Source organism: Anopheles merus, chromosome X (genome assembly GCF_017562075.2).
Source record: "Anopheles merus strain MAF chromosome X, AmerM5.1, whole genome shotgun sequence".
NCBI lineage: Eukaryota > Metazoa > Arthropoda > Insecta > Diptera > Culicidae > Anopheles > Anopheles merus.
This window is the reverse complement of record NC_054081.1, coordinates 22,715,597-22,787,685: the sequence shown is the minus strand read 5'-3', so window position 1 is coordinate 22,787,685 and position 72,089 is coordinate 22,715,597. Positions and strand designations below refer to the sequence as shown.

The 72,089-nt window shown below is 39.8% G+C and overlaps 2 protein-coding genes across 2 annotated transcripts; one reads left to right on the top strand and one right to left on the bottom strand.

Moving 5' to 3' along the window:
• The first annotated feature begins 34,681 nt into the window (after window positions 1–34,681).
• Window positions 34,682–45,249, top strand: LOC121591378 (cytochrome P450 4g15). Its single transcript, XM_041911793.1, has 5 exons — window positions 34,682–35,375; window positions 36,715–36,912; window positions 37,610–37,792; window positions 43,513–44,430; window positions 44,545–45,249. The coding sequence occupies exons 1-5, from the start codon at window positions 35,156–35,158 to the stop codon at window positions 44,721–44,723; spliced, it is 1,698 nt and encodes a 565-aa protein (XP_041767727.1). The 5' UTR covers window positions 34,682–35,155; the 3' UTR covers window positions 44,724–45,249.
• Window positions 45,250–67,340: 22,091 nt separating this feature from the next.
• On the bottom strand, window positions 67,341–68,716 carry LOC121591025. Its single transcript, XM_041911342.1, has 3 exons — window positions 68,065–68,716; window positions 67,932–68,012; window positions 67,341–67,873 (listed from the first exon to the last, which is right to left on the bottom strand). Exons 1-3 carry the CDS (start codon window positions 68,714–68,716, stop codon window positions 67,341–67,343), a joined length of 1,266 nt encoding a protein of 421 aa, XP_041767276.1.
• Window positions 68,717–72,089: the final 3,373 nt, after the last annotated feature.

Sequence of the window (72,089 nt, the reverse complement as noted above, 5' to 3'; positions counted from 1 at the left end):
GTATTTTAACAGAATCTTTTATGTCGTCGAAAGTAACTTGCAACAAAGCAGTCTTTTTCTCTCTATCTTGTTGGCCTGCTCATGATAGAGCACGTCGATGTGACATAGCCCAGTTAACAATATTTCTCCACGATGCTCGGTCCCTGGCTGCAGCCTCCCATCCATGCAGACACCCGATCTCGATCAGGTCTCGCTTCACCTGGTCCAGCCATCGAGTTCGCTGTGCTCCCCTGCGCCTTATGCCGAACTGGGGATCGCTGTCGAACACCGTCTTGGTGGGGCATGAATCCGGCATCTTGATGACATGTCCCAGCCATCGTATCCTGCCAGCTTTCGCCACCGTCAGGATGCTCGGTTCGCCGTACAGCTCAGCAAGCTCGTGGAGGGTCTGCCGCAGAGTGAAAAGTTGGTCGATGGTGGATTTGCTTCCAACAAACCCAGCGTGGTAGCTGCCGACAAAATTTGTAGCAAGGGGCGCAAGTCTGCATAACAGGATCTGGGACAGGATCTTGTAGGCAGCATTCAGCACTGTGATGGCTTGGATATTCGAACAATCCAGCCTGTAGCCCTTTTTGTAGACTGGGTGAATAACACCTAGCTTCCATTCCTCCGATAGTTCCTCCTGTTCCCAGACTTTCACGATCAGCCGATGCATTTCGACGGTAAGCCTCTCCGGCCCCATCTTGAAGAGCTCGGCCGCCAGTCCATCGCTGCTGGCAGACTTATTGCTCTTAAGCTGCTTGATGGCGCTGGCAATCTCATCCAGAGACGGTGGGGGCACCTCGTCGTCTGCACCGATGCTGTCGCTGTTGTTACTGCTGTACTGCTGCTGTGGTGGTTGCCTTGTTCTGCCACTTGCGCCAGCCTCTCTTCCCTCTGCTCCATTCAGATGTCTTTCGTAGTAGCACTTCCACCTTTCGGTCACCTCCCGCTCGTCCGTCAGGACGCATCCCTGCGCATTGTGGTTTTAGGAGCAAAACCGCTCCGTGCCTCCTTCAATAACTTGTAGAACAAGCGGGTGTCCCCCGACTGAGAAAGCTGCTCTAGCATCTGTTCTTCTGGCTCTTCAAAACGGCGCTGCTTGGCCTGGAAGAGCAGGGTTTGCTGTTTTCTCAGTCGTCTGTAGATCTCCACGTTCTGACGAATTTCATGCGGGTTTCAGGGCGCGCGCTGCATTCTTCTCGGATAGTGCTCGTCTACATTCTTCGTGGAACCATTCCTTTTCTCTCTACGAGGTAAGCGGCCGATCTTTTTCGGCTGCAGTGCTGATGGCTCGTTCCACCATACGCCAGTGGTCTGCGAGGGACATCGCGGTGATGTTGTTGTCGGCCGGTAGCGCTTCCCCGAGCGCTGTCGCATACCCCTCCGCCACATCAGCACACTTCAACCGGTCCAGGTTGAGCCTTGGGATGGCCTGACTCCGTTGGTTGTTAACCACGGAGAGTTTCTGGCGCAGCTTTACCATGACCAGGAAGTGGTCCGAGTCGACGTTTGCGCCTCTATACGTTTTTACGTCGATAATATCCGAGAACAGGGGCGGTCCTGTGGTTCAGTCGTCAACTTGAACGACTCAATAACGTGTCCGCCATGGGTTAAAACCTAGAACGGACCGTCCCCCCGAAGCTAGGATTGACTATCCGGCTACGAGGTAATGAATTTAGTCTCGAAAGTCTGTATATAGGCCAGCATGTCCGCGTAGGACGTTACGCCAAATAGAAGAAGAAGACGAATATCCGAGAAGTGTCTTACGTCAATCAGAACGTGGTGGATTTGGGGCTTTGAAATACCCTTCGGGTGTCTCCAAGTGTAGCTATGGCGGTGTGCATGCCGGAAGAAGGTGCTGCAGATGCTCATGTGCTTGGAGGAGGCAAAGTTTATCAGCCTGAGGCCGTTGTCATTTGGCAGCTGGTGGACGCTGAAGCTTCCAATCGTTGGTTTATATGCCTCCTCCTTTCTGGCCTGAGCATTAAGATCTCCGATGACGACCTTCACGTCATGTTTTGGGCAGCGGTCGTACTCCCTCTCCAGTTGTGTATGAAAGGCCTCCTTCTCGTCATCGGTGCTCGCAAGGTGCGGACTATGCACATTAATAATGCTCAGGTTGAAGAATCTGCCACAAATTCTCAACCTGCACGTCCGTCTCTACGGAACCCGTCATATTGACGGGTGGGTTGATTACATTTAGTTTATTTCGTTTAGTTGTAACAATTTTTTTTTTCTAAAAAATAAAATTACGGAGTGTGTTGGAACCTTTTCGCAAGGTACCCAACGACCTGTCGTAAACGCGCGTTTTAAAATATGTGAGATATCGGTTCAGGTTTCAACCGATCGCGTTCGGTTCGACAAGGAAAGTATAAAAAGGGGCGACAGGACACGGAGAAGGTCTCTAAACCAAAAGCGGGAATCGAAGACTAATTTTTTGGCAAACGTAGAGCAATAAATCGTTTCGGCAAAGAATTTACACCACGTTGGTTTTCATTTCGCAACATTCCAAAAAATTACGATTCAAATGAATTTGTGAAACGAGTTTCGAACGTTTTGTGGCCGGCAATTATTTGTTTCACGGATCGAAGTAAAGTAAATCGCGCGCAAATAGAAAAGTTTCGGTAGCCGCAAAAAAGTGACAAGTGTAATGGAGCAGTACAATACGCGTCGTATGCCACGGTTGGAGCGAGCTAACTCCGGAACGCATCCGGATACGGAACGAGAGTACGTTCCCAGCGTAGCTTCACCCATCCCAGGACCATTGCGCGAATCTGCTACCCCGTCGGAAGGAGGCACCCCTAGGATTATCTCAATAGATAGAGATACTACATCCTACGAACGGGTGCAAAGTAAGGCGGAAAACACATATTGTCGCGAGCTCATCCCGTCGGAAGAAAACATCCAGAGGCTAGTTCCCGAATCAGGAGATACGATACCTCGAGAAGTGATGCGGAGTAAGGCGGGTGACTCGAAACGTTACGTTAACGAAAACGCGATTTGTGAGAGCAAAGAGACGGGAACCGCACCGGAAAGTACACGATTAACAGAGGAGAAACGGCGCCGGAGGCGTATCGCTATTGAACAGGAGCTGAGCATACTCGATATCGCGGACGCCCAACATAGCGAATCAACTTTTGCGCAGCCTCCTACTGGCAGAAATTTGGTAGCACGAGAGCTGGAGTTTGAAGAAAGAGTCCGTGATATGGAGAATTCCATGCGAGTAACGTCCCACCAAAATGATGGCCCTTCGCGGGGTCGATATCCCGTAGATGACGATCACGACCTAGACGCATCGAACACACGCACACCAAACCACCGCGCAACACAACATGGCCGAGATGTGTTTACAATACATTCGCAGCATCCAGGATACACGATGCACTCGGGATACGTTGCACACTACGGTTATGCGACACAGTCGGAAAACGCATCACATCCTGGGTACACAACACAAAATAACCCAATTCGTCCGGAAAACACAATGCACCAACGGTATACGGCACACTTAGGGAGCAATACGCATGCAGGTCACAATACGCGGCACAATACACATCTGCCGATCCACAGCACTGTACTAAGCCATAGTCAGGTAACGGCTCGCCAACCATTACCGCGGGATTTGCCGATTTTCTCCGGAGATGTTGACGATTGGCTGGTTTTCATTACCGCATATGAACGCACCACCATTTCTTGTGCATATACGGATGACGAGAACATTACCCGACTGCATCATGCACTACGAGGGCCCGCACTGGAGACAGTTGGACATCTCCTATCTTTCCCGGACGGATTGAAGGATGCCATCGACACGCTTAAAGCGCGTTACGGAAGACCCGATTTAATTGTGAAATCGATGATCCGCAAAATAAGGGGAATGACCGCACCTAACGCTGAGGACTTATCAACCTTAGTAGAGTTCGGGTTTGCCGTTAAGCGGTTGGTTGGAGTGGTAAAGGCTTCCGGGCTACAGGCTTACGTGTACGACGTTACGTTGCTAAAGGAGCTAGTAAAGAAGCTGCCCCCCGTCATATGCATTGATTGGGTGAGGGAGCGGAAGACGTGTCCGGAAGTTACATTGATCGAGTTTGGAAAATGGATTGGTGAGCTAGCTGATGACTTATGCAGTGTCATCGATATGACGTCCAGCTTGGAGAGACATGACGAGACGCATGCAAAACAGCTCCCGACGCAACAGCTACAGCACCGTCAATGTCGGCGTCTAAAGTTTCGGCCCGCTAGACCAAACCAACGAGTCCAAGCGGCCTACTGTCATACGACGATTTCGCGAAGGAAACACGTTAGGGAACCAGCAAACATCATTGAGGTGCCAGTGATGCATCCAGCGTGCGTTCTCTGTGGTGCCAAATGTGGATCCCTGGATCAATGTGCGACGTTCCGGAACAGCACTGTAACAGAAAGAAGAGGTTTCGTAACCGAGAGAAAGATGTGTAGGAAGTGTCTTGCCAATCACGGCGGCAGATGCAGTCGAACGAGGCCATGTGGTATCGATGGATGCAGTGTACAACACCACGAGCTGCTTCACACGGAACACCGACCTACAGCCACATCTACTTCACATGATCCGTGTACTGGGGGGACAGGTAACACTTCTGAACCAGACATGGCTAATATTCTACTCCATACAGGATCAAATGAAGGCACTCTCCTTAAATACGTGCCGATAACTCTGTATGGGCCTGCCGCGCGCGTCGATACGTTTGCGTTACTGGATGACGGGTCCACATCAACGCTTATCGATGAAGGACTGATGCAGGAACTTGGTGTAACCGGCGCACCACACCCACTCAACCTGCAATGGACAGGGAAGGTATCCCGAAAGGAGCAGAATTCCATGAAGGTGTCAGTACGTGTGTCCGGCCGCAATGAGTCTTGTAGGAAGGAGCTGATACACATGCACACCGTTAAGCAACTTGCGCTACCCGCACAGTCACTGGATGTGGCTCAACTTGCCGCCACATACGGTCACCTGAGAGGACTACCAGTAGGTCGATATGTGCGTATTGTACCTCGTGTTCTTATTGGAGCCGACAACTGCCATTTGAGCCAACCAATGAAGATCTTGAAGGGCAAACGGGGCGAGCCAGTCGCTTGCAGGACCCGTTTAGGATGGCTAATTTACGGTCCTTACGCAGTTGATCGAGATGTTCGACATGCCGTCATCGCGAAGAAGCCAAACTACCGCAGCCACCGGACCATTGCGCCGATTAGCTCAACCTCCGTACCGATGCAGAATACGGAGCACGAAATCGATCGACCTGCGCTTGAGTTTTTCGTTGGTCCAAAATCACTGTGCAAGGCTGCGGCGAAGCAGCGGTATGTATGCCTAAAAACAGATAAAATAATCAATCCCGTTGCAGATGATAAAACAAAGGCGAAGATAAAACCACACTTATCTGAAGACCGCAGCGGGCGAGCACACAACAATGCATCGACCAAGCGTCGTTTCTACACGGTGATGAAACGGGCTCAACCTTCTAGTAAACAGGAGGGAACGCCGCAGGAGGATGGGCCGGTGATGCAATTTGAACTGCTAAATAAGCGATGGTTCAATCTCCCGTGGCGAACGCGCTGTAGCAGCTGCCGACTCCGCCAAAAAGGTCCACATAATAACCTCGCGTTGCATCTTTCGAAGCGCAAAGGATAATCACGGTAAGAAAACTGTTCATAAATGCTGCGTGAGACCACTTTAACACGAGGTAGCGAATGTAAACAAACGACACGCGCTAATCTTACAGGTTCGATAAGAAAGTGAAGCCCCAGTCGAAGCTAGCGAAAGATCAACTGTGGTACACTTGGGGGGACAATGTTGGAACCTTTTCGCAAGGTACCCAACGACCTGTCGTAAACGCGCGTTTTAAAATATGTGAGATATCGGTTCGGGTTTCAACCGATCGCGTTCGGTTCGACAAGGAAAGTATAAAAAGGGGCGACAGGACACGGAGAAGGTCTCTAAACCAAAAGCGGGAATCGAAGACTAATTTTTTGGCAAACGTAGAGCAATAAATCGTTTCGGCAAAGAATTTACACCGCGTTGGTTTTCATTTCGCAACAGAGTGAATGCGAAACAATTGACAAAACACTGTATCAAAATCAGGGAAAAGTAATACACTGGCTTCTCACATTCACTACTATTGATTGACTACGATTCCGCACAATTCGGGCCGATTTCCGACGATTCGGGTCGATTTCGGTCGATTTCGGATGATTCCGACGTTTCCGGACGATTCTGGTCAATTCCGACTGTTCCAACGACTCCAGAAGATTCAAGTTTACGTTCCGGTCGCCGTGCATATGTCAATGCTGTCTGTCGTACATTTAAGCCAGGAATATCGCGCACTGAGATCCTCAATATCGTTCGACATGCACGCTAGCTTCTTGTGTTACTGTTGGTATCTATTTGTATTAGGTTATGCACAGAATAAATGACATGAAATGAAATGGAATTTCGACTATTCCGACGATTCCAGACGATTCCGGTCGATTACGGCGATTCCGGACGATTCCGGGCGATTCCGGGCAATTCCGGGCGATTTCGGGCGATTTCGGGCGATTCCGGGCGATTCCGGTCGATTCCAGGCGATTCCGGACGGTTTCAACGACTCCGCACGATTTCGACGATTCCGACGTTTCCGGACGATTCCGGACGATTCTGGGCGGTTCTGGCTTGTCGAATTGAACCTACCCTTCGGAACTGGGTCCGACATTTTTTGGAATCGGCCGGACCCAGTTCCGCTTTTTTGTGCGTTTTGGCCAACTCTAATGGACACCAACTCAGCAGTACAAAATCGATAGACTAGAAGCAGTTCAAAGAAAACTTTCATGTGCTATTTACTACCGTTTACCATAGTGTCGAGAATCTATGTACCCTTCGTATCGTGCTAGATGTCTGCTATTCGGACTAGTCCCACTACAACATAGACGAATGACAGCACAGTGTACTTTTATACATAAGCTTATCAGCTGTAACATTGACGCCCCGTTTATTCTAGAACAAATTAATTTTCAGGCACCTAGTAGGAATCTAAGGCCACGTCCCCCATTTAGTATTGATTTTAGGTCTACGGTATTTGGTTCTAAGCCACTTTTGAGAATGATTAACTAGTATAGCTCTGTTAACACGTTCAGCGCTATGGGGGTCCCTAGGGACCGTCAGTGACTTTCCCCTGTGCCGGCGGAGGTCCGCTCGGACCGCCAGAGCCGTTTTGATAGGAGAGTATTTTCTCAGAGACCGACAGTGCATATTTTTCATTAGAACATCGCTGGCCTGTATTGTAATGACATTTTTTTTATTTTCCTGTATGATCTAAAATGAAACATAAATGCAGTTTAAATTGATTTTCTAATGAATTTTATTAAAACAATTCAAACACATGTGAGGTTTTTTGACCGATAGCTTAAATTTGGAACTCTACGTTAACACAAAATCACAAAATCACACAAAAGGCATCAAAGATGGCCAAACTGATTTTTGCTAATACTTGATCTCTTTCCTACCTTTCCAGTCCTTGGTAGTCCTTTCCAGTCCTTGGTAGTCCTTTCCAGTCCTTCACATTTATAGAAATGTTAAACAACGATGTGAACTGTAAAAAATATAAAGAGGTTAATTTACGCTAAGCTGTTAAAATAAAAATACATGAACCTGTGTATTTGATCCTTTAGTCCTTATGTCTCTAAGTTTATCTCTTCTTCTTCTTCTTTTTCTTTGGCTCAACAACCGATGCCGGTCAAGGCCTGCCAACACACTTGTGGGGTTGGCTTTCAGTGACTTATTGATTTCCCCCCATAGCAAGATAGTCAGTCCTACGTATGGCGGCACGGTCTATTTGGGGCTTGAACCCATGACGGGCATGTTGTTAAGTCGTACGAGTTGATGACTGTACCATGAGACCGGCCTAAGTTTATCTCACCTCCAACAAAATGATCATATTTGAAATTTTAAAAAAAATCCATCCATGGATTCAGTACGCTAATAGACTAATTGATTGGCGAAATTATTGTTGTACCATATGGCTTTTAGCCGTTATCATTTTTACATTGAAATATTTTTCCTAACAGACATAAAATTCAGAGAGGGAAACGAGAAATATTAAGAATTTTCGCCCGATCGCTTGAAGCGCTTCAAGAAATCGAGATACATTTTACTCCACTCAGAATTTTAAGCATAGTTCACGCTGTAAAATAACGGTCAGCTGGGAATGATAAGGAAATGCATTTAATTCATTATTTTGAGAATGTTTAATAGTCTCAACAGTCTAAGAATTGATTTTGATTTATTTTGGTGTATGATGAGCAATATTCCGATTAATATTCAATGAAATGTAGCGAACGTACAAAATTTCATTTTAATTTTTATTTAAGGTCTATCGCGGCCTTTACTATAAAAATATCTGTTCAGTATGAATGTCACAGTGTTATGCTAACTAATTTTTTTTTGTTTTTTGTTTTGTTATACACTGCATATAATTAAAATAGCTCTCCCATGTTTTTGTCACTATCATATCAATTTGAATTTGTTAGTACAGGATGTTAAAATAAACTCCACCATTTAAAGTACAGTAGTAATAATATGTTGATGGTACAGTATCGGACAATCAGATAGGGCCTTTTTTTTCAACGCACCATGCACCCGTTGGGACAGGTTTATGTGTGTGTGTGTGTGTGTGTGTGTGTGTGTGTGTGTGTGTGTGTGTGTGTGTGTGTGTGTGTGTGTGTGTGTGTGTGTGTGTGTGTGTGTGTGTGTGTGTGTGTGTGTGTGTGTGTGTGTGTGTGTGTGTGTGTGTGTGTGTGTGTGTGTGTGTGTGTGTGTGTGTGTGTGTGTGTGTGTGTGTGTGTGTGTGTGTGTGTGTGTGTGTGTGTGTGTGTGTGTGTGTGTGTGTGTTCGACATGCACGCTAGCTTCTTGTGTTTTGTGTGAGCCGTTTTGATAGGAGAGTATTTTCTCAGAGACCGACAGTGCATATTTTTCATGAGAACATCGCTGGCCTGTATTGTAATGACATTTTTTTTATTTTCCTGTATGATCTAAAATGAAACATAAATGCAGTTTAAATTGATTTTCTAATGAATTTTATTAAAACAATTCAAACACATGTGAGGTTTTTTGACCGATAGCTTAAATTTGGAACTCTACGTTAACACAAAATCACAAAATCACACAAAAGGCATCAAAGATGGCCAAACTGATTTTTGCTAATACTTGATCTCTTTCCTACCTTTCCAGTCCTTGGTAGTCCTTTCCAGTCCTTGGTAGTCCTTTCCAGTCCTTCACATTTATAGAAATGTTAAACAACGATGTGAACTGTAAAAAATATAAAGAGGTTAATTTACGCTAAGCTGTTAAAATAAAAATACATGAACCTGTGTATTTGATCCTTTAGTCCTTATGTCTCTAAGTTTATCTCTTCTTCTTCTTCTTTTTCTTTGGCTCAACAACCGATGCCGGTCAAGGCCTGCCAACACACTTGTGGGGTTGGCTTTCAGTGACTTATTGATTTCCCCCCATAGCAAGATAGTCAGTCCTACGTATGGCGGCACGGTCTATTTGGGGCTTGAACCCATGACGGGCATGTTGTTAAGTCGTACGAGTTGATGACTGTACCATGAGACCGGCCTAAGTTTATCTCACCTCCAACAAAATGATCATATTTGAAATTTTAAAAAAAATCCATCCATGGATTCAGTACGCTAATAGACTAATTGATTGGCGAAATTATTGTTGTACCATATGGCTTTTAGCCGTTATCATTTTTACATTGAAATATTTTTCCTAACAGACATAAAATTCAGAGAGGGAAACGAGAAATATTTAAGAATTTTCGCCCGATCGCTTGAAGCGCTTCAAGAAATCGAGATACATTTTACTCCACTCAGAATTTTAAGCATAGTTCACGCTGTAAAATAACGGTCAGCTGGGAATGATAAGGAAATGCATTTAATTCATTATTTTTGAGAATGTTTAATAGTCTCAACAGTCTAAGAATTGATTTTGATTTATTTTGGTGTATGATGAGCAATATTCCGATTAATATTCAATGAAATGTAGCGAACGTACAAAATTTCATTTTAATTTTTATTTAAGGTCTATCGCGGCCTTTACTATAAAAATATATATATATGTGTGTGTGTGTGTGTGTGTGTGTGTGTGTGTGTGTGTGTGTGTGTGTGTGTGTGTGTGTGTGTGGTGTGTGTGTGTGTGTGTGTGTGTGTGTGTGGTGTGTGTGTGTGTGTGTGTGTGTGTGTGTGTGTGTGTGTGTGTGTGTGTGTGTGTGTGTGTGTGTGTGTGTGTGTGTGTGTGTGTGTGTGTGTGTGTGTGTGTGTGTGGTGTGTGTGTGTGTGTGTGTGTGTGTGTGTGTGTGTGTGTGTGTGTGTGTGTGTGTGTGTGTGTGTGTGTGTGTGTGTGAGTGTGTGTGTGTGTGTGTGTGTGTGTGTGTGTGTGTGTGTGTGTGTGTGTGTGTCACAAGTGTGGGGTTTGCCAGAATTGTATTAATCCTAACTTTGTTATTATATTTATATTCTGATGTTTTGTAAACATAGCAATCATCTACAGGTTCTATTAAAGGTTTATCTAGAGGTTTAATGAATTACTGAGGGTAACATTATTTCAGTAGTATTTAGGATTTTGATGTAGGGATTGGTTTTTCAAATAATTGTATTACCACAATAGATTCCAGGTTGAATTTCTTGTGCTTGAACGAAAGAATCGTTTATTGTGCCTGTAATTGAAATTTTATGAATAACTTCACTTCTTGCTGGGATAATAGTATTTTCATTTCTGGAATCCTCAATTGGTTCTTTGACTATTTTGCCATTTATCGAGTATGCTAATTGTTCGTACTTATAATCAATCAAACACATTGGTATTTCTTAAGAAAATCTCTTCCTAATATTCCACTTGTTTCAATATCTACACTATCTGGTACTAGATTGAATTTATGCTTGATCAATGCATTATTGAAAGGCATAGTGCACTTTACAGTTCCTAATGTTTTAATGAATCATTTGTAATTCCTATCAGTTTAATTGTATTGTTTCGATTTGCAATTTGTTGCGAATTAATTTTGCTTATTGTGAGTAATGAGATGGCTGCTCCAGTATCTATAAATAGAGTACTATAATATTGGTTCAAATTTACTCTGATGAAATTATTGCATGCACGGTTTATTGTGAAAACAGGCAGTCGTTCTGTGGCTGCCTGGCTTGACCAAAAAAATCTTTGTCTTGATCTTCTGAATCGTATGCTACCGCTACTTTTTGAGCTTGTTCTTTAAGTATATTTTGTTGAGCATTGCTTCTGTTTTGTCTGAATCTATTATTTTGCTGTTTGAAATTAGTAGAGGGGTTATTTCTGTAGTTTGGATTGAATGCGTGATTTTGATTAGAGTTAAATTCTGTCCTATTGTTGTTATACCTGTTTCTGTATTGATTATTGAAGTTTCTACGATATGGGTTATTGTATGATGTGTTGTTACGATTGTTGTAGAAATTTCTGTAGAATGGCAAATCATTTTTTCTGTTTGGATATATGATCCGATTTCTGTTTAAACCATATTTGTTGTTGCCTTGGCTTCGCATCCTATCTCTATTATAAGTTTGATGATAGATTTTATTGTTGATGGACAAAATCTGTGCTGAATTGTTCTCTGTTTCATTTTCTAACACCTTTTGAGTAACTTGTGACATGGTTTCGAATTGGCCAACTTTTAACAAAATCTTGGTTTCGGGATTATTGAGTTTATCTATCAATGTACTTTTCCCTATTTTCATAGTCATATCATTAGCTATATTTTCTGGGATATTTTGTTCCAAATATAGCCCTTTTAGCTTAGTTGTTAAGGTTTCTACTTCACTCCAGAGAGTGGTAGTGTTATGGTTTTTAACCCACTTTAGTTGGTTTATAACTTTTTCGGAATTGATTTTTTCCTCGCACCTTGATTTCACATTGGCTATCAGCTCTTCTAATGTGTTAATTGTATTTGGTAGTCCCAGTCTTGGTTTGCCTGTAAGCCTTGTTTTAATGAACTTGACGAGTGGAGAATTGTTTTTGGTTGGTGTAATTTATTTTAGCAGATTTATAGAATCTAAAAAGTTTTCCAAATTGTCTGCTGAGCCATCATAAATTTGCACCAAAGAAGTTGCTGTTCTAATGTCGAACATTGATTTGATTCTTCAAGCACCATGTTTACTGTAGTGATGGGTAACCGGAATCGCACCCACGGCTCGGAATCGCTTCCGAGCATTGCTACTCCGGGTCCGATTCCGAAAAATTCAAACTGTCGATTCCGCCCGGAGCCGTCGGAGCCGTCCGGAGCCGTCGGAGCCGTCCGGAGCCGTCCGGAGCCGTCGGAGCCGTCCGGAGCCGTCGGAGCCGTCCGGAGCCGCTAGTCGGCAGCTGGAGCCGTCGGAGCCGTCGGAGCCGTCCGGAGCCGTTGGAGCCGTCGGAGCCGTCCGGAGCCGTCGGAGCCGTTGGAGCCGTCGGAGCCGTCGAAGCCGTCCGGAGCCGCTAGTTGGCAGCTGGAGCCGGTCGGAGCCGTCGTAGCAGTTGGAGCCGACTGAGCCGGTTGGAGCCATCCTGTTTTTTAAAATAAAATCATCGCTGATATCGGGAAATTAAAGCGCTTCAGAATACTCCCGACTATTACAACTACTCCGACGGCTCCAACCGGCTCCGTCGGCTCCAACGACTACGACGGCTCCGGCCGGCTCTGGATGGCTTCGGACGGCTCCGACGGCTCCGGACGTCTCCGACGGCTCCGGACGGCTCCGGCTGCCGACTAGCGGGTCCGGACGGCTCCGGACGGCTCCGGACGGCTCCAGACGGCTCCAGACGGCTCCAAGGTCGGAGTTTTGCACCTAGCTTCCGGAACCGCTTCCAATTTTGGCGGAGTCATTCGGAAGCGATTCCGGATTTTTGTTGAATTTACCCATCACTAGTTTACTGTTTGGGAAGTATTTAAATTAGCCATTTGTATTAAAAGCTTCTTGATGTCTTTAGTCAATCTATTTGTTTCTACAATTACTTCAAAATGAAATTGTGGGGTTTGCCTTCCAGACTTCTCTTATAGATATAGTTTTTATAGAGAAACACTTTCACTAACTTTTATTTTAACTTTTATTTTCGGGCAGCGCTACTTTTATTTAAGGGCAGCACTTGGCACTTTATATTTTTAACGTGATCTGACTTAAGCGCGTCTGTACCTTCCGATTGCCGGATGTCTTTTTGATACTAATTTAGTCCTACACGTGATCTACTGCGCAGTTGTATGAATTTCTTATTATTTTTTACCTAACTTCTAATGCTACCTATTTTTAATTGTGCACCATATGTGCAGAAGACTTATGCTTATCTGCCTATAATATTTTTCTATAAATTTATGGGATCTTCTGTATTCTATTAAATAAAAACTATGTTGTATAAATGTAATCGTGCGACTTATCCTATTCATTATTTTTGTATATGTAGTTGTATTGCATCTAATTTTCCCCTACGTCCCTTTGGACTAATGCGCAATTTCATGAATCCTTGTTTGATTATTATAGTATCCGTTGTACTAATAATTCTTTATTATGTTATTTATGTGAACATTAATTGTGGGTATGGAAGTATAATATTTGTTTATAAAGTTAAACATAAATTATGAAATCCTTTAATAAAATCATAACGCTTTCATAGTGTTCGTGTCAACTTAGTATTCTATGAGTGAACTCGTATTCCTTCTGAATTTCCTATATCTATTCTTTTCCTTTTCTAGTTCATGGTTTCGGTCTGAGCTACAATTATTTCTTGTATACAATATTCTTTAATCTCTTAAGTTCATGCTAAACGTGTTCATGTGGGTATTGCTATCATGAATAATCAGGGGTGTCGAATCGTATATTACACAAGTATGTCGTTTCGGATCGATTTGTAAGTAGTTTTTTTGTGTGTTTTGGGTTAGGGTTTTGTTGTTATTAGCAGGACCACCGCCTTCGCGATCAGTGTTTCTTCGATACATTAACAATCTCACGGTATTCCTCCGCCGTGGTTTTTCTAGGACGTCCGGGTGACTTGCGCGTTTCGGTTATCCGAAGCGCGTTTGACACAAAAGTGCGCGATCGTTCCAAATTTTCAAATTTTCTTCATCCTACCACGTTCCATCGTCAATAGAATACGACTTTTTTATTGGCCTGTTCTTTGTTGGCCTTAGTAAGTTCTGCTAAATTGCCAAGGATTTCATCGCATTGCTTACCCAGTTCCATTTGTTTTCCAGGTTTGATATTACAGTCACTGCTTCAGGGGTCGAGGGTTTATGCAGTCTAGCAGCAGCATTGTTAAAAAGGGTGAGAAATTATGCAGTCCTGAACGCGACCCTGCTGCGATGCGTGGGAAGCCGCGAGGCATTCCGATTCGTCACAATCGTCGGGTTCAAGGTGATCGTTTATGCTGCTCCTGTTACAGTTCCGGTTCATAGGAAACGAATGTGGGGGTCGAGGATTCATGCCGCCTCGGGTGCAGCTTCATTTAAGTGCTAGAGCGAAAGGTCGGGAGATAAATGTCGTCCCGGCAGCTGCAGTAGTGTTAAACAACAGCGAGGGTCCATTTCATTCATGCCACACGGGCCACGTTCAAACTTGCGCCAAGTACAATAGCAGAGCGAAAAGGATGTTAGAAGCATTTGTGTTACCACATCATCATAGGTGACAAATCTCCAGATGAGACGAGTCCAGACGAGTGCTTTCCACGGCAGATAAAGGCTGATCAAGCAGGTACTTTCGGTAGGGATGCAGGGTGCGGTTGGTGTGCGGCCGGTACAGTATAAGTATCAACATATTTTGTACATAGTGTTTATTTATATACTATTTCGTGATTGCGTAAATTGTTGTGACGAAAGTTATGAAAATAGCACTTTGTGAACTTTATAGAGGAAAATCGTATTTGATAAATGCTACCGAAAAACAGATAATTGTTATTGTTACAAAAAGTGCGGCGTAAACTTTTAAATGATCCCGTACTGTACACGACAAACTTTACTGACAATAACCAAAAATAACTAAGACACAAATATATTTTAAGTTTATATTTGAGGTTTATTTGCAATTATTATTGTTACAACGGACTCGTTAAACATTAACTCCCTAGTTCTCTGCACGTGTGGTCTAATCGCTATCCTTCACTTTTATCTCATTCTCCTACTGCTTGGTCAGCGATCCGACAACTCACGCACGTTCTTCCATACACACTTTTGTGATAGGCGGGGCAACTGGAACTTACCGGGTCGGAGCCATCCCAAGCAACCCGGAGTTGTACGGGTCTACTTGAAAGTTGCAAATTGAAGTATTAGGTGCAATGATTCCAGTAGATGCGAGAAAGCATAAACAACTACGACCCATTGCTGCAACGAGTACCGGTCGGCTATTGAATCATTGATGATGCATGATGTGCGTGTGGCAACCTTGCATATTATTGCAACGCAACTGTAAAGTGGAGAAAGCTTTTAACCTTTGTAGGGTTCCGTACACACCTTTACGCTTCCGTGTCTTTTGTAAACTAATACGCGTTCCATTATTAACACTAATACTACAAACTTATACTATCTACGCTAAGAAGGATTATTACACTACTACCATTAAATCTTCAAGTTGAATTTGTACAGTAATAAATTAAGTTAGTCTTATCTCGCCGGTCTGGTGGTACAGTCGTCAACTGGTACGACTTAACAACATGCCCGTCATGGGTTCAAGTCCTGAATAGACCGTGCCCCCATACGTAGGACTGACTATCCTGCTATGGTAATAAAAAGTCACTGAAAGCCAAGCTCGCTTCACTAGTGGATACAGGCAGGCCTTGACCGACAGCGGTTGTTGTGCCAAAGAAGAAGAAGAAGAAGTCTTATCTCGCATCTTATCTCGTCCACATCCTCTTTCACATTTGCATCAAATCGAAAGAACGCGCTAAATGCTTTACCCTACGATGGGAAAATGATGTGCGTTACCCTTTTGCCTCAAAGCCCTTTACTGTAGCTTAGTCCAACCTACTTTAGAATACACCAGCATTTTTTGGTACCCAGTTAGTCTGGTATGAACTAAAAGGGTTGAAAGTGTTCAACGCAGATTCATCTGAATTGCCGTTAGGCGGCTCTTGGGGCAATCGGGTGCTACTCATCCCCCATATGAAGTTCGGTGTCGTATGCTTGGTTTAATGACCCCCACGATCATCGATCTGCTTCTCAAGCTTTGCTTATTAGTGGTTTGCTTCGGAATGAGAATGCCTGTCCTTCATTACTTAATAGCATTACACTGTATACAACCGCTCACTTTCTGTCGCGCACACGAAAGTGTCTTTCGGAGCAGCAGCTTAAGACAGGCACAGTACACGCCGACTTAAGCACAATAATAACGCACCAACTGGTTCTTGGCAAATAATAATTCATTAGTTTATTCAATTGATTTTATACTCTAAAAATGCTGACCGTCGTCGATCAGCATATTTTTCTTAGTCTATTCTTCTTAGCCTATTTTCCATTTAATCGTTAAACCAGCGCGCATCGCTGGCGCGTTGCATAACGTAGCTAGTCAGCATTTATTGACCTAGCAACGCTTTGTTTTTTAAGCCTAAATTGTCGTCAGCGACATCCCTCCCCCCGTAAGTCCTCGTAGGGGAGTTACAATTCTAGGTTTAAAGTGGGTGGCCTGCATGGAGGAGGACCAATATTTTGTTTTAGATATTTCTTGATTAACATCGCGGAAACCAAGATGACCGTAATAGAAACACTTAGTATGGTTATTGAGAAAAGTACATAGTTACTAGTTACCGATTCTACTTCGTTAGACTTATCTTCTTTTGATATGCTTAAATTTAACATGGGTTTAAAATATGCTCTGACTTGCTCAGATTTTATTAGCATCGTCGGTTGTATTTCGAACTTGCTCGTCAAAATGCTACAGTCTAGTGACAAGGTTATGATTCCGATTGAGCAGCTTGGGGTAGTGAGTGTTTTGTTACATTTTAGTAATATCTTATCAGGGTTGGTAGAGAAGAACAGAATACTGTTTGGATTTGTAAGTTGTATAAATTCAGTGACTTCTGGCCCTATTTCCTTTGAACTACATCTGGTACCACTTTCTGTGTGTAGTAATGCTGATGCTATGCAGTCTGGTTCTCGTTGTATTATTTTCTCAGAAGATATGTAGTGCGATTCGTTCAGTTTAAAAATTTCCTTCGGGTATAAGTAACTAGTTTCGTTGATGGCTATTATTTTTTCATGTATGTCTAAAATCGTATGATTGGCAAAGTTTGGAATGGCTATGACTTTAAACATCTCGTAATTTTCTATCGATACAATTATGTTTTTGATAGAAAAGACTATTTCACCCTCTTCTATTCTCCTATTGGTTATTTCCGAGTATTCTAAAACGTTATAATGACTTGCCATCTTTCTTCGTATAGTTTGTTTTAACATCTCTTCGTCCTCTAAATATAATTTGGTTGAATCTATTTCGTGATACTTATTTATCATGTCTTGTACTAGAGCGGTTGTAAGCATGATCGTTTCTTGTATATACTTTGTTAGAACTTCATTTTTGTTATGCTTAAATTCCTTGCTGAGAACATCTATACCATCATAGAGTTTGTCTATTCGGTGACGTAAATTTTCTGTTAACTCATTGTGTTTTTTTATTTGTTTGGGTCAAACGTTCGGACACATGTGTAATTTTTGTATCCTCTGCTGCTCTGAAGGCTGCTAATTGCTCGTCTATGTCGTCTCCCCCGAACATGAAATCTTTTAGTATACCAAATATTCCCCGGGAGCGTTTTGTCCTTTTGTGACTTATTCCTTGGATTAGTTGAATTGCATGGTTGCATTCGTGCTGAAGTGTAACTTTTAGATCCGAGAGTTCAGAGTCCGTACTATTAACGGAGTTCAATACTATGGTTAAGTGTTTTTTCAACGTTTGTAACGTATCCGTATCATTTTCCGGACGTGTCCCCGTATGGAATGTCGTTTCCCATGCTCCTTTTTTAATAGGAGTGTCCCAATATGATCAAAATATATTCCTGGTTCAGGGATAGGTACGATCGATAAGCATTCGACTCTAAACAGTGCGGCTATGTATATTGTTATTTTAAGGATGAGCTCCATGATACGGGCCTAATTTTGAGCTTTTTCCTTTTTGGTATTTGACTTGCTAGTTCTTCTGCTTTAGCTTTTATAACGTTAAGATTTGTTTCTTTCCTTTTTCCCCAATTTGAAAATGTTTGATCTCGTTTTACCTCGAGTACTGCTAGTTTTACAGTTGGCCTGTTAACTAAATTATTACCTACTTTGATTCGTGCTGAACGAGTCTGTCCGTCTACGCCAGTTACCAGCTCGCAGATTCGGCCTTTAAACCATTTTCCTTTCCTTTGTTCATCGGGAAACGTGACAATATCGCCTATTTGTAATGGTTTGGCCGGTTGAGTCCACTTCTCTCGTTTAGAAAGCTTTGGGAGATACTCAGCTATCCACCGTCGCCAATATTGTTGTGTGATTGCCTGGGCCCTTTTCCAATCGGACCGTACCAATTCTGTTTTGGTGATATCTGAGATATTCGGCTCTGCCTCGCCGGAACAACCTAGCAAGAAATGAGCTGGAGTTAGGGGCTCGTCATCTTCTCGTTCTAGTGTTAAGTGAGTCAATGGTCGATTATTTGTTAGGAACTCTATCTCAGTTAGTATTGATCTGAGAACGTGTTCTTTATAACTCTCAGCCATGGGAAGCAGACTCTTGATTTCTCCAACCATTCGCTCCCACGCACCTCCAAAATGAGGGGCGCCTGGTGGGTTAAAGATCCATTCTATGCCTTCTGAGGCACATCGATATCTTATTTGTTTCATCTCATTGTCGGCTCCGACAAAGTTGGTCCCATTATCGCTGTATAGGAAAGATACCTTTCCTCTTCTGTATTGCAAATTTTTTAAGCAAACAATAAAGGTGCTTGCCGTTAGATCAATGGCTATTTCTATATGGATTGCTCTTGTGGTTAAACACGTAAATATAACACCCCACCTTTTTTCTGACCGTCTGCCTATCGTAACGAATAGGGGGCCGAAGTAATCTACTCCACAATGCGTAAATGGTTTTTTAAACACTGCTGTTCTACATGTTGGCAGTGGTGCCATTATTGGTGGGATTGGTTTAGCTCGTGCGTTTTTGCAGTATTGACATTTGTTTATTACGTGCTTAAGACTGCTTCTGAGATCTATCACCCAGAATTTTTGACGAACTGCAACCATCACTGATTCGCTCTTCTGGTGGTAGTACCTCTCATGATAATGTTGTAGGATAAGGTTTGTAATGTGATGCCCTTTTGGTAGGACAATAGGGCTACGTGCGTTAAATTGAAGAAATTTAACGTGTTCAAGTCTTCCTCTAGAACGCATGATCCCATCTTGGTCCAACATAGGGCACAGGCACCTAACTTTACTGCTGCCATTAATCGGGTTCTTCAATGAGAGTTGTATCATCTCCGTTTGAAAGCTTTCCCATTGAGCCTTTTTTATTAAGTGGCGCTCAGCTAAGTCAAGGGTAGCTTTATCGATTGCTGTCGAAAATGACAGGGATTTAGCCTTACTTTTTAACCAATCCAAGTACTTTAGTGCGTACGCTACCGATCGTTTTAGACGGTGCCAGTTGGAACACCATTCGACGGAAATGGCGTCATAATCTATTCTTTCCACTGTTCTCGAAGTGTTTACCCTTTTCCGGTCTTCAAATGTGTCCGGAATGTCTGGTGTTAGTGTTTTTATTTCTAAATTTTTGAGAAAGTCGGGACCATTTAACCATATTGACTTTTTCTTACAAGTTTTTGTAGCTTCGTCAGCAGGGTTTTCTGCAGATGCTACCCAGTTCCACTGCTTCGGAGAGTTGAACTCCAAAATTTCTCCGATTCTCAGGGCTACGAACTGATTATATGTTCTAGGCTCTGAGTTAAGCCAAGCTAGAACTGTTTTTGAATCGGTCCAAAAGAATTCTGTTTGAACCTTTAACCGCAATTCCCTCTTGATTGATTCGTTTAGGCGAGTGCCTAGCACTGCCCCTTGCAATTCAAGCCTAGGGATCGACAGTGGTTTGGTAGGAGCGACTCTTGATTTTGCGGCCACGATACTTATGTCGATGCCTAAGTCGTGGACTGTCCTAAGATACGTAACCGCGGCAAAGGCTTTTTCCGACGCGTCTACGAAAGTATGGAGCTCCCTGATCTTTACGTTATTTCCAATCGAAAAACATCTAGGTATAGACATGTTGATCGAGTTTTCGATTCGGCTTATCCAGTTTTCCCATTTTTCCTTTATGGACTGTGTGATTTCGTCATCCCAGTCTAGTTTAGTTTTCCAAAGATCTTGCATCAAAATTTTACCTTCAACAGTAATGTTGGCAAGATGACCTAGAGGATCGTAGATTTTCATTATATATGAGAACATCTGACGTTTCGTTAATTTTTTAATATCTGCCCTTTTAAACTTGTAGGCAAAGACGTCAGACTCTTTGTCCCAAATCAATCCCAACACTTTATCGAAGTTTTGATTTTTCTCCTCTATGCCAAGTACACTTTTCTCAGATAACCTGTTGGTTGGAATGCTTTTCTCTACTTCTTTTGAGTTGGAAAAGAAGTTTCTCATAAAGAATTTAGCATCATCATGTATTTTACACACCTCCGAGATAGTATCCACGGCTGTATCAATATCTGGATAACTATCTAGGTAGTCATCTACGTAGTGATTTTCAATAATCGCTTTTACTGCCTGGGGATAAATATTTTTGTAACGCAGTGCGTTCTCGTTCTTCACAAACTGAGCACAAGTTGGTGAACAAGTTGCCCCAAATGTCATCACTTGCATAACGTAAACTTGAGGAACGTCAGAAGGCGATTCTCGAAATAGAAATCTTTGAGCGTCTTGATCTTCCCGTCTCACCTTTACCTGGTGATACATTTCCTTGATATCTCCTGAACAGCCTATTTTGTGTTCCCTGAAGCGGACTAGCACTCCGAACAGGGACGCAGTAAGATCTGGGCCGGAAAGAAGTTGAGAATTAAGGGATATATTTTGATTTTTTGCAGCCGCGTCGAATACTAAACGTGGTTTGGGAATGGGTTTATTATGGTTTATCACGGAAAAGTGGGGAATATAGTTTATTTTCCCGTTCAATTGCAGCAGTTCCATTGGTGTCGCCTTACGTGCATATCCCTTTTCAATGTATGCGTTTATTTCTTTATGATACCATGATTTTAAGTTTGGATCCCTTTCCATTGCCTTCTCTTGACTTTTTAAGCGCGTAAGCGCTTGTCCGTAACTATCTGGCAATTTAGGATTGTCGGTTTTCCATACTAAACCAATTTCGTATCCGTCGCCAGTATTTTTAAGCGTTTCTTTCATAATCTTTAACGCTCTTTTGTCTTCTTCAGAGGCACGGGTTGGAGTAGGTTTAACTCCAAATTCCTCTGTAGAAAAGAAACCACGCAAGATTTGCATCATGTTCTTGTTTTCTTCTTCGTACGTCTCTGTCATCACAAATGAGTTCTCTGTGACATTTGGCGTATTCGTTCCCCCAAAAATGACCCAACCAAGCCTCGTTTCATGGGCAATTGGTTCGTTTGGTCTACCTTCTCGATATTTTGCACCATGGCAAAGATACGAATGTGGAAGGCCTAGTAGCACGGTAGGCCTCGCATCTGCATAGCTAGAGATACTAATGCCTTTCAAATGTTTAAATTTTCTTTGCAAAAACGGAGCATCTATGCTTTGAACGGGAAGGTTAAGTTCCCTTACACTTCTGAGACCTTTAACTTGGAATTTTCTTTTGTTAGCTCCCTCTACTGTTATGGGAACTATCCTACTTTCTGTCTCTTTTTGAATGCTTCCGTCCGTCCAGGAGAGAGTTAGCGGTCTTTTTGGTCCGTGAACGTTTAGTTCTTTTCGGACACTTTCCAAAATGAGGCTAGTTGAAGAGCCAGGATCCATGAATGCATAAGTTTCGAATTTTCTTTCATTGTGGTGCAAAGTGATGGGCACGATCTGATAGAACAGATTATTCTTTTCCTGATGGCAATTTATTTTGTTTGTAGGTTGCCCTTCTACCAGATTTCTTTTATGAAACATACTATGATGCCTTTTGCCGCAACCGTATACATTACATTGTGGTGGTAGGCGACAGTTTTGGGCGTTATGGTTGCTGTACTTGCAGCAATTGGTGCAAATTCTATGCCGAATGAAAAGAGATAATTTTTCATCGGGCGTCTTACCGTTCAATTGTCGGCAACGAGTGGTTTCATGAAGAAATCCACAAATTAGACATATCGTTTCCTTTTCTGGCCCTTTATGACGATGCTGCATGTTTTGACGGTTCGACCTTTCTTGTTTGGTTACTCCTTCGTTCGCGGCCAGTATAATGGCCAGTTCTTCAGAGGGTTTCAGCCATTCTGCTAGGTCTTCTAGCGTAAGATTCTTATTATCTTGTTTCCTACTTATTGTGTGTTTCAACCATTCGTTCCGAAGTTCGGTTGAAAACCTTGATGTCAAATCGTTTAGCAGCCTCTGATCATTCAAAAAACCTTCTTGTTTCAACAACACCATGTTATCAATGAGATTGCGCAAAGCGTTGGAAAATTCTAAAAATGCTGAGGGATTATCTGTCGTTATGTGCTTTACTGCTAGTAATTCTAACAGTAAAGACTTGTAAATGCTTTCAGCATTTCCAAACATTTTGTCGAGCCTGTTTAATACAAGCGGAACGTTTTCTGGGTTAAGCATTAACCCGCTAACCGCACGAAGTGCTTCGCCTTTCAGATGCCTTTGCAGCCTATTCATGTTTTCTAAATTTGAAAACTTACAGGCTCGGGAAGTTTCTTCGTAGGCTTGTTTAAATTGAGGCCAGCATTTATAGCTTCCATCGAAATCTGGAAGCTTTGAAAGTGTTACTTTCGAGTCCTTAGAACACAACGATTGAACCATTTTGTCTAAACTCTGAGTTAACAGTTTTACGTCTAAACTTGTCATTGGTTTTTCATTGACCTCTTCTGATTTTTTGTTTTGTATCTCTTCTTGTAGCCGTTTTAGCTCTTCTTCTATTCTTACTTTTTCTTTTTCTTTTTCTTCTTCATTTGTCATTTTTTCTTTCAGCAGTTTTTGCGTTTGCATTAGTGCTGACCTATATTCCTGCCGTTCAACTTCCCTATCTTTACACTTTTTGCATAAAAAATCTTTAACAGGTGATTTTATATCTAAGCATGACAAATGAAACCACCTGTCGCAATCAATACAAGTTATCAGTTTCCCTATCTCATCTGGGTTCGTGCATAATTTGCAGTGCCCATTCGGATTCTTTTTAAAATCATATTCCATCTTGAACTCACCCTGGTTCAGATCCGCTTCAGCAGAGTCAACTCCTATTCGGCTGGTCAGGGACGGCTGGATCGGGAGTGATGTCTTCACTGCTGCTTGTTGGTCTTCTCAGGATCAAATACGACGTCTTCTGTATTACGTGCCGGTTGCCCTCAAACCGAGAACGATGGTTGACTCAACCGGAACGATGTTTTCTTAGCGGTGGGTCGGCGGTCATACACACGACGGTCATACACACGATGGATACACTCGTCACAATTAATTTCATCAATTTGCTCTTCCTACGTTGCACTGCGTCGGATGCCTTATGCAATATTTAGCTCGCGGCACACGTGTTTCGTTATGCAGACTTTTATAATCACGTTTCGTCGGAGTTAACGTCCGATACTTGCGACGCACGCGTTTTACGATAACTGTTTTTTTTTAACTGGCGCTAAACTGACGGTGTCATGTTGTGTTGCGAGAACGGATGCACCTTTCGAAGCTCGCGGCGTACACGTATTGGTCACCTTTTCACTAGTTCAGCATTTGCCTCATACGTTGGCAGTATCGAGTTCACTTTCGATTGCGTCACTTCACTAGCGGTAATGACCGCGTTCTATTCACTGTTGTGTCGTTGCACTTACAGTTATTTTGCACTCACTCACCGCCGAGGCGCTTCTCGGGTTTTGCTTCGTCGGCAACTGGTGCGTGGCCCTTCTTCCTGGGCTGGCTGTCGTATATCGGCTACGCCGGATCGTCGTCCGTCGCCGTTGTTTCACTATCACAACCCTGCTTGGGTTGCTGTGGGGTCTATTCACGCCTCTACGGGCTTGTTACTACTTCGGGTTTTTATTTCCCGATTTATTTGACTACTTGCCGAACCGTTGGTTGATGCGTCCTCTCTGGAGCCACCATTTGTCGCGCACACGAAAGTGTCTTTCGGAGCAGCAGCTTAAGACAGGCACAGTACACGCCGACTTAAGCACAATAATAACGCACCAACTGGTTCTTGGCAAATAATAATTCATTAGTTTATTCAATTGATTTTATACTCTAAAAATGCTGACCGTCGTCGATCAGCATATTTTTCTTAGTCTATTCTTCTTAGCCTATTTTCCATTTAATCGTTAAACCAGCGCGCATCGCTGGCGCGTTGCATAACGTAGCTAGTCAGCATTTATTGACCTAGCAACGCTTTGTTTTTTAAGCCTAAATTGTCGTCAGCGACACTTTCTGAAGCCACGAATTTCTACTAATTCCGTCGAGAAGAACGCTATACCAATCCAACAATCCGTTTATTCAATCCCTTCATCGCTTCAACAGTGCCTCTGGCGTGTTTGACTGTCATATCCTCCCTCAATCTCTTCGCTCACTCTTCCTACAGTTCTATGACTCGTTTCCTCATCATAGCTCTGCCATCCTACTATGTTGTCTGTGTTATTGAATTGCTTGTGGCCCAATATACGTTTTCAGATGAGATATGTTATTAGTTTGTTATTATTATTTCAAATTTTAGTTTATATGTTTCCTTATATTTAGCCTTCTGAAGCAGATATTTGTATCAAATAAAAATTAAACAAATGAATAAATAAATAAAATTAAATTAAATAGTGAACCGAGATGATAGATGACCTATGACATGCCGGTCTCGTAGTACAGTCGTCAACTCGTACGACTTAACAACATGCCTGTCATGGGTTCAAGCCCCAAATGGACCGTGCCGCCATACGTAGGACTGACTATCCTGCTATGGGGGGGTCAATAAGTCACTGAAAGCCAAACCCACAAGTAGTGTGGTACAGGCAGGCCTTGACCGGCAACGGTTGTTGAGCCAAAAGATGAAGAAGAAGAATCCCGCCAGATCACACGCTGGAGTCAGTCTATGGTTGCCATTGTTGCTTATTTATGTACTGGACCCATCATGCTGCACTGTTTTGGATCTAAAAGCACTGCACCGCACTGTTATATCTCTATATGACGGTACATCTCTATTTTATACCCAGTGTTGGAAAACGTTTGCTTCCCGTTAGAAAAAGTTAGAGAATTAAATTCTTTAGGCTAGTTTAACGCAGTGCCAAAAAATTAGTGTTTTTTTATTCTCTCTCTTATAATCGTTTGTACACTTGGTCGCTTTTGTCGTTAAGGGCCGATTCCGCGGTTTTTCTCCCTTTTTATGTGTTTTAAACCGGATGAAAAAATCGCCTGGTCTGACAGATGTTGGAACCTTACAAATGTTCCAACATTGTCCCCCCGAGTGTGAAGCTATCGCTGTCGCACTCCCGCATATCTGTCAGACTCTTGTTCCGTTGCTTTGTTTACTTCCGCGCTACAATGAAATGTGCATACACGCGGTTCTACCCGGTCGACGCTTCTAAAGGTAAGTTCATACGCGGTTCAGTTAATTATCTCGCTAATTCTTTCAGCTGGTGGTTTCTTAATTCGCTTCGACCTTTCCGAATCTATTCTACCTATTCGAGTAAGATTTCGATGCGTGTAACTATCTTCTATCAACCGAACAACATTCATCAAATCCGCCTTATTATCGGCGCTCTCGTGTTTATCCTGTTTACCGTCTTCTTTGGCCGTCTCTATTGGCAAGGGGTATAATGTTTTCTACTACATCCTGGTGAACCGTCTAAGACAACAATCCTGCCTTTCCTCAGATATGTACAACGCGGCGAAGTACCAATTACCGTGTTTTCTATGAAACTCATTTCTATACACGGTACCGCTGTCATTCGAATTGGTTCCTTAATTTCGACCTTTCTACGCTCTGCACTTTTGACGTCAGTGATTCGCGGCGAAGATCGTGCATTCAACTCAACGACCACGAGATCGACGGAACTCTCGCGTACCCGTGTGTGGAAGACCACGAGCGTCAAGACCAAGTTCGTCCATCAACCCATGGTCCATAAACGTTGACGTTGAGCCATCGTCGATGAAAGCGAAGGTTTCCACCTTTCCTCGTGGCCCATACAGCGTCACTGGTATGTACTTTAACAGCGCGCTCTCGTTCACTCCTGAATGTGTATTAAAATAATTATTACTTGCTTCATTAGACATACCGCAGTTACCATGGGTGCCTTCCTAGTGCAGCAGTGAATTATGCAAAATACTGCACCCATCTACGCCACACGGAGTTGTGTTGTTGCATCTTCCGTTGTGGTAGCCGAGACATCTGCGACACAGTTTGCGTTCGTTGATGAACGCCCTCCTGGCAGCTATCGTAGTCCTGAGAAACTTCTCAAAGGCGCGCAACGACACGCACGTCCCCCCACAGAGGATACACGACGGTGACTCCGGGTGGCTACTCGATGAAGGTACACCGCTGCTGGACTCATCCTGGAGTACCACGGCGTTGCAGTAAGCTGGAGTAGTACGTACATATGGAGCGGTACGGTGAGGCTGCATTGCCGCGGGTCGATGTGGCGCATGTCGTTGCACATTATGACGCGCGGGTGGTGCGCTCCTCTCAGCTTGCTCCGTGCTGGCTTCGGGCATGTCGATAACCGCGCAGAGATCATCCGCTAGCTCACCGATTCACATTCCGAACTGGTACAAGTTAACTGATCGCAGTTGCTTTCGGAGTCGTGCCCATTCCATACACAGTACAGGTGGTAACTTTTTTACCAGCTCCTTCAGCAGCATAACGTCGTGGATGTAATCCACCAATCCAGAAGCCTGCACCGTTGCTATCAACCTTTTCACCGCAAAACCGAACTCAACAACGGTATCTAGTCGTTCCATTTTAGGTGCTGCCATCATTTTTATTTTCTCCACCGTCCGATCCACAATCAAATCCGGCCTTCCGAAACGAGCTTTCAAAGTGTTAATAGCCGCTTTCACACCTTCCGGAAACAGTAACAAGTGACCGATTATATCCAACGCCGTACCTTTGAGGCAGTGCTGCAGCCTCTCAAGGTTTTCGCAATCAGTGTAGTTGCAGGAAATAGTGGTTCGATTATATGTAGATATGAATCGTGGCCACTCATCTACGCATCCGTAGAAACTCGGCAGATCCCGTGGGAAACCGTTTCGAGCTGTTACTTGGCTTTGGTTTAGGAATGTGTTCGCTGGTGTTCGTTGTGTGTAAGTGTGTGCATTGGTGTGTGGCGCATACGAAGAGCGTCCTGTGGCATAGTGTGCGCTTCCCCTTCGGTCGTACATTCCCAGCTCATCAAACCCTGTGCGTTCATTATACATCACGCGTTCATCGTGCAATGTGCGTTTTCCTAGCATCGAAGGTTCGTTCAATACCGCGCCTTCGTTGTAATCACCGGATTCTTCATACATTGCTGGTTCTCTGTACATTCGTCGAAATCAGGTTCGCGTACCCTACCATGCTCGTGTACCAGCGGTGCTGATCTTGGTACCCCCAAACGGTCAGTTTCTCGGCACCATTCTTCCGCCTTTTCGAGCTCATGCATTTCTAGCAGCTCTTGAAGCTCGTTCCTAATGTCGGTAGCTCGTTGCCGTCTTTCTTCGAACGACATTCGCGGCTTTTCACGCACCTCCTTCACCACACTTTGGCTCGAAATGCCGTTGCCCTTCACTGACTCACCGATACTGACGGTCGATGTCCTGGATCTTGCATCCAACGCTGTCTCGTCCCGCTCCTGCCTTTGCGGTATTGCGTTACCGCCCGTAACGCACCGGTTCGTGCCTGCTTCCAGCGGGATATTATTCACAGCATCGCGTTCCGGAACCGAGCTTGACGACGCTCTTGGAGTTTGAACGCCGTTGTGCTCTGTCGCATGACTCGTCACAGGAGTGGAATAAGCCTCCTGTACATCGTAATGCAAATTCCGTGCTTGGTCCATTGTTCGGTTCTCAACCTTCGTAATCTTCCCACTAAGTTTTATTGTTTTCACTACGCGGACGCGGGTGTAACTCACTTACGCGGTACTTTATCGATTCGGTTATACGACTCGCGACGAATTAACGTGTAAACTGTTAAACAAGTATTTTTTTGGAATGTTGGAAAACGTTTGCTTCCCGTTAGAAAAAGTTAGAGAATTAAATTCTTTAGGCTAGTTTAACGCAGTGCCAAAAAATTAGTGCCTCTCTCTTATAATCGTTTGTACACTTGGTCGCTTTTGTCGTTAAGGGCCGATTCCGCGGTTTTTCTCCCTTTTTATGTGTTTTGAACCGGATCAAAACATCACCTGGTCTGACAGATGTTGGAACCTTACAAATGTTCCAACACCCAGTGTGGCATAACTCTTCTCCCTCTGCTAATGCTGCAGCTGCATCCGGTCGGTACAAGATTTCGTTCTCTAGAATGGAACTACATTCAACGGGGCATTGGTTCATTAGATACTCCACTAGCCGAAGCAACATGCCATCAGCCTCGGTCATCTGGACACTATTTTGCAGTAGGGCGGAATGGGACATCGTCCGTTAGCCTCGAGAGAGCTAGACCTCATCCCAACGGATACTGTGCAACAGCCAGGCATGATAATATTCCTCACCTATAACGAACAGTGATTACTTTGGGAAGGTACGGCACTTTGCACCCCTCCCTCTTCATATATACTCGTAAGATGAAACTGTGTCTGCACTGCACACGCACCTGAGAAATATATGAGAAGAGAGTTTAAAAAAAATAAAAAAAAAATTTATATTCATTTCATTAAAATCTGAATCAAATTACCGCGCAAGTTCCAGAAACAGCTTACATTTTCCCTCCAACATATGCTTTCTAGCTATGTACTTCACGCGCTTTTTATCTCCTTGTCCGTAATGCTGGTAATGCTGAGAAGCGAATGATTTCACAGCAATCTTCCGATTACTCGATGTAATCCTTTTCCCTGACACAATCTTAAACTCTTTCTTGTTGGATCTTTTCACGACAACGAAAGCATATTTTTACTGGAATTTCACTTAGTCGATTTCTCCCTTGTCACAGTTATTACTTCATCATAAAATTAATAATCACAAAATAATGAAATAACTTAAAAATTACAAGTTTCAACACCAAACACCATACCATTGCACGATTGCAATCCAGTCAAATTGTAAACAAACCAATCCAATTGTAAACAAACCATTCCAATTTGTCTGTCAAAATTTTCAGTCATTTTTTTTATTGGAAATCGACCAAAACGGGCTTTTGTCGTAACCTGTATAGAGTCTAATAACCTTGTACGGGAGGATTCATAATCATCATTCATTAAACAGCACACCTGCGATGCACACACACACCACACACACACACACACACACACACACACACACACACACACACACACACACACACACACACACACACACCACACACACACACACACACACACACACACACACACACACACACACACACCCACACACACACACACCCACCCACACACCCACCCACCACACACACACACACACACACACACACACACACACACACACACACACACCACACACACACACACACACACACACACACACACACACACACACACACACACATACACACACACACACTGCAAATAATGCAAAAATAATGTTCAATGCAAAAATGTATACAGTAGAAGTATCTTCTTCTTTGGCACAACAACCGATATCGGTCAAGGCTTGTCTGTACCCACTTGTGAAGTGAGCTTGACTTTCATTGACTTGTTGTTACCATGGCAGGATAGTCAGTCCTACGTATTGGAGCACGGTCTATTTGGCGCTTGAATCCATGACGGGCTTGTTATTGAGTCTTTCGAGTTGACGACTGTACCACCAGACCGGCACAGTAGAAGTATATTACGACCATAAAGACGGTTCAAAGATCTTTTAAACAGATACTTCGGCAGATAGTCGGCAGAGTAACGAAAAATGGTAAAAACTGACGAAAAATGGTAAAAATGGTGCATGACTACCATTTCTGTCAATTAAAATAGTTGTTTATCGAATTCGGCAACAATTTAAAACATTCAATAGCAACGTAAGCAATTCTTGATGTGGTATAAATGGTAGTCGTAAGAAATGTACCATCAATATATTAAAATAATGTGTTTGAAAGGTGTTAAACAGGTTATTTTAACATCATGCGCCAAACAAATCTTCATCGGTAAGGTAAAACCGCAATCATTGAAAAAAATACCAATGGTCTAACCAAAAACCAAACTTACATAAATGTTTACAATATTTTAATTATTTATGATTCTAAGGTATTTTACACGACTAATTAACTTGAACTGTTATGCTTGAATAATTCGAATGTTATTGAAATAAATAAATAATTTGTAGAAAGCTTGTAGGAAATATTTCTCAGTTTAACAATTCAAGTGTATTTCACATTTAACAGTATTTATCAAAAGTGATGATAAATGTAAACGGGATTTCAACAAAATCCACCACTCTTTGCTTGATTCACATTTTGAGCGGCGGCTCTTCTTACTTATAAACGATACCTACATTTGTATCAAATTTAGTTAATTTTTAAGCAAGTTTGCGACACCTGCCCTAACCTATAATCCCAATGTTAGCACGACGTAAACCGCATAAGAAAATGAAGTTATATAATTAAATTATTCAAATAGCTACTTGGCAACGCCGAAAGGAAAACAATTACCAACTAACATTCACTGCTGACTATGTGCACACGAGTTGTTTCGTTTTTTTTCTCAAGACCTATAGTGCACATGAAGTTAATTTACATATGTGCTTTTTCTATAATCAGTTGAAGTAGCAATATCCTTTAGCATATACCTGTAGCATATAGCTATAAATAAAGAAAACATTTACGACAGTCGTTACATAGAGTCTAAATAAACATAGATAAACTTACATAGATAAAATAAAATCCATTCTATATAAAATTTACACATGTACTTTTTCTGTAATCAGTTAAAGTAACAATATCCTTTAGCATATACGTGTAACTAGTTTTAACTAATGAAAACATTTACGATATTTGTTATATAGAGTCTAAAATGAAATCTATTCTATTTTATAATTGTTTAATGGTCTCCACCAAAGGTTAAAAGAAATTTTGTAACGATAAACTGGTCGTTTCATTTCATTTCAAAGTATAAGTTTCTATTAACCATTGATTGGTATCTAAGAAGACTAGATGTGAAATAGTTGCAAGTAATAACTTCTGGTCGCGATGTTGTAAGTAACTTGTAGTTACTCCATCAGTTATTAAAAGCACCACATCTAAAGAAAATTAAAAATAAACATTCTTACGCACATAATTCAATAAGTTTGTTGTGTCAAAAAGGCAGGAGAAGTAATTTTTCAGATTATACGTAATGATTAATGAGTTTATCTGTCCCGGATGCCAGGAATAATTACGATTCAGGATCTATGCCGTCTGGCTTTTAAAGAATTTAATGCATTCCGCAAACAGTTTGTTACATGAAATCTACTGTTATTTCCTGTTACGGGGATAACAATGAAAACATGAAACATAAAAGTTTTTATTAGTAATATCTATTGACGTGGTTCTATTGTCTATTGTCTAAAATTAATGAAAATAATTTTATATTATTTAAGAGCACTGGAAGAGTAAGATATTCGTTATTGTACTAAAAAATATATGAAATGGAGCATTAAGAAAGATGTATACAGGAAATAAATATATCAAAAACATATATATAGAATATAGAATATATATATATATATATATATATATATATATATATATATATAATATATATATATATATATATATATATATATATATATATTATATATATATATATATATATATATATATATATCTATATATATATTATATATATTGTTAAATAATGCAAATATATATATAAACATTCAATTCAATTCAATACTTAAAAAAAACACTAGTTGGTGGTTCAACGAGCTGATGAATTTAAGCAAACCTGGCTTTACTCTTACTAACTTTTTACTTTTTGTATACATAGACATTAGACATAAATTTATTAATATATATATATATATATATATTATATATATATATATATAATATATATATATATATATATATATATATATTATATATATATATATATATATATATATATATATATAAATATATAGATATATATATATATATATAATTAAATATATAACTGTATATATATATATACATATATATATATATATATATATATATATATATATATATATATATATATTCGTTATTGTACTAAAAAATATATGAAATGGAGCATTAAGAAAGATGTATACAGGAAATCAGTATGCAAGGTAAAACTGTTATTGTTGAAATGAATGCAAAATGAAATTGATGGGGATTGAAAATTAATTTGCAAATCCATGGATGATTATATATATTACAATTAATATATACATATACATATAAAATAATCAAAAACATATATATATAGAATATATATATATATATATATATATATATATATATATATATATATATATATATATATATATATATTATATATATATATATATATATATATATATATATATATATATATATATATATATATATATATATATAAACTATATATATATATATATATATATATATATATATATATATATTATATATATTATATATATATATATATATATATATATATATATATATATATAATATATATATATATATATATATATATATATATATATTATATTATACATACACACCCACATCTCTTCATAAATAAAAAAACTGTTCGCGGAACACTCTTTCTTTACGATATGGCATGGTATGCTAAAGTGAAATGCTTTAAGTCCGAACATGAGAAGTTAAAATGGTATTTATTAATTTGTAAAACTGAAGCATTTCTCCACGAGGCTATCAATTGTTCGTGCGGCGTAACGTCGTAATCAAAACCACTCATCAATGCAAATCTTATGGTGCACGAACGCAATTCTGCTACAATCCTCTAGTATCATTTATACTAGGTATGTCAAAATAGCGAGCCGCGAGCCGCATGTAGTCATGAAGATTCTGTGAACGGTCCGCGACGCTATGAAGTAATGATAAATCCAGCCCATATTTGCCTTGAAAATCAAAATTAAAGTTAGTAATTTCGGCCCGCGACAGACTTTTCGGGCTAAGAAGTGGCCCGCCGAAGAAATGAATTTGACACACACACACACACACACACACACACATATATATATATATATTATATATATATATATATATATATATATATATATATATATATATATATATATATATATTACATCATTTCATTTATCAAACATCATCATTTCATTTAAACAATTCAACAAAAATATTCATATTCATTTCTATCTTCATTACAACCATTTCAATTTAAATTTCAATTGCTTCAGAATTGTAAGATATCTACATTATAGAAACTGTGTTAATAGCATCTTGGCTAATTCAACTAAACAAAGTACATGTCATCATTTAAGTACTTTTACTATGTCTTTTCCATTAGCTAGAAAGCAGGCGTAACTCCTTCTTCTTCTTCGTAGTTGTTGACGTAACGATCAACATGATTAAGCCGACTCATTCAGCTTTTCTGGGCTTATCAATACCACGCAACCGATACTCAATCATTTTTAGAGGGAGTTTATTCGACTAAGAATTGATGCCTTTTTACCAACGTATTTTCAGTGATCAAAATAAATATAATGTGGTTTCGATTGATTACTTGTAAACTATTTCATTTGTGTATAATATATGATCAAATTTAACACATTTCACATTTTTATAACTTAATAGGAGGAAAACTAGCGTAATTTATCTATTTCATGTTTATATTTTCGCTTGCCATACTGGTTTCTTTCTTTAAATTACTGTGTCTTTGATTATACAGGTACTTCTGGTGTTTGGTAGATTATTATTTGAAATGTTAACATAATGCAATACTACATTCAATACTTAAAAAAACACTAGTTGGTGGTTCAACGAGCTGATGAACTTAAGCAAACCTGACTTTGCTCTTACTAACTTTTTACTTTTTGTATACTTAGACATTAGACAAAAATTTGTTAAAGAAAATGGTGTATAAAGTAAATGGTTGCCAAGAGAGATGATTTAATAGACTTACACGATATAGTATCAAAGCAATGAGGGGCTCGTAGCGTAGAAGGAAGGGATTTGGTTTAAGTTGGAGACTGATGTCTAATACTAGTTGATGGCATGCATAAGTGTATGTGTCGCATTTGTACGTATGTAAAGAAAGGGAAGTTCACCATCATGTCCCATTGAATAGACTTCATTCGAAGAGCATGCGATCAGTACCTCTACCATGAGTATGTGTTTGTATCAGAATTTGAGTGCGTATATGAACGTACATCTAACCGGAAAACCAGCCGCTGTCATGGTTGCTGGGTCCCCTCCGGTGTCGATCGTAAGCACTTGGTTTAGCCAAGAAAATTACGCTGACTATAAAAACAAATTTAAAACACCATTCTTCAGTCAGTTGCAGTAGTTCGAGCTGAGTGATAACAGCTTACGGTTGCGAGTGTCTTTACTCCATTTTACTAGACATTTTACTACATTTACTACATTACCACGGCCCGTTGAAGATTAAATAAATAATAATAATTTGTTTCATTAGCTGGAAAATGTTATTCTAATTTCTTTGACATTCTTCAATTCGCTAGAATAGAGTTAAAGGAAATAATTTCGCTAGAGAAGAGTTAAAACATCAGTAGGAACTGTGTATGTTGCGTAATACTATATGTTAAGTGACACCTCAAGTGTTTTTAAACGATTGTGTAAGAAGTGCTAGAATATAGTGATTGATTAAGAATTTGAGAGCCAAATATTTTTTTGAGAAGTGCTGGTCAGAGACATTGAGCAAAAAAACATAACAAGCAGAAAAAGATTTTGTCTTTTTCCATACATCGATCAAACCGTAACTGGTGTTAACGAAACAACATGTCAGCAACTATTGCGCATACAGATGGCGTCAATACTAGTGCCAACATTATTTCACCAATCAACATGTTCTACTTCCTGCTTACTCCTGCATTATTGCTGTGGTTTTTCTATTGGCGTTTATCACGACGCCACATGTTAGAACTAGCTGAACGGATACCTGGACCGAAAGGACTCCCTTTGATTGGCAACGCCTTAGACCTTGTTGGCAGTTCACACTGTAAGTAGTTTGTAGATCATATCACTTTGTCCAGCTTGCAGATCATACCTGTGTGCTGAATAAAAAAGCATTTCGGTTTTTTTGTGTGTTAAAAATACGGTTCAATCATGAAAATAATATGGAAGACAAACTGTTTCATAAACATTAGATTGATATAATTGTAAAATGACTCAATTACAAGTCCATCATGAGTTCAATCCTAAAATAAACAACTTGAAACCTGGCTGGCTCCTAGAGAATGAATGAAACCTGGCTGCATGGTATTGGATTGGAAGTTTCGAAAGCATGTGAAGAAGTTAACAAAAGATTGACGCGAGTAAAATGGCAATTGAAAAAATTTAGTATGAGAATGCGTTTGTTAATGTGTGTTATATGTAATCGTGTAAATCTAAACATGTATAACATATTCACATATGCGATATAAACACACACACACACACACACACACACACACACACACACACACACACACACACACACACACACACACACACACACACACACACACACACACACACACACACACACACACACACACACACACACACACACACACACACACACAACACACACACACACATATAATATATATATATATATATATATATATATATATATATATATATATATATATATATATATATAGTGATTGCATAATATATATATTTATATATTAATATATATATATATATATATATATATATATATATATATATATATATATATATATATATATATATATATATATATTTATTTATTTATACATACTTTTTCATATTTCATTAGGTATGCTATTTAAGGGATTACATATATTTAAGGGTATAATTGACATGACAAATTTAAATAACATTCACCTATACTAGCTACCTATGGCCCTCCTCTGTTTGATATCTGGCATTTCATTTGCCTTATGTTCTTTATTCTTCCATAGCGGAAACGTTTCCCTCGTTTGTTATGGCCAGTAACCTTAATCAGCTCTAATCAGGGAATGGGGGTTATCGACCCACGTTTTACGAAGTGATTTAAATGAACGGTTGCTCTTATAGGTTGAAAAGTGTCACGGCTTACAATTGCGTATCACAAAAATTTCAAGAGCGAAACATTTGCAATTTTGAATTCCAAACCGTTGTAAAATATGTTGCAAGTTTAAGGCCTACTCACTATTATTCCTGGACCTTAAGGGCTACAAATGGGTTAGATTTAGGTTTATATTTGATTTTGTTGTTAGTATAACAAAAAAATCGCGCACAAAAACTTTTCATGTTAATATAATTCATCAAACTATTTAGCATAGTTAAAGTTTTCTATCTTATGTTTTTTTCTTCACTACCACTTCAAGCCGTGTTCCGCACAATTATCGAGAAGGGCAAGGAATATAACGAAGTGATTAAAATATGGATAGGACCGAAGCTAATCGTCTTCCTAGTGGATCCACGCGATATAGAATTGCTTCTTAGCAGCCATGTTTACATTGACAAATCCCCTGAATACCGCTTCTTTAAGCCCTGGCTGGGCAACGGACTGCTTATAAGCACCGGTAAGTATGTTAATAAAGCTGTGTCTACGTCTGCACTGGACACTTGACAAGCTGCTGCCCACGAAAAGCAAAAAACCAATTGGCACGAAACACGATGACTAGATTTGCATATATAACCGGTAAACGAATCGGCTTGCTATTCGCCGATACACTACGGTAGATCATATGCATCAACAGACCGGAAGCGGCCATTATCCTAATCGTCAGAGCCATTGAATCCGGAATTTCTAGAAACGCTGAGCTTATCCTCAAAACGCTACCAAGCACGATTTAACTTTTTTTACGAAACAGGTGTAGATATTTAAAAACTTTTAGATAATTTTTCACTCAGCAATAATTATATACGCAATAAATAAGATTTTTATTTGTTTTTCGTCATAAGGCATACACTAAGAAAATTATAAGAAATTTAAAAAAACAATCGGTAGTAATCTTAATTTACTATTTGTTTGTTTTTTTTTTTTTTATTACGGCCTGGCCGTATTAACCCCTTTCGAGGAAGTGTATTTTGTTAAACTAGAGAAAAAAAAACCTGTCTATTGTAAGCCATATTTACTATTTATTAAATACAACTTATGTTATTCCTCACAATGGAACATTTTAACCAACCCTCGGTAGTGGTGTAATATTTTATTCAATTCGTGTTACTCCTATGATTTATAAAATGAATAATACACCTTGAATTGTTCTTCAATAGGACACAAATGGCGTCAACATCGCAAACTGATTGCTCCTACTTTCCATCTGAACGTACTTAAGAGCTTTATTGATTTATTCAATGAAAACTCTCGTCTTGTAGTAAAGAAGATGCAGAAAGAGAATGGGAAAGTCTTTGACTGTCACGACTATATGAGCGAATGCACAGTAGAAATTCTTCTAGGTAAGTGAACTACTCGTAAAAAATGCGAATCTTTTTACCAATTAAATATGTTTTATATATATTTATATAGATCTAAGATTTTATTATAATGAAATAATTATTTGAAATAACTCATACAAACTGCATATTTTGTTTCATAAGCATTTTAAGTTGATCTGTATTACAACATCTAACGCAAAGTTTTTATCCCTAACATTTCAATTCTCCAAACACTGCAGTGAATAAGCATACATATTTATATGCATACATGTTTTGTTTTGATTTTCATTTAAATGAAAACACGGCATTGTATATGGAAACCATAAAAAAGGAAGAAGAACTGAAATGTCTTACGAAAAAATGTTTGTATACAAAGCACAATGCATATTTTTTGTATTTTTATTCAATTGTCATATTTGTTTGCCACATAGGCGTTAAATCAATACTTATCAACTTTTAAACTTAACTCTAACATTTAGAAATAAACATAAAATGGCCACTAACGCTAATTAATTTCATATTATGTAAACGCTTCCTATTACTACAATAGTACAATATTACAATTTTAATGGTAGAAGCTTGCTTAAACAAAGTTGCGCAATAATGATATAAATTTTCGTGATGTTTCATCCATTTATCTATAAAAAATACTTTTCTTATTTTTTTCTACAAAACTCATTTAGACTCACATCTCAATTACTTAAAGTTTATTCCAGTCACAAAATGACAAGATACGGTGCTCGTTATTTTTCTCTCGACTGCAATTGCATAATAATCGTTTGAAGTATCAGAAAACCAGTTTTGTGCACTGCAACTCTCAACTAATCGCTATTACACAAACACACAAACAGCTTCCTCCTCGAACTAGCGGTTTGTAACATGCCAATAGGTAAATCGAACATAGTTTATCAAAAAAAATCTGTTTGCTCATATTTAAGTGGATTGTGACAAAAGCAATTTAAACGAAATTCAATATAGGCTATGTGCTCAATTATTTGTGATTTACTCTGAGAATTTTACATACAATTTTACAAAAAAATAGAAAATTGTTTTTAACCTTAGCTCATGACTAAATCAACTCATCTTATTCTTCTTTGATACTTGATTTCAACTCAATGTGAACTGGGGAATGATTTTAAAACTAATAATTCTTAGATAACTTTTGCTTAAGCTTTTTGATTTTGGAACCGTGTTAGAAACTGTTAACCAAATAGGGGAATCCGTTCAAGATAATATTGGATGTTTACATTCAACTGAGGTTATAAATGAATACAACTTCAAAATGAATAATTATATTTTATTTCTAAATCATCAAATTCTTGTCTTGTGTCAATCTTTACACCTAATAATTCCCGACGTTCCTAATGTTTATGAATCCAAAAAGAAAAATAAATAAGTCACATTTCGCTAACTAAAAATGATTCGCTACATGAATCGAAGGAAAAACAAACGAGAAATCTAATATTTTAAATAAAGTTCGCTTTACAGTTTATTGGGTTTATACTGTCAGACACTGTCTTCATTATATCCTCTATTTTTTTGTTTTGTTTTGGACTTAACTGACATTGCAAAGAGTATCAGAATAATTAACAAGAAAATAAGCGAGAATAAAAAAGAGAGAAGTAACGACGGTTAACATGAGAAGAAGAGTAATCGATGTTCTTATTTTCCAATGGCCTCTCTAACACTTTGAGTGCCATGGCTATCATATATAACAGCCAGTTCATGGGGGCCATGGCTGTCAGATAGCAAGCGTTTGAAGATTTTATCTGTTTTATTTTGATTTTTTTTGAAAAATTAGATGTTTTATCATGATATTTTGTAGGAAATAAAAAAAAACGAGCCAATATGGTTTACTGGGTTTGTTTATCTATTTTTTTCGTTTTAATTGATTGTTTCATACCTTACCTAATGACTAAAAATGAAAGTCCCTCGAAAAGACCGTTTAATGACAGAAGTTACAAGTGAGCATACCGATAACCAGCCAAACAAACACGCTACTCTTTTTCAGTATCAATTATTATCATTCAATTTGATCCATGTTAGAGTAAATGTGATGGGGTGGTGGTAGCTAGTGATATACCTAAATGCACGGAAAGATAATATTGTATTGCGGTTATATTGAATTGCAAATAAAGTAAAGATTAAATCATATCAGGAAGATCTTACACCAACTAACTCGTTTGTATACAGCAATAATGTCGATAAGGGTTAAAATTATTTCAATAAAGTAAAACTGCCTCCTATTGTCGCAAAAAGTAACGTTAAAAGAGACCCCTTTCAAGAAATTACGTAACTGTTTGAAACCATTTACTCCTTTAATTTCTTTTTTTGGTAGCTACATTAATTAAACTATTTATCTACATTTGTTTTATACTGTTTTACGGCCCAGTTTCTAATGCGAACGCCATTATTCAAGAATCGAATGAAGCTTTTTTTCATCAACCCAACTGCCACAAATAATGACTGTTAAATAATAATAATGAGCTGTTAAAAAGCATCTTGCAAGTTTTGAATAATGCTGTTCACACTGAAAACTGATCCAGAAAACTGAGTGTATTGCGGTAAATTACTAGTTTTAGATTTCAAGCAAAAAATTCTTATAAAGCGCTGATTATTATCGCAAATTGCAACGCCTAGCTTCAACATGGTCTGAATAAACCAATCATCATTTTGATCGTCTTAGAATACATAGTTCGCTACTCACGTTACATAACATTTGAATCACGTTTGGAAAGTATACTTACCAATCGGAAGGTTCTACTATCGTAGAACCGTAAGTATGTTTGAACATTTCACAAAAGGTTACATTGAAATCCTTGCTTCATGAGCGGTACGAATTTTAACGGAAAATATCATGGCTGTTAAACATTATTGACTATTACTGCTGGAAATGTTATTCATAGCGTAATTTTAATCTGAAATGTTTTGGGTGCAATTGGAATGGGTTTTATCTTTGCATTCACAGCCATTTTTCAAACAAACAAATCAAAATCATCAAACAAAATAAATTTAAGAAAAAATACATATTTTTGCGACTGCTTCATTGGACCTAAAATGATGGTATGGTGCGTTGTGTTCCTAAAGCGGTGGTAGTCAAAAAAACCAAAAAAAAAGTGTATAATATAAATAAGACTGTGTTTTTTCATATGAATAACAAAAATCACTGCTATAATATTGATTTTTCATATAAACTAATGAATAAGAATGAAGAAAATTTTGACTAAATAAATGTATGACGACTGTAGCCAACCCACACCGTGAAAGTTTGCTTGATTTGTAGTCGATATTTCAATCAGCCAGATATGTGAGGTTTGGTCGTTGTTTGATAAATTACTTGAAAAAATCTCATTTATTTACCTGATTTCAGTGAAAATAATAATACATGTCAAAAATATCCTAGAAAAAAAAACCAGAATGTTCTGTTCTTACTGATTTTATGACGAGTGAAACTTTATTCATATATTTATTTTTATGGTCAGCTTTTATTTATCTGTTCATGAGTTGATTTTGTTTTTGGGTAATATATAACCCTTAATCTTAGGTCTTAATATTTTATTAAAAAAAACTTTATCAGCAACTAAAATATATGTCATTACTGTTGTGCAGTTTTGTTACACCAATTTCATTATTTGATATTCTGATAGGGCAGTCCCGTGGTACAGTTCGATATGGGTTCGAGCCTAGAATAGACCGTTGTCCCGTAGCAAGTACTCGACTATCTGTTTGTGTTATTGAATAAATCTGGAAAGCCTGTATAGGCCGGCATGTCCACGTAGGATGCTACGCCAAGAAGAACAGAAAATATCCTAATAGATAAATTATGCCATAAGATAAAAGATCTTAGAGCAAGAGCTGAACAATCTAGCAAGCGCAGCTATAATCGAAAATAGATCACAATAGATCTTATACAAATATATACACAATACATAGTCCTGCTCATCAAATATAATACTTCATTTGTCCCAAAAACATTTTTAATTTTTCTGTATAGAGTTGCGAACTATTATTATGCTTTTAGTATTTGGAGACCATTAATATTAACCTTTGATTCAGAAAATATTATACTCTGAATTACAAGCTTATTTCAAAAATCAATCGTCAAAATTTTTCATTATAATGGAAAAAACAAATAAAAAATCGAGCAATTCAAAGATATATTGCTTTAATATTTTCAATAAAATAAATTGTTTTTTAACATCATTAGGTAAGTTATTTAAATGTTGAACCCTTATTGTTGGCCAAATTTGTTATGTTTTTTTTAAAGAATAAAATATCGAATGGTTAATTGCACTGCATATTCAAAATAATCAATGAACTAATACACAAATAAATAAACTAATTCGTTCCATTTCTTGCCAGTTACCTTTTAAACTTCTACCCATTTGAAACCTTAACCACTTTACATTAATACATCATACATCATGAAATAAAATCATTTCAAATCAATTGCAAAATTGAACTAATTTTGCCCCGTGCTAAATTTCACTCTACATCTACAGTCTGCTCGGTAAAAGAGACTATTTGTTTATGACAGATGGAGTGGCATAAATTGTTACGTTGAAACTAAGTTGACCGGTTTATCAACAATTGGCATGTTATAGGCAAACAACAAACAAGTCCCCTAGCTTGTTCAGTGTAGTGATGTGCTCTTTGGAGCTCAATCACGCATCTGATCCAAGCTGGGCTATTGTTGGTACGGATTTTGCCGGAGTTGGAATCCAACTAATAGTTCGGCCCGGAGTCGGAGTCGTCCGAAGTTGTCCGGAGTCATTCGGCGTCGTTCGAAGTCGTGCAGAGTCGCTCGAAGTCGTCCGGAGTCGTCCGGAGTCACCCGGAGTCGTTTGGAGTCGGAGTCGTTTGGAATCAGAGTCAGCCGGAGTTCACCGAAATCTGAGTCGGACGACTCCAGGCGATTCCGGACGATTCCGAACGGCTCAGGTTAATGCTGGCCGGAACAACCTTCCGAAGTCGGTTCCAAAATTATTGAAGTCGGAACGGAGTTGACTCCGGATTTTTGCCGACTTTATCCATCACTAGTATTACAAGAGTTGTTTGAAATGTGCCGTTAGCCGTATGGCCCGCCTCTACTTCCTCACATGTTAGCAATGATAGCAATGAAGTACGATCTTCTGCGTATACATACATCCATATATACATTTTCACAGCCAGAATTGTGATTTAAGTTCGACAGTAATAGTTATTTACATAATTGATCAATCTTGTGCGATAGAAATGAAAATAAATTTCGCCTGACTGTCAAATTATATGCATTATATCCGTAAATACGGGTTTTCATACTTTATCTCAAGACTTTGTGACACTGTCCCGAATTATTCTTTAAAAATGCCAAAACTCCAGCATATTACTTAAATACGTTAATGATACCTGAATTCATAGAATGCACTGCTGAATCTGCCGCATATTGCTCGAATACACTGTTTCATGCCCGGGCCGCATTGTGTTGTCATCAGCTGCGTTGGTTGGTGGTACAATTATATGAAAAACTCATATTTTCATATAAACAGCCTAACCATATTTAATAAGTAATTCAAGTTATCTTTCCACATAATTAAGTAGTTAGTTATTGCTCTACATCTTTTGCTTGGTTGGTGATGTACCAGCCGGAGAGGATATTCATTACAATTCATAAGTTGCTTATAATTTCTCCTTGTTTACTATCTCTCCAAATTTTTTTTTCATACTTTGTTATATTTTCCTTTGTACATATGCTTTCACAGAAACAGCAATGGGAGTATCCAAAAAGACACAAGATCAATCTGGATATGACTACGCAATGGCCGTGATGAAAATGTGCGATATTCTGCATCTGCGCCATCGTAAAATGTGGTTATACCCAGACCTATTCTTCAACCTTACTCAGTACGCTAAGAAACAAGTTAAATTGCTCAATACCATTCATAGTTTGACAAAAAAGGTTATTCGCAATAAGAAGGCAGCCTTCGATACCGGTACGCGTGGCTCTTTGGCTACCACCTCAATCAACACAGTCAATATTGAGAAATCCAAGAGTGATAGCACCAAGACAAACACAGTGGAAGGCCTTTCATTTGGTCAATCTTCCAACCTGAAAGATGATTTGGACGTAGAAGAGAACGATGTAGGCGAAAAAAAACGATTGGCTTTCTTGGACCTTTTACTTGAAAGCGCAGAAAATGGTGCACTCATTTCGGACGAGGAGATAAAAAACCAAGTGGATACGATTATGTTCGAAGGCCACGATACTACGGCAGCTGGTAGTAGCTTCTTCCTTTCGATGATGGGTGTACATCAACAAATTCAGGATAAAGTTATCCAAGAATTGGACGAAATTTTCGGAGAATCAGACCGTCCAGCCACATTCCAGGATACACTAGAAATGAAATATCTAGAACGGTGCCTTATGGAAACTCTACGCATGTATCCGCCAGTACCTATTATTGCTCGTTCGCTAAAGCAAGATCTAAAACTAGCTTCGAGTGATATCGTAGTTCCTGCAGGAGCTACCATCACAGTAGCCACCTTTAAACTTCATCGCTTGGAATCGATCTACCCTAACCCTGACGTGTTTAACCCTGATAATTTCCTTCCCGAAAAGCAAGCAAATCGCCATTATTATGCATTCGTGCCATTTTCTGCAGGTCCAAGAAGTTGCGTGGGTAAGCGAAAAATTGTAAAAAAAAAACATTAAATACAAGTTTAATAAAACAAATTCATGTGTAAACAATTCGCAGTGAAAGATACTAATAGTTATATTACTTACCTTTTTTCAGGTCGTAAATATGCTATGTTAAAGCTGAAGATAATTTTGTCCACTATCCTGCGCAATTTTCGCGTTTATTCCGATCTAAAAGAGGAAGAATTCAAGCTGCAAGCCGACATCATTTTGAAGCGTGAGGAAGGATTTCAGATCCGGCTTGAACCACGTCAACGCAAATCGAAGACATTGTGAAGATTGGACGATAACAGAGCATGCAAACTTCATTGTTATTTTATACTTTACTATGTAGACATTTGTTTATGACATGATAACACATTGAAAGTTATTATAACAATTAATATTATCATTTTTTTTCACTGGAAAAGCAGTAAGGTAACATATTATTCTTCTTTTTCACATTTAAATGGGAATACATTCGCATAAATAAAACTGTGATTGTGTTCAAACAGGAAATAAAATAGGTATACTCGGATGTCAATAAAGGTTGGGGATATCTTTTTTTTTGTGATGGTTCGAAAAAGATCGAATGTAATATTGTTTATAAAACAAACATTATATTCTATCAATAAAACAAAATGGATCGACAGTAATAATTATTTAAAATATAAGATTGAATGATATGCGTAGGACAGGTATCTTCATTTATTGCAGGCCTTTTTTGACCGTTCACTCCATCTACGATTTTTACTCTTTATGCTGCATTGTAATTTTCACTCTGAAAAGACACCAAAAGATTAATAAAGTTATTTGTCATAAACATTCTTTGTATTTAATCAGCTTGATCAGCTTCGCAATGCTGGCAAGGCGTTGGTGGTTTTTTCTTACCTTGACGGCGATTCTCTCCGAAACGCACAATGGGTTAATGGCGGTCGAAAGGAAAAAAATAAGAATTACAAAATTATCGTGTATATAACAAAGCCAAATAGTAAATGAAGAAAAATCTGTTATGTAATAAGTCTATCAGTTCAACTTCATAAGTTGTGATTTGTCAAAGTTGAAAAATCTTTCCAAACTACGATTTTTCCCAATTTTGCTCCTATTTGCGCCTAATGAGTTCAGGTGTGAATATTTGAAGTAGGTGGTCGTTTAATATGTTATTGGAAAGGAAATTTTATATACTATAACGGTACTTATTTCATTTTCTTCGATCAACGTCCGTCTTCGCGTATGATCGCTTCTCTAATGCTCAATAGATTTATCTCTCTCTCTCTCTCTCTCTCTCTCTCTCTTTCTCTCTCTCTATCTCTCTCTCTCCCTCTCTATCTTTGTCTCTCTTTTTATCTTTCTCTCTCTCTTTCTCTCTTTCTCTTTCTCTTTCTCTCTATATCTCTCTCCGATCTATCATCCTCCTGCCTAAACTGCTCGTTGTTATCGTGTAGCTTAAGGTGCGTTTGCAGTTCTGACACCACCGCTACATCGCTGTCCTCAGCGTTCTGGAAATTGATAACAACTCGCTCCCTTCTAGTTGTTCTCGCTCAAATTTTAAGTGCATTCTAAGCTCTTACCGTTTACCCCATTTTCAGCCTATCAACGGCGTACACGGTTTGCAACGGTCGTTGTGTTCTTCACGCACCTGGAATATCCTCAAGTAAATATCTATCGTTGCCTAACACAGCCAATGCTCAATGTAGCGACCTTGGCAGCTGCGATAGAGGCCATCAATGGCAGCTGATAAAGGCGGTCGTATTCGTACAGGCAACTAAATTACCTGAACCGTGAAGTAGCAGAGAAGGTGAGAAAAAGGTGATCATGAGAATGGAGAGAGGACAAGTTGGATGATCGAAGGAGCTAACGGGCGATGTCGCCAAAAAAAAAATGACGGAGATTATGGTGTCGGTGCTTGGCTTGAGAAGAATAGTAGAATGAATTTAAAAAAAGCTGAGTTTTGATTGAATACAGTATTTTTTATAAATAGTTTTAACCTTTTCACCAATATGGTGTACCATGGTTTTAGCTGGTGGCTTTCTCCCATAGCCTATATATCTCTCTATACTAGTACCAAATCGCACACCTTAAGTTTGGTGGGTCCCGCTCGCCGTTTGTCAAATCATGTTTTTTTGCTTGTGCTGTTCCCTGTCTGTATCTTCGGTCGCTTTGCGTTTTATCGCTTCGATGTCTTGTATCCTCTTCATCCTCTTCATACTAAATTTGTTGCATTTTGGTGCATGCCCTTGGGGCGGTACGACAATATTAGACTACTTGGCTACAGGCTTTGCTTTGTGGTTGTATTTTGCATATTGTTTAGTGTATCTTGGGTAATTTTTCATTCCACTTTTTGTCTCCTTCGTCCATCGAGCATCGGAGAGGTCCTAGTATTGTCCTACTGACACATTTCACCTGCCCATTTGCTCTTGGAAACCCCACTGCCACCTTAATGCTTTGACGGCCGCACATTTCGTTTTCGTTTCTTCCCCAGGCGCCGGCGCTATTGTTTTAAAAACTGCGTGGTTTGTCGTATTATGACATTATTGTCGTGGTTCTTGTTTTATTCTGTTCTGAGTAATTTTGGCAGGATTCAGCTGTAAAACGTATTTACTATAGCAATACAAAATGCCGTTAAATCATGAACAACGCACAATATAATAAAATGCGAGAAGCAAAAAACTGCATTGCGCCACCGAGGTGTGCTCGGCCGTCAACCAATGTTTTCTTCATCACACCACCAAAATTTCCCTAGATTTCGGACGACGTGTGGACGTCGTGTGGACGTCGTGTGGACGACCACCCGACGTCCTACATGACGTTTAAGAGGTTACTCGACCAAGCGAGTTTTATTAGACGGGTTTTAAACAAAGAATGTGGCGGATTTCCCCAAGTTGTTGGTTGTGGGTTGAGCAACAAAAATAATTTTTATGGATTGGCTAGAAAAAGATAAAGCTTGCCTTCCCCCTTACTCCTTCCTTGTCAGTAGTGGCGATCACACCAGCTGTTCATACGTTAGTGGTGGGAGTCGTAACGCTTGTCTGCTGTCTTTTTATCCGTACTACCAGATCATATGCGTTTTCAGTGACGTCATTTCCCTACCTCCTTCATTTTCCCAGCAGTTATTGGCGAATGCTCGACCTTGTGTGAGCGCTTGACTTGATTATTGTTTTTTTTCTTTCCTGTTTTTTTGCTCAAGCATTGTACGTTGGCTAAAGCTGTCTTTCGATTCCGGATTTGATCAACGCTCAAGTTTTCATTTGGACGTAAGAATCGATTTACCGTTGGAGCTATTTGCCGAATCAATTGAATGCATGCTTTTTACTGGTTTTATGTTATTTGTTAGTGCAATTATATGCACTTGTTCAAAAAAAAAAAAACAATTCAAACAAAATATAATTCAATGCACTAGTGCGCTCATGTTAAGCCAACCAATGCTTATTTAAAGTCAACGGGATATCAATTATTTAAATGAGGGATGATGTCATCGAACACACAGTGTCTTTTCATTATATTTCTTTAATAATTTACAAACCTTCCAATCCTCGGATGGGATGGCGGTATGGTAGAGTGGTGCAATTTCTTTTTGGAAATTTTCCCGTTGCCGGGAGACTATTTCGATGCCGTAGAGTAGTTTTGGTAGAAGCCAGCTATTGATGATTTGAGGTTAACCTGTGTTTGGCGGGAGGCGCGATGTTGACCGATTCCAAGCATTCTGAAAAGATTAATACGGTTCTTTGCTTCTCTTTTGACCTGTGTAGTGTGTGCTTTAAATGTTAAGTGACGATCAAAAATCACTCCTAGGATATCGGCTGTGCGTGTGTTTGGTATTTCTGAGTTATTGTATGTAATGGGTTTTAGAGTATGATATTTGCTATTGCAGATGTGAAGACATCAAACAAAGAGCGTGATATTTTATCATGGCGTGTGTAAAAACCTAGAGTTAAGCGCAGTAGCGAGTCTAGGCTTCTGGAGGCCCCAGGCGGGATGAAACTCGGGACCCCTCGGGTCGAAATATTTTTGTTAACGGGGGGAGGGGGGGGGTAGAAGGGGTTTGCAGTATTATCACTTTGTCGAAAATTATTTCTTCCTATTTGCTTCCTATTACATGCTAAGAATATAAAAATATTACAAAAAGCCAAGAAACATTTTATTGCACTATTCTACATTAGACCTGTTTTCTACCATTCTACCAACCAGATATGTAGCGCTAGCTTGTGGAACACATATGCTACATTCTCATGAACTTTTGAAAGTTTTCCTTTCCTTTTAGTGACAAAATAAATAAATCAAATAGTAACAAGTAAGTCAAATAGTCCATTTTTCGATTCTAAGCTATGTAAATATAGGATGTATCACACAATACACAGCCATTTTCTTTAATTCAATACGTCCGTTAAATATTGCCATCTATTTCTATTATTTCCCCATTTCCCGATATTTCTACCATTTCCTAAAACCTACAATTATCTACTTTCATCCCTCGCTAGGCATATTCGGGCTATTATAATAGCATAAATCATCAATGTCTATCAAAAGTTCAATGATAATAATTAAAATTATTGCTTTGTAAAGAATGATAACGACAAGACGATGCAAGGATGAGCCTTCTGCATTTCATTCTAAAGATGATATAGAAAATAATAGGCCAGCAATAACTGAACTTTCTGAGCTAAACCAGGCTATAGAACCGATAGCATTGTGTTCATACACTAACCGTAAAGACATCTCACTTTGGAGACGCCCCTTCACAGATGAGTTTGTTGACTTTGCAGTAAAAAACAAACCATCCAATTTTGGTAACATACAAAATTCAAAAAAACTTTACAAAGATAATAATAGTAAATTTTATAGGAGTCTGATCAATGATCATTTTTATAGACAAAAGAATAATGGAAATGTAGAAGAGAGAACATGGCTCGTGTATTCAGAAACAACGAATTGTGTATATTGCTATCCTTGTGTATTGTTTTCTAAATCCTCTTCAAAATTTATAACAGGATTGGATAACTGGAAAGCTATCACTGCCCTTTTATCAGAACACGAGACATCGAAAGAGCACATAGCATCAATGTCTACTTTATATAAAAGATCAAGTACGGTTAATAGAATTGATACCGAGTTAGTTCTAGAAATGGAGAAAGAAGAAAAATACTGGAGAGAAGTCAGTCAGCTCTACAAAATTGTTAGGCCGCTTAGGGATAGCTTTCAGGGGACATGATGAAAGTGAACAAAGGAACCGAAAGGGAAATTATCTCTCTTGTCTTGAATACTTAAGTGAGTATGATGATTTTTGAAATTACATTTAGAATTAAGTCAGCTATTTGTTACAGCATTATAGTAGATTCCACTCCCGATATAGCTCATATCGATCAACTAACGTTTGTTTTAAGATATGTTTCTTTTTCTGGGAAAATATTCGAACGATTTTTGGGCTTTATTCCGATAGATAGGCATAACGCTTCTTATCTGGAACAAGAAGTTCTTGAAAAATTAGAAAAATTGGGATTGAATATTGCACACTGTCGGGGTCAATCATTTGATCAGCATCAAATATGTCGGGCAAGTATATGGGCTTACAAGCTCGCATTAAACAACACAGCACAAGTGCCGTGTTCATACCGTGCGCGAATCACTCTTTAAATTTAGTAGCTAATTTTGCTGCTGAAAATAGCAAAAAAGTCGTTAATTACTTCAGTTTCATACAAAAATTGTAAACTTTTTTTCTTGCTCAACTCATCGATGGAAAGTGTTATTAGATAATTTAAACAAGGGTCAACATCAATCAGCCGTATTACTGAAAAGATGTTCTGTCACTAGATGGTCAGCTAGAGCGGATGCAGTTTCGGCATTAAATGTTGGTTTTAAGGACATCCAAAACGCATTGTCAGATATTTGTAGCGATGAGTTGAAAAATCTGCTACAGTCGATGAGGCAAATTCTCAAACAGATGGTAAAACCTGACATTGCGTTGTTGACCATCATATGGAACTTTTACAAAGAATTACAAAGAATTAACGCAACAAGTAAATCGCTCCAAACTGTTGAATGTGAATTATTCAAAGGTGTTTCATTAATTACCTCGTAGGTTAAATTCACAGACAACTTTCGAACTGATTTTTCAAAGGTTGAAGAAGGAGCAAAGGAGCTGTCCAGTTTGCCTTCATTGTTTACCGAAGAAAAACGAACACGCAAGCGAAAATTGTTCTTTGATAAATCTCGTGAAAATGAACATCAATTTATAGACAGAGATGATTTTATCGTTAATACATTTTATGCCATATGCGATAATATAAAAGCGCAACTTACACAAAGGACAGAAAAATATGAAACTGTATTAGAACCATTTAGAGTTTTTAATGACTTGAATATATCGGAAGAAAATCGATCCAAATTGATTAAAGCTCTATCAGAAATGTACAAAAATGACATTGAGGTTTATGGGTTGCCAGAATAGTTAGAGCAATTCATACTTTTTCTCAAAGAAAACGACGATTTAAAAATAATAGATTCCGACAACAATAATGAAGGTAACAATAACATTAAAGTTGACATTCAGGCATTGTACAAAGTGGCTAAAGAGATATCATGTACGTTCCCAAATATGGAAACATTATTGAAAATATTTCTGACGATTCCCATTTTTGAGTTTTGTTGTTTGACGTTTAATTGTTCGGCCGCAGTTCCGTCGCGCTCCGTGATTTTTCAGTAATTTTCTTGTGTTTTCTGCGTCCCATCGCATTGTTGCCTATTCTACGGACTATTAAACTGCTTCACATCATCGTTTCGTCTTGGCGAATTGTTTAGTTGCACCACAACTCTGGTTTCCTGCTGTTTTTTCCTGCTCGGCTTAGCAGTGTTGTGCTGTGATTACGCGTGATTTCGTGATGGCGACTATTTGCTTCTCGTGTTTTGAACCGCTAGAGGCCACCGGCTGCATCATCAGTTGTGCATATTGTGACGCTACGTTTCGCGGCTGTTGACAGTTGCCACCTCCCCCCCCCCCCCCCCAACCAAGCTAATTGACCCGGTAGTGTTCAATTTCGACTGGAGCTGCATTGGCTGCACTAACATTCTTAAAAATCCGCGCTGCCGTTCGGTAAAAGAAATAGGCGCCCAGGTCGGTTTCCAAGCCGCCCTCACCTCAGCTGTAGCAGCTATCGGCAAGCTTGTTGAGCCTATTGTCACCGAAGTTCGCAGTGGTTTTACCCTCCTTCAAACTGCATCCACGCCTCACATTCGGAATCCTGATCCTCTACTGGCTACTGGTAGAAAGAGGAGGCGCGTAATCGAGAATTCGGATTCGGATTCCTGGTGTAAACAGAATTGTAAACAGTCGCGGTAACATCCTTTGTGCCGCGTCATCGTCAAATGCATACACCAATACCACGATTGCCGTCCAGCCAGCACCTACACAACCGAAAAAACTGGTGGGAGCCTATCCGTTATCATCACCGCTTCAAGCTGCACCTCGTGAGCCATGCACAGATAGGATCTGGATCCGCCTATCCCGCTTATCAACGGCCGTCACTGTGGAACAATTGGTCGCTTCTGCAAAGCGTCGCTTAGCCACCGATGACGTTACAGCGTATTGCCTGCTGAGAAGAGGGGTTAGTGTAGATAGCATGAATTGGCTTTCATTCAAAGTGAGAGTCCTGGCTATCCTTTGAGATGCGGCACTCACACCATCCACCTGGCCCGTCGGTATCGGTGTACGTGAGTTTTTTCCATCCCGTCAACACGACCACCAAACCTCATCTCCTATAGCCACCCGAAACCGCTTTACAACACGCACACCAGCTACTAGTACTAATCACCGCTACACCACACGCACACCAACAACGACTTACCGTTTAGCCACACGCACGTCTACTCCACCTGGTCCTGAAACAACATCATCACAACAGTGTCACCCCCCGGTGAATGATACCTTGGAAGCACCCAATTCAACACTTGTTTCTAGACCGCCCCAAAACCACCGCGCTTCATCTCCGCACCTGCACCAGTCTACAATCGATCGCTTTTTTCTCAACTAGACGAAGTTCCGCTCATTGCACGCAACAAACACGCCAAGCCTCATGCTCTGACAACGCAGCTCAATTGACTTACCGTATACCCGCTTTATCCAACCGCCACAATGACAACGCTACCGCTGAGTATTTAAGCTGCTTTTATCAAAACGTTAGAGGTTTGCGTACTAAAACAAAAGAATTTCACCTAGCTGTATCGGAGGCTGACTTCGACCTCATCACCCTCACGGAAACTTGGCTTGTTGACAACATTCCATCTGCTCTTCTCTTCAACAACAACTTCTCTGTTTACCGCTGTGATCGCTCTCTCAGCGGCTCTAGCTCTCGCGGTGGTGGTGTTTTGCTAGCCGTTTCTAACGCATACGAGTCGATAGAATTACCCGTGATCGTTCTCTCGAGTATATTTGTGTGCGCGTCACCTGCAATAACGCACATCTGTACGTCATGGTAGTATACATTCCACCGCAGCTTAGCTCCGAGATATCGGCTCTTGGCTCTCTACATGATTGTATCAGCGGCTTTATTCTCACATTGAAGCCTTGGGATTTTCTGTTTGTTATTGGCGATTTCAATCAGCCTAGCATAAGCTGGTCCACAGCTGATCCTTCGTCCTCGCCAGCATACTCATCAATCACGCACTATGAACCAACTGCGCGCTCACTGGCCAACAACACTTTTGTGAATGGATTAAAATTTAACGGATTAGTACAACTAATCACATCAATAATTCGCACGGACGCATGCTTGACCTGCTATACGCTAACAATGCTGCAGCTAAATTGTGTTCGCCTGTCTTTCCAAGTGTTGTTCCGCTTGTACCTCTTGACTCCTACCACCCGGCGTTTGACTTCAATATACGTATTAACTCGTCGACCCGACGCAATTCGACGACTCGACAAAACTCGACGACAACCGCATTTTATCGTTATAACTTTGGTAGAGCTGACTATGTGAAACTGAACGACATGATATCAATGTTTAACAATAGTTTTCACTGTTCCAATTTTGTTTCACTTGACGAAGCAGTATGTTCATTCTCGTCTTTTATGCTGCAAGCCTTTTTTGCATGCGTCCCAGTTCAGCATCCTAAACCTAACCCCCCCTGGGCGGACCGCACACTCAAACGACTCAAACGTGTAAAAAGAGCTGCTTATCGTCACTACCAAACGCGCCGCTGCCAAAGATCTCGCTCGATCTACTTTGACACGCATTCTTTATACTGCAGCTATAACAGGTTTCGATATGGCACATATTTGAGTAAAATTCAACGTAACCTCTGCAGGTGGCCTGACTCGTTTTGGCGCTTCTACAACAGCAAAACAAAATCCACGCATACACCGAAATCTATTACGTACAAAGGAGCAACAAGTGCCAACACTAATGACATGTGCAATCTCTTCGCGGATCGCTAAGCAGATTGCTTTTTACCGGCTATGAATGATACCGATACCATTGATGCTGCTCTCGTCAACACTCCGGCTGGCGCAATTAACATGAGTCCTCTTTTTATAGACAGTGAGATCGTTTTATCAGCCCTAATGCAACTAAAGCCTTTCTTCGCTCCTGGATCCGACGGAATTCCCTCTACCGTGCTGAAACGCTGTCAAACGACAGTAGCACCTATCCTTGCAAAAATGTTCAATGCATCGCTAGCCAATGGCTACTCTCCCAAAACATGGAGGAAATCTTGGAGGGTTCCTATTTGCAAAAAGGGCGACAGGACAGATGCCATCAACTACCGGGGTATTACTTCTTTGTGTGCCATTGCCAAGGTGTTCGAAATAGTGATATACAAAAATCTGCTAAGTGATGCCGCAGCTACCTAAGCCCGTATCAACATGGATTCGTGCCAAAAAAGTCGACTACTACGAACCTGGTTCAATTTGTAACCTATTGCACTAGCCGAATTGATGCCGGAGCTCAAGTCGATGCAATTTATACAGATCTGAAAACAGCATTCGACCCTCTTTCGCACGCAATTCTTCTCGCTAAACTTGATAAGCTAGGATTTCCCAGCTCGCTCGTACAGTGGCTTAAGTCTTAACTAATTAATCGCACATACATCGTGAAAATTGATAAGCACGTGTCCAAAGAAATAGTCAGCAGCTCGGGTGTGCCACAAGGAAGCAATATTGGCCCGCTTCTCTTTATATTGTTCATCAACGATGTTACCCTCGCTTTACCTCTCGACAGTATCAGTCTGTTTGCCGACGATGCAAAAATGTTTGCGCCTATTCACAACGCAGGTGATTGTACATTCCTGCAAAACTGCATCGAAATTTTCTGTTCGTGGTGCAAGCGTAATGGGCTGACTATCTGCATCGAGAAATGCTACTTTGTGTCTTTTAGTCGATGCAGGAGCCCAGTCACTGGTACCTACTTCATGGACGGCACTGCAGTTAATCGACAAAATCATGCCAAAGACCTGGGCGTTCTGCTTGACTCTAGTTTGAACTTTAAACAGCATATCGATGACGTTGTAGCCAGAGGAAATCAATTACTTGGCGTGGTTATCCGTACAACTAATGAATTCCGCAACCCCATGTGCATCAAAGCTGTGAACAACTGTATCGTTCGTTCGGTTCTGGAATATTCGTGCGTAGTCTGGAGCCCAACTACCGCTTCTTCAATTGCTCGGCTTGAGGCGATTCAACGTAAGCTCACGAGATATGCCCTACGCCTACTTCCCTGACAGGATCGCAATAATCTTCCTCCGTATGCTGCGCGGTGTCGTCTTCTAGGCCTTGAACCTCTTTCGGTTAGAAGAAGCAATGCACAGTGCTCTTTCATCGCTGGATTGCTAAATGGCTCTATCGACTCATTGCCTTTGTTGCATCGAGTCGATATCTATGCACCATCCCGAACACTTAGGTCTAGAGAAACTCTACGGCTCGCTCAACCCCGTTCCAGTGCTGGTCGGTCTGACCCTATGTTCCGCATGTCGGCTGTTTTCAACACTGTTTCGGATTGCTTCGACTTCGACATCTCAACTCAGTGCTTCAAGGAACGTCTCCGGCTTTTGCCGTGGCCGCAGTGAATTGCGATGCAAATCTTGTTTTTGTTATGTATTTTTTTGAATGAACTGTTACATCTTAATTAGGCTATACGGCCCGTTGAAGATTAAATAAATAAATAAATAAGTAATAAATAAATTTCTACTGCTTCTGGTGAACGATCTTTTTCTGTTTTAAAACGAGTTAAGAACTGTTTACGTAACTCAATGGGTGAAGCCAAGCTTAACAATCTTACTATTTTATACATAGAACAAGATTTGATGGATCAACTTGATACAGAGGCAATTATTGAGCAGCTTTCCAGAAGGTAGAGTAGGGTTTTTTTAAATTCGTTTAACGGATATGAGCTAACTGTGTCATAGTTATATTTATATTCGCTTACAATATATACATTATTGTAAATGTATAACAAGTTCTTTTTTCTTGCTTGTTGCTATAACTCATTTGTGAATTATGAGTATTTTGTAATATAGTTCATCTCAATTGTGTGTACAAGATAAACTTCAATGGGATCTACATTTGTCAAAAAATATCGAAAAAGAGATAACTTGAGATGTTTACTGCATGGCATGCAATTTTGGCAAACATTTTGTTGTTGTTTTAATTCTTACAACTTACGGTCAAGACTGTGTGGACGGAATCCGTCCGGGATAATGGCATTGAGTGCGTCTATTATTTAGACCACATTAGACCTTAAAACTAATCTCTTCAAAAAAGAGCCTCGAGAGCTTTATCAGATTTAGTCCATTAGCCAAGCCATTGTCTTAAAGATTTATATACGAATGGCAACTATAAAAAAAAAACAGTATTTTCGCTGGAGGCTTGGTATTTCATATCATTTGCGTAAGACAAAAAAAATCTTGGCTTTTCGTAATATTTTGATATACTTACTGTTGTGTTTCGGAACGGGACGTACATTTGATACACTTAAATAAAACGGCACACTCAGACTCTTATTAAAACTTATACTCTATTACAACAATTACATAACATCGACCATCCTGATCTGCAGCTTGATACCGAGTCGCAGCGATCGATCACCCGATCGCTGCCGAAGTCCTTCCCGGCCTTATTGACATCACATGCTGTCAGTTACGTGACATCATTGAGTCGCGGCTACACCTGCGCTACCTACACAACACTTACAGTTCTCTTCGAAGAGAATGTAACTCAGTGGAGATTCTTCTTATTCTTCTCGCTGTAACGATGTGCGTAGTCATGTTAGTTCTACAGGTTTCTAATTGTTATCAAAGTGCCACATAACTATGCAAAGATAGATGGGCCACTAGTAATATACCCTCTAAAATTAAAAAAAAAATGTTTATAGTTAGTCCATAACCAAAACAATATGCTGAAAATTATTCATGATAATCTGCTTTGATTTTTTTTTCTCATGCCACATTTAATACAGTTAGAATCATAAACATTACGTTTTAATTTGACGTTTGAAACGTTTGAATCTGTAAAATTATATTGTTCAGACTTTTTTTTATACACTTTTATTAGTTATGATTATTAATTCAATCAAAAATAGCAGTTGGGAAGAAAATGTTCTAGAGTGCTTTGTACGATGGTCTTCCCGACTGTCAAATGAAAATTTGCATAAGTACACTGAACGGCCCAACAAATAGTTATTGATTAGATTTAATCTATGTAAACTCGGTTATAGTAACAGTTATCAAATTAACAAATATATATATATATATATATATATATATATATATATATATATATATATATATATATATATATATATATATATATATATATATATATATATATATATATATATATATATATATATATATATATATATATATATATATGTATAATCTCAATTTAAATTATAATGATGCAAATAAACTCTTACTTCAAGCTGCAGTAAATTTGAGAACCAATGAATATAAATGATCAAATCAGCACTATTTTCATCAACATTGACAAGTAAAATCGTATTTCGATTCCATTATTTACGAGCATTGAAAGAACAATTCAAAGAAGAGTTTGAGATAATATAATTACACATATGCCATATGTCTACAAAAGCTCTATCTTTTCTTTCGTGTTTGACCGATAGATCCTTTCAACTCATCGAGCTTTATTGTTATTATTATTATTTTTTATTGGTACCTTTTTCCTTTCCTCTACCATGTTGCTTTTGATCGCCCAAGATGTGACTGTTAACTTGTTGTCGTCGTCGTTTCGTCATGTCCACACGATAACGTATATGCGTTAATTATGTCCAAATATATATACCAGCGATCTCATTCGAAAAAAGAGCTCCAAACGCAAGACTGACTGCCCTACTACATGGAATAAATACCGATCCCTCGTGGCCACACGATAACGGATATGCGTTAAATGTGTTTAGTTTGGAATTTACACGATGCGAGATAGGTTTCCAAACAAAATTTGCAAATTGCTCGTTTAAACACTGTCGTTTAGACGCAACTAAAATAAAAAAGTTAAGATGAACTGCTCACAAATAATATAAACTGGGATCTTAAATTGAAATATCTCAAATAAATATTTTCCGGCATTTCAAAAATGCTTGAATTGTTGCATGATAATTTTAGATTTAAAAGCGGATGATTTGATCAGTTTATTATTCATTTATGAATATAACAACAGAGTTTCATCGTTACTCACTTGAAATGGCAATAGATTTATGTAAATTCTAATATAAATTTTATTGTTATTATATTGTGGGATAGCGAATCGATGCCTTGTGATTGGAATCTCGGCATCATCTACCCCGTATACAAGAAGGGAGACAGGTTGGACTGCAACAACTACAGGGGTATTACGGTGTTGAATACCGCCTATAAATATTCTCCCTGATCCTTCAGGATCGCCTTGTCCCGCACGTCGAAGAGATAGTAGGAAACTATCAAAGAGGATTCCGAAACGGAAAATCAACCACTGATCAGATCTTCACCATGCGGCAGATCTTGGAGAAGATGGCTGAATACAAAAACGACACATACCATCTCTTCATAGACTTCAAAGCCGCATACGATAGCATAGCCAGGGTAAAACTGTACGACGCTATGAGCTCATTTGGAATCCCGGCCAAACTGATAAGGCTAGTTAGAATGACTATGACCAACGTCACATGCCAGGTGAGGGTGGATGGAAAACTCTCAGGACCTTTTGCTACCACCAAAGGTCTGCGCCAGGGGGACGGGCTTGCTTGTCTCCTATTCAACTTGGCGCTAGAGAGGGCCATCCGCGACTCGAGGGTGGAGACTACGGGAACCATCTTCTATAAGTCAACCCAGATCCTGGCATACGCTGATGATATAGACATCATTGGTCTGCGGCTCTCCTATGTAGCAGAAGCCTACCAAGGGATTGAGCAGGCGGCAGAGAGCCTCGGATTGCAGATAAACGAGGCAAAGACCAAACTGATGGTGGCAACATCAGCGGACCTACCAATAAATAATCCGAATCTACGTAGGCGTGACGTACAGATAGGTGAACGCACTTTTGAAGTCGTCCCACAATTCACCTATCTTGGGTCAAAGGTCAGCAACGACAACAGCATGGAAGCTGAGTTGCGCGCAAGGATGCTGGCTGCCAACCGGTCATTCTACAGCCTGAAAAAGCAGTTTACCTCAAAGAACCTGTCGCGACGGACGAAGCTGGGACTATATAGTACCTATATAGTACCAGTACTCACATACGCCTCTGAGACATGGACACTGTCCAAATCTGACGAAACCCTCTTAGCCGCGTTCGAGAGGAAGATGCTCAGAAGGATACTTGGCCCCGTATGTGTGGAAGGACAATGGAGGAGCCGCTATAATGACGAGCTATACGAGATGTACGGCGACCTCACTGTCGTACAGCGTATAAAGCTCGCCAGGCTCCGGTGGGCTGGCCATGTTATACGCATGGAAACGGACGACCCAGCCCGTAAAGTCTTTTTAGGCCGTCCACAAGGACAGAGGAGGCGTGGTAGGCCCAAATTGAGGTGGCAAGATGGCGTGGAGGCGTCCGCCATTAAGGCCGGGATAACGGACTGGCAGACGAAGGCGCGAGACCGTGAGCGGTTTCGGACACTCCTGAGGCAGGCCAAGACCGCAAAGCGGTTGTAGTGCCGAATAAGTAAGTAAGTAAGTTATTATAAATTATTAAAAATTAATCATAAATAATAATTAATTATTATTAATTTTAAACATACATAATTTTTTTAACCAATGTTGTACAAACATCTTTATTCAGAGTAAAATTTGTATCATCAAAGAAATTATACAGCATATCACTGTATTAAGGACAACACGCCGTAAATGTGAATCTCTGTATTAAATACAAATGCCATTTTTGTATCAAATTATTCATTTTGATCTTATTTCTTCGTATGGATGCCGTTGCACTCTGTTTTAAGCTAACTGTGTCGTAAGGCCAGTTTCATAACTTTTCCACATGCGAATGTTCTGTATGTGCTAGAATTTTTTATTTGATGCCTGCAAGCTTCGAACATTTGTATTAATGTTACGATCTGACCAAGGTCCATAAATTAATACAGGTCGGTCTGTTCGATGTACTTTGGCAAATCTACATTTGAAAGTAGGAGTTCCCAACGTTATATATAAAGTTTTAAGTTACTGTTGGTAAATTTCTCTTACTTTATATTCCCGATAATATTATAATGGCATATTTTGTCTTGAAGATATTATCGTCATGAAAGGTTTAAAATATTTATTAAATCATTATTTATTTATATTTATCTATCATTTATATTTATTAATCATTATGTCCAAAATTGTATAAACATAACGGTATCGTTTTATACATATAGTATATGTTTAAGGAACTGATTTAAAATACCTTTTTTGTTAAAAAAAAATTTCAACGAAAAATATTGCGTGAAGCTTATTTTATTCTCTTTGCTCATGTGGTGGATTGCTTATAGCAATATCTTAGTTGTAATCAAGTAGCCATTGGTTACAGCAACCTTGGTTACACTAAATATCGAATAAATGTAGTTAGTCTTAGAACGGTGTACATCGTCTTTCAATCGTTCCCACACTGAATATTCGAATTTGGCGGGTATATTGATATGACTATTGTATATTGATATTGATAAAAATATACAAATAAATTAATTCTTTATTAAATAGGCTACTGAATAGCCCATACACATTTGTTTTATGTTTATCAGCAATATGGATAGTTCCGCTATTAAATTTAATTTGATTAATGTGTTGATTGTTTTACAAAAAGCTGTCATACAGATTGTCGCCGAGATACGTTATTAAAGCGGGGCGAAAAAAAACCGAGTATCTCAAATATCCGAGTAAGACGAATCACGCGATTACCAGGAAAATATAGGGGCTGAATGATTGAATTCGATCAGAAGGGAAATGATTTTACATTTGACAGTTGATGAGTCAAATCAGTACAATTAACAAAAAAAAAAAACTATCAAATTTATAAAATCACGTATCTCTGAATCCACGTAATAGATACCGAATAGCTCGGAGTACTATTATTACATAAAACTCGGTAGTGTCAAAACACGACGATAAAAACAATATCATCTTAGCCCGCTAGAGTAGAGACGTCATCTCAAGTGCGTTCTTTTTTTTTGTCTTTGACGTATACAGAAATGAGTTGGTTTACAGTTGTAAACTCGCACAACCATACTCATCACATGCAAGCTTAGCAGGGTTCGAGCACTTTATATATTTTTTATTATTATTTTTTGAAAGACTTTGAGCCCATTGCCATCATTCGCCTCTATTAAAAAGACCTTCTTAACCTGTAAATCATACGCCAAAAACTAATGATTAATAAAATAAAACCTCTACTTATACGTAATATATACACTTATTTGCTCAAATTATGCATTAAACGTGATATAAAAAAACATAATCAGCATAACTAATGTTAAATAAGAAAAAAATATTAAACATAATAAAACTGGTAGAAAATAAACAATGACTAGGTTATAAATGTTTTTTCCTACTCTTCCTTCTGGCAAGCTGTTCAATAATTGCCTCTGTATCAAGTTGATCCATCAAATCTTGTTTTATGAATAAAATAGCAAGATTGTTAAGCTTGGCTTCACCCATTGAGTTACGCTAATAGTTCTTAACTCGTTTTAAAACAGAAAAAGATCGTTCGCCAGAAGCATTAGAAATGGGAATCGTCAGAAATATTTTCAATAATGTTTCCATGTTTGGGAACGTACATGATATCTCTTTAGCCACTTTGTACAATGCCTGAATGTCAACTTTAATGTTATTGTTACCTTCATTATTGTTGTCGGAATCTATTATTTTTAAATCGTCGTTTCTTTGAGAAAAAGTATGAATTGCTCTAACTATTCTGGCAACCCATAAACCTCAATGTCATTTTTGTACATTTCTGATAGAGCTTTAATCAATTTGGATCGATTTTCTTCCGATATATTCAAGTCATTAAAAACTCTAAATGGTTCTAATACAGTTTCATATTTTTCTGTCCTTTGTGTAAGTTGCGCTTTTATATTATCGCATATGGCATAAAATGTATTAACGATAAAATCATCTCTGTCTATAAATTGATGTTCATTTTCACGAGATTTATCAAAGAACAATTTTCGCTTGCGTGTTCGTTTTTCTTCGGTAAACAATGAAGGCAAACTGGACAGCTCCTTTGCTCCTTCTTCAACCTTTGAAAAATCAGTTCGAAAGTTGTCTGTGAATTTAACCTACGAGGTAATTAATGAAACACCTTTAAATAATTCACATTCAACAGTTTGGAGCGATTTACTTGTTGCGTTAATTCTTTGTAATTCTTTGTAAAAGTTCCATATGATGGTCAACAACGCAATGTCAGGTTTTACCATCTGTTTGAGAATTTGCCTCATCGACTGTAGCAGATTTTTCAACTTCATCGCTACAAATATCTGACAATGCGTTTTGGATGTCCTTAAAACCAACATTTAATGCCGAAACTGCATCCGCTCTAGCTGACCATCTAGTGACAGAACATCTTTCAGTAATACGGCTGATTGATGTTGACCCTTGTTTAAATTATCTAATAACACTTTCCATCGATGAGTTGAGGAAGAAAAAAAGTTTACAATTTTGTATGAAACTGAAGTAATTAACGACTTTTTTGCTATTTTCAGCAGCAAATTAGCTACTAAATTTAAAGAGTGATTCGCGCACGGTATGAACACGGCACTTGTGCTGTGTTGTTTAATGCGAGCTTGTAAGCCCATATACTTGCCCGACATATTTGATGCTGATCAAATGATTGACCCCGACAGTGTGCAATATTCAATCCCAATTTTTCTAATTTTTCAAGAACTTCTTGTTCCAGATAAGAAGCGTTATGCCTATCTATCGGAATAAAGCCCAAAAATCGTTCGAATATTTCCCAGAAAAAGAAACATATCTTAAAACAAACGTTAGTTGATCGATATGAGCTATATCGGGAGTGGAATCTACTATAATGCTGTAACAAATAGCTGACTTAATTCTAAATGTAATTTCAAAAAATCATCATACTCACTTAAGTATTCAAGACAAGAGAGATAATTTCCCTTTCGGTTCCTTTGTTCACTTTCATCATGTCCCCTGAAAGCTATCCCTAAGCGGCCTAACAATTTTGTAGAGCTGACTGACTTCTCTCCAGTATTTTTCTTCTTTCTCCATTTCTAGAACTAACTCGGTATCAATTCTATTAACCGTACTTGATCTTTTATATAAAGTAGACATTGATGCTATGTGCTCTTTCGATGTCTCGTGTTCTGATAAAAGGGCAGTGATAGCTTTCCAGTTATCCAATCCTGTTATAAACTTTGAAGAGGATTTAGAAAACAATACACAAGGATAGCAATATACACAATTCGTTGTTTCTGAATACACGAGCCATGTTCTCTCTTCTACATTTCTATTATTTATTTATTTATTTATTTATTTAGATACAAATATCTGCCTCAGAGGGCTAAATATAGGGAAACTTACAGACTAAAACTTAAAATTAATGATAACAAACCAATACTTAAATCTAACTAGACAAACATATACTAGACAGCAAGCAATTTGTAACACAGCCAACACAAGTAAGATGAAAGAATTAGGATGGGGAAACAAAAAGGGAGTCAAAGAACTGAAGGAAGAGGGGGCGAAGGGATTGAGGGGGAGTATGAAAATCAAACACACCAGAGGCACTGTTGAAGCGCTGGAGGGACCTAAAAAACGGATCACTGGTGCCACAAAGCGTTCTTTTCGACGGGATTTGAAGGAAATCGCGGCGTCGAAGAAGATGAGCAGGCGCGTACAGCGGTATTTTGTTAAGTAGTGAAGGACAATCAATCTCGTTCCGAAGCAAACCACTGATAAGCAAAGCTTGAGAAGCAGAGCGACGATCGTGCAGGGTCATCAATCCAAGCATACGGCATCGGACTTCATAAGGGGGAAAAGAAGCACCCGATTGCCCTAAAAGACGCCTAATGGCAATATAGGAATCTGCGTTGAACGCTTTTAACCCTTTCAATCCATACCGAGCTGACTGGGCACCACACAATGCTAGCGTATTCTAAATAGGGCGGACTAAGCTACAGAAAAGGGCTTTAAGGCATATAGGGTCACGCACATCATTTGCCATAGCACAAATCATTCCTAGTACACTATTGGCATGGTTAATGGTACGCTCAATATGATGATTGAATGACAGCTTTGCATCAAGGAGAACCCCAAGATCACGAATGACATTAACACGATTTAATACAACAGAGTTTAATGAATAATTATGAGACAACACATTTGAGCTTCATGAGAAAGATATACAAGCACATTTATCGATACACAGGGAGAGAAAGTTTGCAGAACACCAAAAGAAGAAGGAGTCTAACAGACATTGAAGAGAGACACATGAATTAGAGTCAGTGATAGGACAAAATATTTTTAAATCATCTGCAAACACAAGGAAGGAATCAGATGAAAGAACAGAGAACACATTATGGGAATGTTCTAGCTAATTTCACTACTTTCGGGTGCACGTAATGAGTTGGCTTGTTGCTCGCTTGGTGGTCACTCGTAGAATGATTTTATTTCTAAGATAAAATATAATTCTAATCCTATATCTAATGGTAGTAGTGCAATCGTTTGCTATTGTTAGTGTTAGTGAGTGAAAGAGTGCTACACGTTACGCGCGATGCGTTCTGTATGTGTTTGCTATGCGTAACGCGTCTTAAGAAGCGGTTACACGTTGTGTCACCACACTACTTCCCCCTTAGATTTTAATAGCGGTTCGGAATCACAACACGGCGTCCTGAGCGTGTTTTGTACGGAGGGTCTACAATTGGTGGTGAATTGGAATGCTGATCATTTTTCGCGGGTGAATCTTCATCCTCTGCCTGGGTAAATGCTGCTTTAAGGCGGTCGATGGAAACTGGGACGTTCTTTCCGTTTACCTCGACGATAAAAACCTTTTTCTTCCGTCGGACCACTCGGTATGGTCCATCATACGGCTGCGTTAGAGGCGGTTTGATTGCACCCACTCGGATGAAAACGTGTGTGCATGTTGCTATCTCCTTTTGGATGAATGGAGCTTCTCGTGTGTTGTGGTTGCTGGTTGGTTTTGGTGCTATTTTCGACATTTGCTGCTTCAGCTGTGTTACAAACTCAGATGTTGCTCTCTTATCTTCGCTTGGCACGAAAAATTCACCAGGTAGTCGAAGTGGTACGCCGTAAATAAGCTCAGCAACCGTTGCATTTAGATCTGCTTTCAGAGAAGATCGCATGCCTAAGAGGACGATAGGTAGGATTTCAGTCCACCTCGAGTTTTGGTGGCACATTATAGCTGCCTTGAGCTGTCGATGTGTACGCTCGATTTGTCCGTTTGCTTGCGGATGGTATGGGGTAGTGCGCAAGTGTGTTATGCCAAGCATACTTGTAAGGGTACGGAAAAGCTCTGACTCGAATTGCCTGCCACAGTCGGTTGTAATATTCGTCGGTACACCAAATCGCGAAATCCAACCATTGATTAAAGCACGCGCTACGGTGTGTGCGGTCATGTTAGGTATAGGGTAAACCTCGGGCCACCTGGTAAATTTATCGATGATGGTAAGACAATAAATTGCCTTCAGATGGCGGTAAGGGTCCTATGAGATCCATATGGATGTGTGCGAATCGGCGATCAGGCGTTTTGATTTGATCAATTGGCGATTTGTTATGGCGTTGTATTTTTGATTTCTGGCATGGCATACAATTCGTTACAAATGCTTTGCAATCTCGACGAAGAGAAGGCCAAATGAAGCGGTCAGATACCAAACGAGTGGTAGCACGTATACCAGGGTGTGTTGTGCTGTGGATTTTTTCTAAAATCTGCTTTCTAAATTGCTTTGGTACGAAAGGGCGAATCGCCTCTGTGGATATATCGCAATATATGGGAGTATCGGCTAGAGGTGATTTTAATTGTTTAAGATGAACGCAAGTATTTGTTGGTGGGTTTTCTAGGAAATGTTTGAGTTCTGGATCGGTTTTCTGTTCCTTAGCCATGCGATTGTAGTCTATTGTATCTATTGCAGTAATTGTGTTGATGCGGCTCAGCATGTCGGCAACTTTATTCGCATCACCCGCTACATGCCGAATATCGGTTGTAAATTCGCTTATGTAGCTAAGTCTGCGTTGCTGTGTAGGTGTAGCCTTTTCTGGACGCTGCTGAAAAGCGGTGACGAGTGGTTTATGATCTGTATAAATACAAAACTCTCGGGCTTGTACGGTATCTTTAAAGTGCTTTACTGCTTCGTACATCGCGATTAGCTCGCGATCATACGTGCTTAGCTTTTGTTGGCTCTCACTCAGCTTGCGTGAAAAGAATGCGAGTGGTTGTAGTCCCTTTTCGGTGATCTGATGAAGAACGGCACCGATGCACGTATTCGAAGCATCCACATCAAGGGCTAGTGTTCCTTCAGGTGAAGGGTGTGCAAGCAGAGTAGCATTTGATAGTTCCTGTTTGCACTTTAGGAATGCGTCGTTTGTAGTGTCATTCCATTCGAGGCTAGTCGTGTCGTTTTTTATGTTGCCTGATATCATTGCCTGTAGGATGCGTTGGTTTTCAGCTGCGCGTGGTATGAATCGGCGATAAAAGTTTATGGCTCCTAGAAATCTTTTCAGTTCCTTGGCGTTAATGGGTCTAGGTATATCAATAATGGCTTGAACTTTGGCGAGTTTCGGTTGTATACCCTCGGCTGTGACTCTGTGTCCGAGAAAATCCACGGCTTGTTGGCTTATTTGACATTTAGCTGCGTTTATGACGAGACTATTCTGTTTCAAGCGTTCAAAAACTTCACGGAGGTGCCTTTTATGCAGTTCTATGTTCTCTGAAGCTATGCATAGATCATCTACGTAAGGAAAAACATAATCGAGGTCGCCTAAGATAGCGTGCAAATGCCTTTGTAGAGTCTGTCCTGCGTTTCTTAAGCCAAAGGTCATGTATTTAAATTCGAAAAGTCCGAAAGGAGTCGTTATGGCCGTCTTTGGGACATCTTCTGGGGCTACTGGAATCTGATGATATGCCCTTTGTAAGTCAATACATGAAAATATAGTTTTGCCGTGCAGGATATTCGAAAAATCCTGAATATGCGGTACTGGGTATCGGTCTGGTATGGTGATCGCGTTAAGATTCCGATAATCTCCGCATGGTCTCCACTTGCCGTTCGATTTTTTTACAAGATGTAAGGCGCTTGCCCAGTTGCTTTTAGAGGGTTGACAAATCCCCTATTCCATTAAAAATTGGAATTCAGCCTTGGCTTCTTTTAATTTGTCGATGGGCAATCGTCGTGGTCGACAAAAAACGGGTGGTCCGTTTGTGATTATCTGATGGACGGTGTTCGCCTCGGTTGGTTTGTGCTTCATGTTTAAAACAGTTATGTCCTTTTATTCGGTAAGAATGTCAGAAAACGGTGAATTCATGTCGAATGTGGTAATAGCAGGTTCGGTCACTGCGTTAATGTTTTCGATTTCAAAACGGGTCGTGTTATCGATCAGTTTGCATCGCCGGAGATCGACAAGGAGATCGTAATGTTTTAAGAAATCGGCACCTATGATTGGCGACTTTACATCTGCGACGACAAACACCCACACAAAGGATCGTCGTAGGCCGAGATCGACAGTGATACGCTTGGTACCGTACGTGTGTATTGGGGTACCGTTCGCGGCAAACAGCTGTTGTGAGTGTTTTGGTGAGTTACGTTCTCTTAAGGTTGGTGGGACAACAGATACGTCCGCTCCGGTGTCGATAAGGAATCGATTCGATGTTTTCGGGTCGTGTATGTGTATGCGTTGTAAACGATTGTTGTTGCTGCTATCATTGTCCGTGGCGGACGCAGGATTGCTGGCAGATGCGGCAGCGGCGTGGGCGGTTTGCGGGTTAGCGCTTACATCGGTCGCGGTCGAGAGTACACCTCGATCTTCCCGTCGAAAAAAATACACGGTACGTTCGGGTTGTCAGCCTTCTGTTTTTCGCACTTGCGAGCTTGAGAACCGTGCCGGAAATGAAACCAGCAGATCCAGCCTCGTTTATTTCTGGCTGGCGTTCCATCCCGTCGGCTGCAAGAACGAGAACGTGTATTAGTAAAACGGTTCCGTCTGTGGGGGTTACCTGTTAGTGCTTCATCTAAGCGTTGCGTAAGGGCTTCGATACGTTGTTCCAGCGAATTTATCGTAGCTGCATCTCCTCGATGTTGAATAGAGGAAATCTGCTCGCGGGGTGCCTCCAGAATCTTGTCAGCAACTTTTGCCTGGTCGTCTAGTGTTGCGGTTGGCATGGCAGCGATGATGGCACGAGTTGTGTTGGGCAGGACTCGCAACCATAAGTTGGTCAGGATGTTGTCGGTACAACCTGCTCCTCCTAAGCGGCGCATCTCGGACAGCAAAACGCTGAGTTTCTGGTCTCCAAGGGACATGCCGGAAAGCAAACTGCTCAGTCGCTGTGTTTCCGATGGTTGGAAATGAGCGATAACAGCTTCCTTTAGTGTTTCGTACTTGTTGCTGTTATTTTCGTTTTGACACTGCTTGATGACTGAATGCACGTATTTTGCTCGTGAACCAAGAGCAACGATCACTGTGTTGAACTTAAACTTGTCCAGTTTAATGCCGTTGACGTGAAAAGAGGCTTCAAGGCATATGAACCAGGTTTCAATATCCTCTTGGTCGAAGTCTGGGAAATTTATTTTAGCAATCACTGTAGCTTCACTTGCCTCACTTTTCACAATCAGCGCACCATTTTGTTCAACTTCGTTGTTGGTCGTCATTTTGTTTCGCACGCGGTCGACACTTGATGGTCAATGTTCGATTATTGAACTTAAAAACGTGGCGAGCGAAATGCAAATGAAAAGCTGTCACTGTGAAATGATTACTCGCGATTGCTACGTTACGTTTCGGATAAACGTATTTTGATATTTGTTCAATCGGGGTCACCAGTTATGGGAATGTTCTAGCTAATTTCACTTCTTTCGGGTGCACGTAATGAGTTGGCTTGTTGCTCGCTTGGTGGTCACTCGTAGAATGATTTTATTTCTAATATAAAATATAATTCTAATCCTATATCTAATGGTAGTAGTGCAATCGTTTGCTATTGTTAGTGTTAGTGAGTGAAAGAGTGCTACACGTTACGCGCGATGCGTTCTGTATGTGTTTGCTATGCGTAACGCGTCTTAAGAAGCGGTTACACGTTGTGTCACCACAACATCATTGACAAATAAAATAAAAAGTAAAGGACTCAAGACACTACCCTGGGATACACCAGACGAACAATGAAACTCATAAGAAAAACCGTCATTCAATTTAACACAGCAAAAACGATTTGATAGATATGATTGTAGCCATTCAAGAAAGAAAGGAGAGAAGCCAAGTTTCTTGAATTTAGCAATGAGCAGAGAATGGGGGATTTTATCGAACGCAGCTTTGAAATCGGTATACACAGCATCAACCTGCATGCCAAAGTCCAGATTTGAGAGTGCTGAGGAAACAAATTCCATAAGATTAGTAGTGGTGGAGTGGCCAGCCATAAAGCCATATTGATTTGGAATGATCCACGATTTCACCATTTCCATTAGAGGTAAACGAATAACAGATTCAAAGACTTTGCTGAACGCCGATAAAATAGATATGCCACGATAATTAGAGACGCAACCACGATCACCCTTTTTAAAAACTGGCCTTATCCATGCTTGTTTCCAAATATTCGGAAAAGTAGCGGAAAAGTAGGACAAAGAAAGATTAAAAAGGAAAGAAACAGGAAGGGCTAGTGCTTCACGACAATGAACGAGTAAAGCAGCAGGAATACCATCGGGACCCGGCACTGAGGATGGTTTAAGGTTACCTAACGTACGTAAAACAGAAGCAGTGCTTACAGAAACAAATTCAACATTCAGGACATTGAGAGGGGTGAATGAAAGACTGGCCTCAAAGCTTGCAGAGTTATCTAAACCATTTTCATAGACACTCGAGAAATGATCAGCAAAAAGCGAACGAATGTCATTCAGGCACGTAACAAGCACATCACCAAGTGACATACTAGTAGGGAGGCCATTATTGTTTCTCATAGAGTTTATGTAGCACGGAAGTAGGTTCAGAACAGGTGTCACTCAGTGGATGAGAGAGAGCCGACGGCAGAGAAGCACTCTGAGAAGGCATGCTGGCCAAGCGTGGTGTACTCAGAGAGCCGAAGTTAGATGGATCGTTTATGGGAGCATCCAGTCGGGCGACGATAGATTTAACGGTGCTAGTGTTGCTTGCACTATCGATATTTATGGCCGACTCATCTGTAAGCGTGTCCCTTGGCCTTGGAGCCACAAATACTGGATCATATGTACTCCCCGATCCCGTTCCTTGTTGCATTGCAGGCGCAGGAGGCACTGCCGGCCAGGGAGCCGGAGGGAGGTGACGAGATGGTAGATCGAGGGGTAGTGATGTTCGGAGAGGGCACCGTGCGTCTCTCTTACCATATGCAGAATCAAACGAGGCACTCTCACTAAATAGATCCTGCTTAAGACGGTGAAGCAGATCCGCTCTTATCGAGTTAATGGCGTTTCCTAGAGACGAGAAAATGCCATCCATTGAATTGACCAAGGCGGCCTCAATCTCCGGAAACAATACAGGCTTTTTCGATTTACGCAAGGCATCACATTGTTTGCATAGCCAGCACAGACCACAATCTGCCAACAATTCACTTAACGTGGATTCAGAGACACCAGCACAGTGAGCATGGAACAAACGGCCACACACCCCCGAACACGACAAATGTAATGGATCACCATTTGGATTAATTGCCGTAGCGCAAATTGCACAGATAGTCATTATGATAACACTGTTACAGTGGAAAGCAAGCACACAACGAGTGATATCGCAAAGCAGATGTGTGCAAAAGTCACAAGCGATAAAATTTTGCCAGCCACAGGGCGATTAATCAAGCCGCGTTAAAACACTGGAATAAGCAGGAGCGATCAAAACCACGTCTGTGCGTCACCAAGCGGAGAGAGTGAGTGAATTGATTAGAAATAAGTCTTGAAAACGGTGGTTTAAGCCCCATACGGTGGGGGGGGGGGGGGGTGGAATTGAGACGAAGTCAAACATCCATATTGACGGGTCCCCCTAGATCGCCGGGGCCCCTGGCGGCCGCCCAGTCCGCCCACCGTTTAACACGCCACTACACATTGGGCAAACGCCTTTGATCGAAAAATCAAACTTTATCGCAGGTTAACACCATAATCATTTTCTTAAAAAAGATACTTAAACTTAGTTGAAACCAAAATATTTCACGTTTTTATCTTAAACTTACTGAGATATAGGCCATCAAAGTATAAACTTTGTGTTTTTTGTCCCAAATTGGAGCTATTTTTCGACCGAACATAAACCAGAATATTTTAGTATATGATGCTTAGATTTTAATAATCAATGTGTCGTTGAAGGTTGAAGGTGTTTTGTCATAATTTGATGTTATGTCTGAATATTTAACAAAAAAACTCGTTTTTAAACTTCATAAATGATTGAAAACCAAACATCCCTGCTGAATTTTTGGATATTTTCATTTTGGAGAGTGATTTTTTTAATGATTCGACTCGATTTCACTCGTGAGTCGTATATTAATAGAAAGAACAACATTTTTCCTACATTTTGTCGTTAAAACTAGCTACGACCATCTGCGACCCCAAAAATTATTAAACTTTTTCTTGAAAATAGCGCAAGCGATTTTGACGTGTTGTTGTATGAGCTATTAACCACCAGTATCCAACTACCTGTCATGTCGCCGACAGAAATGAACTAGGTGGATTCTAAAAATAGAAATGAACTAATTAGGATTAAGACTAGAACTAGGATGAATTCGGAAGTAGGTTGAACTATAGCATAGGATTAGATAGGAAGGCCACGCCCACTTTATAGATTAGGACAGGTAGTGCGATTAGAAGTTTAAGTAGTGTTAGTAATTAGGATGCGCGCGTAAAGTGCGTGGGCATAGAAGTCACAATAAAATAAGGGTGGGGGTATTCATCATAAGGACATAGGGCATGAGGAAACTAGGATTAGGAAAATTAGGATTAGGCATCGCTAGAGTAAGATAGCGGCGTAGAACGGCTACGCCGAATTGAATGAATAAAGTTAGTTCCGTTCTTCCCTAAGAACAGT

Bases quoted from the DNA above. Each gene is read 5' to 3' on its own strand.
- LOC121591378 (XM_041911793.1), top strand. From the start codon at position 35,156: ATGTCAGCAACTATTGCGCATACAGATGGCGTCAATACTAGTGCCAAC. The intron at 35,376-36,714 runs GTAAGTAGTTTG...TACCACTTCAAG, and splicing joins CCTTGTTGGCAGTTCACACT to CCGTGTTCCGCACAATTATC. The intron at 44,431-44,544 runs GTAAGCGAAAAA...ACCTTTTTTCAG, and splicing joins AGGTCCAAGAAGTTGCGTGG to GTCGTAAATATGCTATGTTA.
- LOC121591025 (XM_041911342.1), bottom strand. From the start codon at position 68,716: ATGACGACCAACAACGAAGTTGAACAAAATGGTGCGCTGATTGTGAAA. The intron at 68,013-68,064 runs GTAACCCCCACA...TCGTTCTTGCAG, and splicing joins CTTAGATGAAGCACTAACAG to CCGACGGGATGGAACGCCAG. The intron at 67,874-67,931 runs GTGCGAAAAACA...TTCGACGGGAAG, and splicing joins CACGGTTCTCAAGCTCGCAA to ATCGAGGTGTACTCTCGACC.